The sequence below is a fragment of the Vicia villosa genome, unplaced genomic scaffold (genome assembly GCF_029867415.1).
Source record: "Vicia villosa cultivar HV-30 ecotype Madison, WI unplaced genomic scaffold, Vvil1.0 ctg.000353F_1_1, whole genome shotgun sequence".
Lineage (NCBI taxonomy): Eukaryota > Viridiplantae > Streptophyta > Magnoliopsida > Fabales > Fabaceae > Vicia > Vicia villosa.
The window spans coordinates 405,136-477,224 of record NW_026705160.1 but is presented as its reverse complement, the minus strand read 5'-3'; the positions used below and the strand labels follow the sequence as shown (position 1 = coordinate 477,224).

The 72,089-nt window shown below is 34.3% G+C and overlaps 2 protein-coding genes across 2 annotated transcripts; both read right to left on the bottom strand.

The window, feature by feature from the left end:
- Window positions 1-20,104: 20,104 nt before the first annotated feature.
- On the bottom strand, window positions 20,105-26,064 carry LOC131627255 (cysteine-rich receptor-like protein kinase 44). Its single transcript, XM_058898093.1, has 7 exons — window positions 25,109-26,064; window positions 24,896-25,015; window positions 21,911-22,059; window positions 21,595-21,805; window positions 21,195-21,432; window positions 20,723-20,876; window positions 20,105-20,615 (listed from the first exon to the last, which is right to left on the bottom strand). The coding sequence occupies exons 1-7, from the start codon at window positions 25,887-25,889 to the stop codon at window positions 20,289-20,291; spliced, it is 1,980 nt and encodes a 659-aa protein (XP_058754076.1). The 5' UTR covers window positions 25,890-26,064; the 3' UTR covers window positions 20,105-20,288.
- An 18,044-nt stretch (window positions 26,065-44,108) lies between these two features.
- On the bottom strand, window positions 44,109-45,459 carry LOC131627280 (uncharacterized). Its single transcript, XM_058898120.1, has 6 exons — window positions 45,308-45,459; window positions 44,939-45,066; window positions 44,763-44,847; window positions 44,526-44,655; window positions 44,264-44,421; window positions 44,109-44,187 (listed from the first exon to the last, which is right to left on the bottom strand). The coding sequence occupies exons 1-6, from the start codon at window positions 45,457-45,459 to the stop codon at window positions 44,109-44,111; spliced, it is 732 nt and encodes a 243-aa protein (XP_058754103.1).
- Window positions 45,460-72,089: the final 26,630 nt, after the last annotated feature.

Sequence of the window (72,089 nt, the reverse complement as noted above, 5' to 3'; positions counted from 1 at the left end):
TCTGGAGTTTAGACATTAAGAATAACCACTCATGGATTTTAAGTGCATTTTGAACCTGAGGCCTCTCGATCAGCAGCTCAATCATCTCATTCAAGATGGCTTTAAGTCGGAGAAAATTTATCCGGGCTTGGTTAGTGTTATTGAAAACGTTTTTTGGAGAAAGTTGTTTTTTAGTAATATGGCAAGACCTCGTGCCCAGTTTACTCTTTGGAAGGCTTGCTATTCCAGGCTCACGATAAAAGACAGGTTAAAGGAGTTCGATCTTTTGACAGAGGCCAATTGTTTTTTTGTCCAAATCAGGAAAACCATAACCATTTATTCTTTGGTTGTCAGAGGCTAAAGAGGATTTGGAAAGCGGTTCTTTCTTGGCTTCAGGTGTAACACCAACCGGGGGAATGGCATGATGAGGTTAGGTTGATTGCTCAAAATTGCAATGGTTAAGGGTGGAGAGCTGCACTTCTTAAGTGTGCTTTTACATAAACCGTTTATTTTACGTGGAAGTTTAGAAATAACAGTATTTTTGGAAAGGTTGTAGATAAGAGGAATATTGAGGATTTGATTATCGATACAGTGATATATAGAGTTTGGGCTCATATAAAGTATAGGAAAAACCTTGCAGTTCTCATGATGTAGGTTTTTCTTGTGGGTGGTGTTTTTTGTCCTTTTGGTTTTTCGTGTCTTGATGGGCTGGATCGTTGGTGATCGCCTTGTATATACTGTTTTTTGAATTAATCAATTTTATTGGTTAAAAAAAATACAATATCTATTCCAATTTCAATTCTAAATTTAAAAAAATAAAACTCAAAAAATTCTTCAATATTTTATTTTAATTCAAAAACAATTTAATAAATTTTATTTTAATAATTATTAAAATATATTGGGGTTCTAGTTGGATCTTTTGATCACTTCGTGAATAATTGTTTCTTTGATAAGTAATATATTCTATTTGCTTCAAAAAAATATTATTAAAATTATTATTTTTATAAAAAATCTTTATATGTAAATTTCATTTTAAATCGTATTAAAATGTTTAATAAAATGTAGTACTTTTATATTTAATAAATCTTTAATGCATAATGATACTCAATACATTTTTTAAAATATTAATGTCTAATAACAATTAATTAATAAATGTATTACCATAGTTATAGTTTTTTTTAAATCAATAGAATTTTAATAGTGATAAATATATCGGATTCATATTTTAAATCTTAAATAATGACACACAGTCAATAATAAGTTTTTGAATACTAATACAATAACAACACTTTATAGTATATTTTTGGAATGTGAAAAAACGGATAGAGCTAAATAATGAATCACAATTTTAAATAATAACTAAATTAGCAATGAAAAATATTAATAACAATTAGGTAATTAATAATGCTATTTTTATTATATAACTAATCAAATTATAAATATTTTATTATAAGTATAAATATTTTACTGTAGATAAAATGTGATATAATGTCAACTATTTATGTATTTTTTTAAAAGTATTTAACAATATATAGTAATAATATATTTTAAAAATAAAACTCATAAAATTCTTTATTATTATTTTTAAAATAAAATACTTTATTAAATTAAAAAAATCTATAAGTACAAGCAATCCCAATCAGATCCAGCCACTAACCAGGTAACCAATGTAAGTTTCTTTTTAATCCACTATCTATACACCAAAGCATCTATTATTTTTGTTCTTACTTTATTGGTATTAATAGGTTCTCCAAAACTCTTGTTGTTTTTAATCTTCTAAAGCTCATAAATTATTTTAGAAGCCACCATTTTGTTGACAGAGGCTCTATAATCTTTTACTTTTGTTTATTGTAGAAGCCATTTAATTTCATTGTGACACTGCATGGTCGATTTGAACCCAATTCAGAACCTCCAATCAGATCATCTTCATAGTTTCACATTCAAAAATAGATGATTCATCGACTCTTTCTTCGAACAAAAACAACAATTTTTACTATGGATCATTTCATACTTAAATAATCTGTCCTTTGTTGCTAACCTTTCGTGACAAGCGAGCCATAAGAAAAAATTGGCACGAGGATTCTCGTACAAAAGTTTTTCATTCTACTTGCTGACCATAGTCTTTAGTCGCATGTATAACCTGCTCATATTGACATATTTTTCTCCATGATTTCTTCCAAATTTTCTAACTTTTTAAACTCATCTCTCTGGTGGAGCACGACTTTCATAATCCAGGAGTTGCTAATCTTACTCTCCATATGCATCATATCATTACTCTTAACATAATAAGCTTGTAGTCATTTTACCCACAAAGAATCTTCTTTACCACTCAAGTTCCTTAACAATTTCATCAAGTTGGTTTTATTCCACACTTCGATGTCAATGACATTCAAACCAGCATGACTTCTGGGCCTACACACCGACTTCCATGCTACAGGTGTCTTTCGGCTATCTTCAAACCTACCTCTCCAAAGAAAGATACAGCAAATTATTTCAATTTTCTCTAGAACACCCTTGGGGAAAGGGAAATAGGTGAGCCAATAATTAGTTATTGCAAACATAAAATTCATTATTAAGATATATAATAATGATGGTAATACCTATTCCAATTTCAATTATAAATTTTAAAAAATAAAACTCATAAAATTCTTTATTATTTTATTTTGATTAAAAAATAAAAAATGTTTGATAAATTTCATTTTAATAATTATTGAAATTTTTATATTTATATGAAATCTTTATATTGAAATTTCATTTTAAATCTTTTTTAAATGTTTAATAAAATATAGTATTTTTCTATTTATAAAATCTTGAATGCATAATGATACTCAATAAAAAAATTTAAATACTAATGTATAATAACAATTAATTAATAAATATTACTATAGTTATAGTTTTTTTTTTAAATCAATAGAATTCATATTTTAAATCTTAAATGTAATAATGATACACAATCATTAATAAGTTTTTAATATTAATGCAATAGCAATACTTATAGTATATTCTTAGAATGTGAAAAATTGGATAGAGCTAAACAGTGAATAACAGTTTCAAATAATAACTAAATTAGCAATGAAAAATATTAATAACAATTAGGTATATCATAATGCTATTTTTATTATATAACTAATCAAGTCATAAATATTTTATTATAAGTATAAATATTTTATTGTCGATAAAATGTGATATCAACTATCTATGTGATTTTTTTTTTAATATTTAACAATAAATAGTAATAATATATTTAAAAAATAAAACTCATATAATTCTTTATTATTTTATTTTAATTCAAAAAATAAAAAATGTTTAAAAAATTAGTCATCTTAATTCAAGGCGCCCTCTACTGTTTTTACCAACAGCATGTTCCATATATTAATTTCTATTTTTTGTTGTTGACGAATAAAACGTGTAATTACTTAGGGGTTATGGGAATATCTAATACTTTTATATGGAACTAAAATGATGTTGAATGGTGATCTGCCAGACATAAATGAGTACAAATCGAAGTAAGTTATTATCTAATTCACCATTTTAAAATTGTTTTTATCAAATTTAATCTTATTCAAAGTTATACTAATAATAATATTTGTAGGATGACTGGTACTGATGTTTAACTGACTCGAGTAGTTAGTAATATGATTATAAATGACTTGATTGAATCTACTAAGATAATATTTGATGTCTAAACCAAAAAAAAAACATTGCATATTTACAAATAGTTGGTTGACTTCAGTTTTTTGTAAGTTTATGTTATTATGAGTTAAATTTATTGACAACATCTTTTGTTTGTCAAATTTTTTCAGAAATGTGTTGGGTCTGTTCTTGAAATGTCTATTAAATTGGACATCAATTTTGGATGGTATTATCAAGCTTGCACAAAGTGTGCATAAAAGTTTGTTATTAAAAACGATATCATTTTCTGTGAAAAATGCAACAAACAAAGGACTGATGTTCCTAGGCAAGTTTAATTATTAATATTATTATAAAAAATTATCAACTCTTTATATAATATTTATTTTTAATTGATATAAAGATAGTATTATTGATTTTAGATTCAAGGTTCATCTACAAGTCATTGTATCAACGACTTTCATTCTCTTTAATAGAGTTGTTTCACAATTTTTGGGTAGGAATGCACAAGATTTGGTTGATATTATGAATTAGGTAATAAGTATTTTTTAAGTTAATTTTAATTATAAGATTTTTATCCAATCATTGAATTATTTATAACATTTATACACGTTATTATTTATGTCATAGGATGTAGCTTATCCACCATAACTAGACACTTTTATGGACAAAAGGATGTTATTTAAAGTTGAAGTTAGTGATGCAAATTTATTTCTCAATTGGCGCAGTTGCACAGTTAAAAAGCTAATTGATGATGGATATACTATTGATCAGTTTATATCTACTCATAATCTCAATGTATGAATATAATTTCTATTTCTTTTATATTATTTTTCATTTATTATTAATTCAAAATTTATCATATTATACATTTATAACAGTTGTGCAATGAAGATATTGAAACTGATATTGTTCAAATGGGGAGTCAAAATGATGAGAACAGTGTCATGATATATAAGTTTTTGCTTTATATTTGTTAGCCTTAAATGGTTTGACACAATCTTTATATATGTGATACAATATAATTTGTTTTCTTTATTATAAATTTGATATTAGAGTCTTATGAAGGTGGAGATTCAAACAAAGAAGACGCCGCAAATGATTCAGAGAGTACACCTACAAGTAAGACGTTGGGAAAGAGATCGACTGATTGTGTTCAAGAGGTTGGTCTTATTAATGCTGACAATGGTGATTCATCTACTACTAAATAACCTAAAATTCCATGTGTGAAGATGAAAAAAAATTGATTGAAGGGATTGATGCAAGTTTGGAATAAATTCTTCATCTTGCAATTTATTTTGCCTCAATATTTTTTTATTATGTCACCTTATGTTTAGTTATTTATGTTGAAAATTTTTTGCTAAACAATGTGTTAACCAAATAACTTGGCTTTTTGTTTACTGTTTAAGATATCGTATGTTTGTAGAACTCTATTTTGATATGCTACATTGTTGTGCTTTTTGTTACCAAATATGATTGGCATATATTATTAAGAAAGAATTGTTTAATTTGATCTATATTTGTATATTGTTTAAGTTTTTAGCAATGTAACTTTAAATATTTTGCTTTATGCAAATCTAAATTTTATATTAAATTATATTGTGTTATATATTGGTTGCAATTTTTTTCATACATTATATTGATTTATATACACAATATAATATTCTAATATACTCGTGCATTGCACGAGTTAATGTCTAGTACATCTAAAATTTTGTTATGTAGTTGTTTATTTTTTAAGAAATTAAACAGATTCAAAATTTATTCTACACTCATATTTTCAAAATATAATTACAAATTACTATATTCTTATCTTCAAAAAGTTAATCAAAATAGTATAAATCGATACTATATATAAAATATTATTGCAACAGAAGACAGTTTGATTCAATGGAGAATGCATATGGTTTCGAGGTACTCTCTTGCAATTATGTTTGCAATCTTAAATCACTTATTTCTTAGATGCGGATAGAGCAGTTGTAAGAAGGTTTCACTTCAACGAAGTGTGCTCATGGGAAGAAAGAATGGGGGTAGGTGAAGTGAATAGAGGTAGGAACATGGATATGTTTAGAGGTTTCATCGAGGATATGAATTTGGTGGACGCCCCTTGTGTAGGAGGAAGATTCATGTCGTTTAAAGGGAACGAGAAGGCAATGAGAAGGTTTGACCGTTTCATGTCATCTAATGGTTTAATTGAAGATTGTAGTGTTAATGATCAAAGGGTTGTCAATAGAGACATCTCAGATCATTGCCCTATTACGCTTAACTCCGGCAAAGTGAATTGGGGACCGAAACCTTTCAGATTCAACAACATGTGCTCAAAGATTTCGGAGTGGTCAAAGATTTCATTGGTAGGAAGAGGAGACTGTCTTGTATGAGAAGCTTAAAAGACTTAAATATCGCATACGAGATTGGAATTGAGATGTCTTCGGGTTGATTGATCTAAGGGTGACTGAAAAGGTGCAAAATCTCAATGATTTAGATGGGATAATGATGGATATTTTGGTGATAACGTTGAGGAGTTTGTTAAAGATAGAGGTATTATGGTGGGTGAGATGTGGGATGCTTTAAACCTTAAGGAAAGCATGCTAAGGTTGAAATTGAGACAATTGTGGTTGATGGATGGTGATAGGAATACGCGATTTTTTCACAATTTGTTGATAGAGAGATATAGGAGAAATGCCATAACTATGGTGGAAGGAGAGAATGGTTGGATTGATCGGCCGGAGGGTATCAAAGCGACTGTGAAGGCTCACTTCAAAGGATTCTTCAAGGAGGGAGATTGTAGAAAACCGGTTCCAAAGGGCTTATCATTCAAATATTTAACTATTAGCGGCAATGTTTGGCTGGAAAGGATGTTCATCGAAGTGGAGGTTAGGGAATACATCTGGTTTTGCGATGGCAACAAGAGTGCAGGCCCTGGCAGTTATTCCCTCGGGTTCTTTAAGAATAATTGGGAGTTATTAAAGAAGGATATTGTTAGCTTTATGGAAGATTTCCACAAGTACTCCTTACTCACTAAAGCGTGTACTTCCTCTTTCATTACTCTAATACCCAAGATATCAAACCTGCAATCTCTGTTAAAGTATCGGCGAATTTTCCTTGAAAGGAGCTTGCATAAGATCTTATCTAAAGTGTTGGTGGAGAGATTAAAGAAGGTGATAGGTAGATTTGTGTCGGATTATTAATTTGCGTTTATGCTGGGAAAGAATATAGCAGATGGTGTTGTTGTGGTTAATGAAATCTTGGACATGGCTAAAAGAAGTAAGAGAAGTTGTATGCTTTTGAAAGGGGATTTTGAAAAATCTTACGATTGTGTAGGTTGGAATTTCCTACGCTTTTTACTATAAAAAATAGGGTTCGGGGAGAAATGGAGAAGGTGGATGGAAGCTAGCGTGTTTAGTAGCTCTATGTCCGTAATCGTCAATGGTAGTACTGTAGCGGTGAAAATTTGAGACTAAAGCCATTAATTAACTTAGCCCAGACATTTTAATTGAGTTGTCATTGCGCTTTATTGTTTCCAAAGCAAATGGGAAAAAGAGCGAAATAAAACCCAAAGAAGTTTTTTAAAATCAAAACTAATAAAATAAACATAGATCTTAGGTTCGGGGTTGGTTATGCAAGGGGAAGGTATTAGCACCCCTCACATCTACGATACTCCGTAGGAACCTCTTTGGAAATATATATTTGTTGTTATTGTCATTAAAACTGTTTTTGTGTTTTATTTAAATAGAGAGGAAGGATGAGAAAAGAAGTTTTAAAAGTGAGCTCGATAAGATATTGCATCTTAGGCCTACATACCCCTTAAGTGTAGTAGAGAAGTCAGAGCTTTTGTAGTTCCTCTTAAAAGGAAAATAAAGAGCCAAGTGGCCAAATTTTTTCAGGTGTTGAGCTTTAACAAAACTCAACAGTTTTTTTAAACAAGTGGGTGCAAAGTTTTAACAATACTAAGCACAAAGATAAAAGAGATTGGAAAAGAGATTGGGTACCTTGGCAATTTTACATAATACCATTCCCATTCCTTTGGAGTTTAGCAATAACTCAAGCAATCAATCAATGATGAATATCTCAAGTGTGTGTGTGATAAGATGTGTACCATGGATACAATCAAGGGTGGGTTCAACAATATAAAGATGTAAACTCGAAGATAAAAGTTGAATGGATAAAAAGGTGACATACCTCAAGATCATTTCATGTATGAATGAATATAATGTGATGATGGATGAATGTCTTAATGCATGGTTAGTAGATAATGTATATATATATACAAAGATAATAACATAACCAAAGCATAAAGTACAAAATGTAAATCAACAAACATGTATATACAAGTGGATAAACAAAGAGATCATAGAAACAAGTTATATCAACATGGCATTGCTTTGGGATCAAAGGATCAAGGATCACACAATTAGGGTTTTAGGTTTTTTAGTTATATACACATAAGCCTGATTAATTAAAAGTTGATTAAACAAAAACCTAAGTGGATTGAATAAGGGAGCATGTCATGAACTTCAAAGGAAGCTAAATTGAATCCTAAAAGGAATCACACTAATTTAAGCAAGACATTTGGTGAAAAAAAATTTTATGTACTAAAAGGCATAAAACACTATTTTTCTATTTAATTTAAAATGACTAAAATAAAATATTTTCACATAATACATCACATAAACAAGGAGTGTGCAAAAAATTAGCTCAAAGGGAGTTAGTTTGTTCATAGAAACAATTTGATAAAATGATGGAAAATCAATTAGTATTTTTCAAAGTTGGCTTCAAGATTAATTTGCGTTTATGCTGGGAAAGAATATAGCAGATGGTGTTGTTGTGGTTAATGAAATCTTGGACATGGCTAAAAGAAGTAAGAGAAGTTGTATGCTTTTGAAAGGGGATTTTGAAAAATCTTACGATTGTGTAGGTTGGAATTTCCTACGCTTTTTACTATAAAAAATAGGGTTCGGGGAGAAATGGAGAAGGTGGATGGAAGCTAGCGTGTTTAGTAGCTCTATGTCCGTAATCGTCAATGGTAGTACTGTAGCGGTGAAAATTTGAGACTAAAGCCATTAATTAACTTAGCCCAGACATTTTAATTGAGTTGTCATTGCGCTTTATTGTTTCCAAAGCAAATGGGAAAAAGAGCGAAATAAAACCCAAAGAAGTTTTTTAAAATCAAAACTAATAAAATAAACATAGATCTTAGGTTCGGGGTTGGTTATGCAAGGGGAAGGTATTAGCACCCCTCACATCTACGATACTCCGTAGGAACCTCTTTGGAAATATATATTTGTTGTTATTGTCATTAAAACTGTTTTTGTGTTTTATTTAAATAGAGAGGAAGGATGAGAAAAGAAGTTTTAAAAGTGAGCTCGATAAGATATTGCATCTTAGGCCTACATACCCCTTAAGTGTAGTAGAGAAGTCAGAGCTTTTGTAGTTCCTCTTAAAAGGAAAATAAAGAGCCAAGTGGCCAAATTTTTTCAGGTGTTGAGCTTTAACAAAACTCAACAGTTTTTTTAAACAAGTGGGTGCAAAGTTTTAACAATACTAAGCACAAAGATAAAAGAGATTGGAAAAGAGATTGGGTACCTTGGCAATTTTACATAATACCATTCCCATTCCTTTGGAGTTTAGCAATAACTCAAGCAATCAATCAATGATGAATATCTCAAGTGTGTGTGTGATAAGATGTGTACCATGGATACAATCAAGGGTGGGTTCAACAATATAAAGATGTAAACTCGAAGATAAAAGTTGAATGGATAAAAAGGTGACATACCTCAAGATCATTTCATGTATGAATGAATATAATGTGATGATGGATGAATGTCTTAATGCATGGTTAGTAGATAATGTATATATATATACAAAGATAATAACATAACCAAAGCATAAAGTACAAAATGTAAATCAACAAACATGTATATACAAGTGGATAAACAAAGAGATCATAGAAACAAGTTATATCAACATGGCATTGCTTTGGGATCAAAGGATCAAGGATCACACAATTAGGGTTTTAGGTTTTTTAGTTATATACACATAAGCCTGATTAATTAAAAGTTGATTAAACAAAAACCTAAGTGGATTGAATAAGGGAGCATGTCATGAACTTCAAAGGAAGCTAAATTGAATCCTAAAAGGAATCACACTAATTTAAGCAAGACATTTGGTGAAAAAAAATTTTATGTACTAAAAGGCATAAAACACTATTTTTCTATTTAATTTAAAATGACTAAAATAAAATATTTTCACATAATACATCACATAAACAAGGAGTGTGCAAAAAATTAGCTCAAAGGGAGTTAGTTTGTTCATAGAAACAATTTGATAAAATGATGGAAAATCAATTAGTATTTTTCAAAGTTGGCTTCAAGATTAATTTGCGTTTATGCTGGGAAAGAATATAGCAGATGGTGTTGTTGTGGTTAATGAAATCTTGGACATGGCTAAAAGAAGTAAGAGAAGTTGTATGCTTTTGAAAGGGGATTTTGAAAAATCTTACGATTGTGTAGGTTGGAATTTCCTACGCTTTTTACTATAAAAAATAGGGTTCGGGGAGAAATGGAGAAGGTGGATGGAAGCTAGCGTGTTTAGTAGCTCTATGTCCGTAATCGTCAATGGTAGTACTGTAGCGGTGAAAATTTGAGACTAAAGCCATTAATTAACTTAGCCCAGACATTTTAATTGAGTTGTCATTGCGCTTTATTGTTTCCAAAGCAAATGGGAAAAAGAGCGAAATAAAACCCAAAGAAGTTTTTTAAAATCAAAACTAATAAAATAAACATAGATCTTAGGTTCGGGGTTGGTTATGCAAGGGGAAGGTATTAGCACCCCTCACATCTACGATACTCCGTAGGAACCTCTTTGGAAATATATATTTGTTGTTATTGTCATTAAAACTGTTTTTGTGTTTTATTTAAATAGAGAGGAAGGATGAGAAAAGAAGTTTTAAAAGTGAGCTCGATAAGATATTGCATCTTAGGCCTACATACCCCTTAAGTGTAGTAGAGAAGTCAGAGCTTTTGTAGTTCCTCTTAAAAGGAAAATAAAGAGCCAAGTGGCCAAATTTTTTCAGGTGTTGAGCTTTAACAAAACTCAACAGTTTTTTTAAACAAGTGGGTGCAAAGTTTTAACAATACTAAGCACAAAGATAAAAGAGATTGGAAAAGAGATTGGGTACCTTGGCAATTTTACATAATACCATTCCCATTCCTTTGGAGTTTAGCAATAACTCAAGCAATCAATCAATGATGAATATCTCAAGTGTGTGTGTGATAAGATGTGTACCATGGATACAATCAAGGGTGGGTTCAACAATATAAAGATGTAAACTCGAAGATAAAAGTTGAATGGATAAAAAGGTGACATACCTCAAGATCATTTCATGTATGAATGAATATAATGTGATGATGGATGAATGTCTTAATGCATGGTTAGTAGATAATGTATATATATATACAAAGATAATAACATAACCAAAGCATAAAGTACAAAATGTAAATCAACAAACATGTATATACAAGTGGATAAACAAAGAGATCATAGAAACAAGTTATATCAACATGGCATTGCTTTGGGATCAAAGGATCAAGGATCACACAATTAGGGTTTTAGGTTTTTTAGTTATATACACATAAGCCTGATTAATTAAAAGTTGATTAAACAAAAACCTAAGTGGATTGAATAAGGGAGCATGTCATGAACTTCAAAGGAAGCTAAATTGAATCCTAAAAGGAATCACACTAATTTAAGCAAGACATTTGGTGAAAAAAAATTTTATGTACTAAAAGGCATAAAACACTATTTTTCTATTTAATTTAAAATGACTAAAATAAAATATTTTCACATAATACATCACATAAACAAGGAGTGTGCAAAAAATTAGCTCAAAGGGAGTTAGTTTGTTCATAGAAACAATTTGATAAAATGATGGAAAATCAATTAGTATTTTTCAAAGTTGGCTTCAAGATATCTGTTTTCCAAAATGGGGTAACCGATTTCCTCATGTAGAAATTTAATTATTTCTTTCTATTTTTGCTTCAGGAAATCGATTTTCCATAATGGGGTAATCGATTTCCCCTTCGAAAAAAGCAGTTTTCTGCTGCAAAATCACATTTTTCTTAAACTTCAAATCTTTAAAAATGGTAACTCCCTCATTTATCAACCAAATGCAAAAGTGTAAAGATCAAAGTTGCTTAGAATTTCACAAGGATCTCAACCATGTGCTTAAAACAAATTAATATTGACCGTAGCTTTTGAATTTTTGTTAAAAACAAAAGTAAGCTAGTTTTTCCAAAGTTAATTTAAATGACAATCAAGCTCAACCAATGCCTATTTTCATAGGACTTCATGTCACACCAATCATATGAATAATAGGGGATTAAGAATGAACACCATTGATGGCTTGAACTATGAGTTTCAAGTTCAAGATTTTTTACCGAAAGAAAGGAGAAGACAACCCCTTTGAATGATGTTCCAAAAAAAATGAATGATCATATGAGCTTCCTTGAACCTCCCTGATGCTATTGATGTGCTTACTTTTCTTTGAATCGTCCCCAATCTCTCTGCCCAACTCTATACGTAAGTACGACAGATGAAGATGAAGGGTGGTGATGGAGATGTTACAGATGTAATGTAAGGATTTGGATAGCTTCTATATGATGTATATGAAGTGTTTGGATGATTAGTTTGCAAAGAACTTGAGAGAAACTCAAAACTTGCAAGTTTTTGCAAAGTGGGAAAAATGGAGTTTTTGAGTGGGGGATTGGATTTGGAGATTCTTGTCTGTTTGTTGCAAGAGGCAAGGCCTCTATTTATAGGGAAAAAATGTGATATGTGGAGGGAAAAATCATATCAATTGGCTTTGTGGTTTGAAAGTTGTGCAAGTTTGCTTCTCCATGAAGAAAAGTGAAAATTGTGGTTTCAACGGTACTTGGCAAGCTTTAATAACAACTTAGGGAGGCTTTTTTGAGTTTTATGTGGTTGCTTGTTGGTATTAGAATGCTTTTGCTGCAGAAGAAACAATGTAGAGGCTTAAGACAAGTTGACTTGGTGATTAAAGTAGCTTTACAAGAATGGAAGTGTTAACTTTGTGCTATAAATGGAGTAATTCATTGGGCAATGGTGAAAGCACTTAGTTCATAGCTCAAAAGCATTAAAAATAATATGATTATGGTGTCTCCAACAAGTTATGGGAGCTGTAAACAAGATTTATGCATATTTGATCCATAATTTAAAACTTGGTTCTTCATGGAATGGCTAGAATTCAAGTGTTATGGTGCCCTATTTACAAATTCATATCTCATGGCTCATGTGTTGAAATTTCATGCTAATGTCTCTTTGGAAAGCCCTTGCTACATACTTCAATTCACTTGTTTGGTGTTTCTTCAAAATTATTTTGGAACTTGGTGAAAATTGGCCACAAAGTTGGAAGAAATCTAGGTTAAAACACTTAGAAAATTTCTAAGTCTTTTGTTGGAAACTTCATGATCCGATAACTCACAAATGATTCATTATTTGGGAAAATGTTGTGTGTGATAAAGTTGTTTATTGGATCAAAATCTACAACTATCATGTTGGAAGTTTTTTCAGTTGAATACTTGAAATTTAAAGTTACTTGCCCATGAAGTTATGACTAAAACACTTGAAAATACTTAGAATTTTTCCAAGTCTTTGAATTTTCCAACTTTGAATTTTGTTGACTTTTTGATTCTTGATTGATGTTCTTGATTTTTCTTGATCAAATGACTTCAATAATCATATGTTGATGATTTTGATCTTCAAAAGTCCATGGTTGACCAAATTTTTCAAATGTCAATGGCAATGTTTAAACATTTGACTTTTTTTAGATAAATTGCATTATTGCGGATTCCAATTGAATCAAGCTCTTTTATTTAAATGAATGATGTGGATGGGTTACATAGAGGTATTGGAGGTTCTTGAATCATGATTTTATCCATGGATCCATGGGTTACATAGAGTATGAGAATTTGTGGAGTATGAAGTCCATCCAAAGAGGTTTTGATTTGAAGTTTGGGTTGAAGGTAAAATTTCATAAAAGTAAGATATATGGAATACATGTGAGAGATTGGTTAATGGAAGCGACATCCAATTTCTTGGCATGCGACATAGATGTGTTTCCTTTCAAGTATTGGAGGTTCTTGAATCATGATTTTAGCCATGGATCCATGTCCTGATTAAAAGTCAACTCTATGTAACCCATGGCTCAAATTAGGGTTCTTGAATCAGTTTCCTATTTTGAAACAAGCAACACACAAGCAACAAGCAACAATTTTTTTTGGTATTTTTGGTTATCAAATGATATATGAACAATGATGATGATGAGGATCTCACTACTCTCAAAATAGGGTGGGATCTCAGGGTCAAAAATTGGGGTACAACAAGTACTACTAGAGACTTTAAGGTTGAGAGGGGAATGCATCAAGGGGACCCCCTTTACCCTTATTTGTTTGTCTTGGTTATGGAGGTATTGACTATTCTAACAAATAAAACGGTAGAGATTGGAGATTTCAAGATTTTTCGGTACAACATGAATGAGGAGTATGAGAATTTGTGGAGTATGAAGTCCATCCAAAGAGGTTTTGAATTGAAGTTTGGGTTGAAGGTAAAATTTCATAAAAGTAAGATATATGGAATTCATGTGAGAGATTGGTTAATGGAAGCGACGTCCAATTTCTTGGCATACGACATAGATGTGTTTCCTTTCAAGTTTCTTGGAGTCAAAGTGGGGGGGGGGACCTTAGGAACATTTCAATGTGGCGAGACTTGATTAACCAGGTAAAAAATAAATTGATTTCTTGGAAGGGGAGAAAGTTATCCTTCACGGGTAGAGTTGTGATGATAAATTCGATTCTGAATGCTATTCTGATTTACTCGTTATCTTTTTACAAAGTGTAACACCCCAATTCTACCCCGCAATTATAAGTGAAAATCAGAGTGCATTTAAAAAAATATTCATCAAAGATGGGATGTCACATTTCGACTTAACCAAACAAACATACTCGTATTGCATTTAATAATGATACATAGCATTCGGAAACATAACTTCATCCACAACTTCCAACTTCAACTTATAAACATCTTTCAATTCAACTTAAAATAAATGTCAACATAGAATATAATAATTAAACAATTAACGACTAATTCCCCCGAGTGCTACGTATCAGAGCAATGGACACCAACTCGACTTGCCACAAAGAAACATAAAGACTTCCCTTCAATAACCTCGAACATCCACGACTAATCTTGAGTACCTGCCCATTTCCCATGGTAGGAGAAATATCAGCAAAGGGGTGAGATATCTTACAATATAAAGGAATGCATGATAACTAATATAGGAAATATAGATCATACATGATTTCACCACTTCGGATCACATGACATCTTACAACAATTTTCATCGCAAAATAACTTATCAATATAAGACAACTTTCAAAACGGAAACAATGTCATTAATCAATTAAGACAACATATTCAAATTCACGATTATACTATCATCACGTCAAAACATATCATCGTCTCAACAAATCAAATCACATAATCAACTTATAAAATGGCAACCATGTCAACAATCAACCATGACAACATATGCAATTCACAAGTAAGATTCCAACACATCATGACAACATCTCATCATCAAGTCATCACATCACAACAAACATATTCTTTATCAAGTCACAACAACATAATCAAATAAGACTCAAATGTAATTCACATGTGACTCGACTTATGCAAATGCATGCGGTATCGTTGGAGTTACACTCCCGTCTCAAACATTGCCACTTGGCGCATCGTCCTTGCCATTTTCAGGCTAATAGTCGTTGCCATCTTTTAGGCTAATAGTCGTTGCCATCTTTCAGGCTAATAATCGTTGCCATCTTTCAGGCTAATAGTCGTTGCCATCTTTCAAGCTAATAGACAGTTATGCAATGGATGCGACTCAATGATGCACATCCACAAATACCACATGAACAATACGTCACAACATCGTCTAAATTACCATCGAACATTATCAATATAATGTCGAACTTCAACAACAACAAAATCATCATGTTACAACAACAACAATTCATATCATTACCAACAACATCAAAACATTCATAATATTTCTTAATTCAAGTAATCATCATATCAAGTTATATTCAACTTCCTAATAAAGACATATTCATTGTTAATTCATCACATGGCATAATCGTCGACTCATACATATCAAATACGCACAATTAAACGCATATAGCATACAACATCTTTATCAGTTATGCATATCATCACATACATCATTATCTCAAAATAAGGAAGGTACATATCATCATCTCAATAACATTATATCGTCATAAGAAAAACATACATAAATTTATACTACAACATAGTTATGTCAATTCATAACAAAGAGCATACTTCATATGTTAACATAACATAATTCATAACTTAATCCTAATAAAAATAATAGGATACTAAATCCTATGAATCATTTTATTGCATCATGGTATAGTTCATTGCGTTAGCTTTCCAATGCTTTGAACGGCGCATAAAACGAAGTTACGGATCAAAAGTTATGGTCTTTATAAAAATCTGCCAAAAATGGAAATCTGCGGGTCAACGCAAAGGATCTTCAGCTCGACGCATAAATGTTTCTGTCCCCCTCGAGTTAGCTCAGGTTGACCCATGAGTCGACGCAAAGGATTCTATAGGTCGACTCACATAATTCATGGGTCGACGCATGTTGAAGAAAACCAGATTTTCTGCCTTTTTGGGTTGCTCAAGTCGACCCAGGCTTCTGTATAGGTCGACTCATGCTGCGTGAAAACTCAGAAATCACCATTTTTCTTCCCTAATCCCCTCATACACATCCATTAACCCACACATATTTTATGCATCAATTGAAAGCAAATTACCACACATGTAAGGTTCCTAAACATGTTTCTACTCATGGGTTCATACACAAACATCAACAACATGATTAATGACACAATTTCATGGATTCTATCATAAATCCTAACAATTTCAAATTCACACATCCATGGATAATAACATACAATCTAACCCACCATAAACATCATCATGCCAACCCTTAGAGAGTAAGAACCCCACCCTTACCTTAGCAAAAGCTTCACCTTCTTCAATGGAGTCCTTCCTCTTCATGCCATAGTTTTCTTCTTTCTTCCATTTTTTCTCTTCTTTCTCCAAATGAGTTATATCTCTAAAACCCTAACTCTCTTACTATCCTTCTTTTCTTAATTGGGCTTAACCCACAATCCAATTCTCATATTCTATATAGGCCCAATTCATAACATTCCTCTAATTACTCAATTAAGTTAAATAACACAAATAATTGAATAATCACATAACATAACGAATATTATTCCCAATAATATTCCCCAACTAAAATTTCTCCTTAACTTAATTAATACCAACTCGCGATTTTATTTCTCCGACTAATTCGACCATAAACTTAACTGCTCAAATCAACATATTAATCCAATTACGTCTTTAGAATAATACCGATAAATCCCAACTTCGACTAATTCCAACGAATAAATCATTGATTTAATTTAATTAAATAATTAATTAAATTCGGGGCGTTACACAGAGTGCCTAGAAAATTATTGCAACTTATTCGTCAAATTCCAAGTAATTTCTTATGGAACGAGAATGAAAACAGAAGGTCCATTCATTAAGTTAGCTGGAAAATTGTGTGCAAGTCTCGTGACTTAGGAGGATTGGGTGTCAACAATATAAGAATTATGAACTTGGCTTTGTTGAATAAGTGGAATTGGCGTATTTTGAATGAATCCGATACGCCGTGGGAAAATATTCTCAGTAGTAGATACAATAATGTTATGGTTAAGGTGCTCATAGGTGACGCAACCGTGTTAACAAGTAAAGATTCAATAAGGTGGTGAGATTTAATTATTAGTGATAAGGATTTAAATTCAGCTGAATTTAATTTTGCAGGGGCTGTTAGAAGCATTGTTGGTAATGGCAGTGATAGTGCTTTGTGGCAGGCACGGTGGCTCAATAACTAGTACCTTCAAGAAGCTTTCTCTGAGGTTTTTAGATGTGCGACTGCCATCAGTATCAGTATCGAAGATGCAGGCTTGTGGGAGGATGGTTTATGGTCATGGAATTTTGATAGTTTGGTTGTTAATAGTTCAAATTTAATTGCAACAAAATGGGAGGAGTTCAAAACTCTTATTAACAAAGTAGTTCTCATTCGGCATGTTGAAGACAAATTTGTTTGGATGTAAAGTGATGAAGGGACCTACTCTGTTAGCACCTGTTATCAACTTATCAGTAGGGATGCTCCTTTTTCTTTGGACAACAACATTCCGGCATCAATTAAACATATATGGGGGTTGAATATTTTGTTAAATATTTCCATGTTCGGGTGGAGATTCATTATGAATAGATTGAAAACCAAGGATCTCCTAAGCAGGAGGGAGGTCTTTTTGGACAGGTCGTGTGTGCTGTGTAGCATAGAGGACGAGTCGGGGTCGCATTTGTTCGACGGATGCATCATTATGGACGGAGTGTGGAGGAATATTTATAGTTGACTGGGAAGTGAGGTGACTTTGTCTCTAATGGAGCTTAAAATTTTCTTTTATAATTGGTCCAAAGTGGGGAACAAGTTCACTAGAATAACCGTGGCAGTCGTTTGGCTTGCTACTGTGTGGAGTTTGTGGCTGATCGAGAATGAGGTTATTTTCAAAAATGTTGAGTTCAATTTTACTAATTGAAAGACTGCTATTGTTTTGAGATCTTGGAAGTGGATGGCCTCTTATCATAATATTTTTGTTGTTTGTAATTTTTCCTTTTGGATTTTTAATCCTCTCCTTAGCTTTAAAGGGCAAGGGTTTGTAGCTTCTATGGGTGGAGTATCCCTTATGCTCCCTATTAATAGTTTTGCTGATTAAAAAATTAAATGTTATATCTTTTGATTAGTATTTTTAAATTATTGAAAATAAAATGTCAAAGATAGTCTTAATACATTTAAAATGGTTTATGTGTATTGGTTAAGAGAATGTAGTATTGAATAGAAAGTTTGAGCACTTTAATTATTTTTTAATATATTATGCAAGGGTTTTAAACCTCTTCGTTTTCTTTGGTAGGATACTAGCAGTCAAGGTTGTCAAACTCGCGAGTCTACTCAGACTCGTAAAGGGTCCATAGGCTTAATTCACAGACTCGACTCGCAAACTCGTACGAGTTTATGGAAAATAAAAAATGACTTTTAAGAACCTGCAGGTGACATATATACGACACACTCCTAAATTTTTACACTTGTAAATACCTCATATATGACACAAATATATATAATAGTACACCAATTAACATTAAAATTTAAATTTCATACTCTATAAAAAATTTCTTAGAAAAAAACTCAAAAATAAAACAAATAAAATAGCTGAGTATGTAGTTAAAGACTTAAAGTACTAATATCTTCTTAATTGGCTAATATGTAAAGCAAAAAAAAAAAACATAAAACATATATGCTAATGGCTTCAATCATCAAAAATTCCAGTGAAATTATCACCACAATTATCATCACTATCGAACTCTACCCCAGATGAATTAACTTCTTCATCATTAACCATTGTTGGATTGTTTCAAGTTCCACTTCCACCATACTCAACATTGTTTCAACTTCTTTTAAAGACACAAAACGTTATTATCATATAACATTCATACAAATCTATCTTATTTTAACAACAAAATTTCATCACATTAATTTCCTTCATTTTCACCAAAGCATAATATCCATACATTTCATTTTTAACAACAAAAAAAGAATGATATTGTGATTGTGAGATATGGTGGAAGAGCAGACGACAGAGGAGTAGAATGATGACATTGGTTGGACGGAAAAAGAGCGATATTGTTTGGTTGGACGATGAAATTGTTAAAGTGAAGTACGGAGTATACAAGAAGCTTAAATATAAAATGGCCAATAAAATTTATGTGTAAAATATATAATATATATATAAATTTTTTTTTTAGAAGATGAAATGTTATAGTATAATAAACTAATAATATTTAAGTAATTTTTATATTTTACTAACGGATACAGGTATCCGCAGGTACGGATAACGTTAAATCCTATCCATATCCATTAATAAATAGGTATTTAAATATCCATTTATTTTATATGTGGATATCTATAAACTACCAGCCTCGTATCCGTGACAGATTTTATTCATGGAAATCTGCGGGTATGGATATTTTTGCCATCTCGACTCAAAACCACCGCAATTATATTGTGGGAATCGTATAATCGGACACATTTGTTGTAGTGAAAGGAAAGAATCGTAAAATCCTTAACTTCTGATACCATATTAGAATTGTATTTTATATATAATGATGTGTATCTCATGAGATCACACTGAATGTATATTTATAATCATATGGGTTGTACATAATAAAGTAATGTAATCAATACAATCCATACAATATTAATACTAATCAATTTTAATTCATCATAATATATTCTTAACAGGTTTGATAAACACAACAAGGCTATCTTCTTTGAGTTTAACAAGATACATCTTAACTAGAATTTGTAATAGCTAATTACGAGTCTCAAGAAATTATAATTTGGTTGAATTACACGGATGATAAAGTAATGTATACCACCCTTATGAACCATCTTGTTTTATGATTGAAATCTATCGAGGGTATGGTTCAGTAATTGAAACTTGGTTAATCGATTCATCAAATCTTGTTGCAGCTGCATCAGCAACCAGTGGCTCCATATCTTGTAGCCTTTTAGGTCCACTTCCCATAAAGTATGCAGGTTTGGAAGGTATCGAGAGAGTGAGTGAATAACTATTAAGCATGTGTGCAACAGTTGCCATGGTTGGTCTGTCAACTATATTTTCTTGAATACAGAGTAAACCAATATGAATGCATCTCATTATTTCATTTTGTGAAATGTTGTTTAAAGATGGATCTATAATATTAGTTGCGTTCCCCTCTATCCAGCTTCTCCATGCCTAAAAGAATTTGCAAAAGGACAATGTACAGAGTTAAGGCCAGATGATATTCTAATCTATACCATTAATAGTAAGGAATAAATCATAGTGAGAAAGGTATAACTTACATAGCTCAATAGATATTCCATATTCTCCCCGTGACAAATGCTTGCACTATTTTTATGACCACTTATAATTTCAAGAACTAATACTCCAAAACTAAAAACATCTGATTTTACTGAAAATTCTCCATACATCACATACTCTGGTGCCATATATCCACTGCATGTCAATATAAACAATCTTAATAATAAATATTTTTATATTTCAAGTTATTTTTTCCACTAATTCAATTGCTACATATTGTCAATGGTATTATTGACTCAAATCTAGGTGTGCTCTATGCTATTTGCCTTTTAAAAGATTCGACTCTTATAACTTTATAAATTATAATAATAAAATCAAACATGTACTTTTTTGAATAAATTGTTAAGACATATGCCTAATTAAGTAATGAAGAGAAATTAACATTTTATCTGTAGTTGATTGGGATTAAGCTCTTAAGAAAACCAACAATCTTAAGAAAATAGGAAAACTTACTAGGTTCCAACAATTCTATTCGTACATCCTTGAGTTTCATCTTCAATACACAATCTTGCCAATCCAAAATCAGATATCTTAGGATTCATCTCGTCGTCTAAAAGAATATTGCTTGCTTTAAGATCATGATGTATAATGCGTAGGCGGGAATCTTCATGAAGATAAAGAAGACCTCGTGCAATACCTTTTATGATATTGTAGCGCTTTTCCCAATTCAACTGTGTTTTCCTTGTTGAATCTACATATATAAATAATTAAATCATATATATGATTTCAAAACTATATTTAGTTGTTAGTATTTTCCAAAGCAACACTCCCGATGAAAAATTAATTTGAATAGTTTAAAAACAATCCCTATATTATGCTAATGTATAATAACAAAGTTGATATTAAAACCTACCAAATATGAAGAAATCAAGACTTTTATTTGAAACATATTCATAAATTAGTAGCCTTTCTCTTCCTTCTAATGTAAAACCCTGTAACCTAACTAAGTTTCGATGCTGAAGCTTCGCTACTAATAGTACTTCATTTTTAAATTCTTCGTCTCCTTGGGCAGAATTTGTTGACAACCTTTTAACTGCAATCATGTGGCCATTTGGCAATTTTCCCTGAAAATTTTCACTTTTAGCTAGGTATGATGAATTATATTTCTTTTATCGGTAATGTTTTATAAAAATGGGATACTCTTATAAATAAATAAATAATTTTCTTACCAGATAAACCACTCCAAATCCACCTTGTCCAAGTTTATTAGAATTAGAGAAGCCATTTGTAGCAAGTAGTATGAAATTAAAGTTAAATCTCAATGACTCAACATTGGTGATTTCTTCTTCATCTCTATCATCATATTTTCCAATGTAAGCTGTACATAGTAACAAATATGAACAAGTTTAGTAGTTTCCATGTGTGATAGATATTATCTATAAATGTAAAACAAATATAGAAGATTGAGAAAGAGATATATTTTCGTAATCTAAAGCTACATTTCTTGATTTGATAGAGTAATACATGCTTTTTTTTTTATAACCACATATCCTCTGCACGCAAGTTAGACTAATCTCTTGAGTTGGAGAGAACACAAAAACTATTTTAAAAGACGAATAATTTATGTGTGCGATTTTTGATCGAACTCTAATCTTGACAAGGTTAGCTTATTGGTTTGACAAAGATTAAGCATTCTATCGAAGTTTGATCACATGTTGATGTCGAAGTCCAGCATGTTGTAGTCAAATTACACTCAAGTATGTAGTAGTCGAAATGCTAGGTTTGATAGCTTATCGAAATGGACCTGTTTGTCTAGCCCAATTGTTTAAGTTAGCTTGTAGCTTAAGTTAGCTTAGTAGTCTATAAATAAACTACTTCTCTCAGGTTGTTGAGAGATGTTGGTTATTCTTATTCACTTGTAATCCGTGAACCTTTATTAAGTAAGTGAATAGTAAAACAACTATAACAAATCCTAATTTTCTTTTTCTTTATTCTCTCTCTCTCTTTTGTAAAACCTAATAGGGTTTCTTGTGTTAGTTCAAGAAACACAAATCTTTCTAATAGTTTTGGTTTGTTCTTGACGACACTCTGTTATAACAAACTGGTGCGGTGAACGTGGAGAAGAAGATTCTTGGTGATAAGTAGAAATCAAAGATATGTCGACTCTGATTATGCAGGTTGTATGGATTCTTGGAAATCTATTTATAGATATGTGTTCACTTTGTTTGGCCCATCAATCAGTTGGAAAGCAACACTTTAGAAGGTCGTTGCCTTATCAACCATTGAAGCATAATAAATTTCCCTCAGTGAAGCTGTGAAAGAAGCATTGTGGCTTGAAGGTTTTGCTAAGTAGCTAAAACTTAAAGGCCGAGCAATCAATGTTAAATGTGACAACCAAAGTGCAATACACATGTTGAAGAATTCAGCCCATAATGAACAAACCAAGCGCATCAATGTGATGCTGCATTTCGTTTGAGAAATAATCAAACGTGGAGAAGTCCAAATGCTGAGGATAATGCTGCTTATATGATCACAAAGAAATTGCCAACTTGCAAGTTTTTCCAGCGTATGCAGTTGATAAAACTGCATGAAGAAAGCTAATTTATTCCGACGTGGAGATTTGTGAGATTAATCGAACTCTAGTTTCGACAAGGGTAACTTTTTGGTTCGACAGAGATTAAGCATGCTTTCAAAGTCTGATCACATGCTGATGTCGAAGTCCTACATCCTGTAGTTGAAGTACGCTTAAGCATGTAGTAGTTGAAATGTTAGGTTTGTTAACATATCTGATTAAGCCTGTTTGTTTAGCCAATTGTTTAAGTTAGCTTAGTAGTCTATAAATAAAAATGTTCTCTTAAATTGTTGACATTGGTTAGTTGTTGTTATTTTCTTGTAATCTTTGAATCCTTATTGAATAAGTGAATGGGAAAAAAATATAACCAATCTTTTCTCTGTCTCTCTCACACACACAAAATATAATAGAGTTTTTTGTGTTTGTTCATGAAACTCAAATCTTTTTCATAATTTTGCTTTGTTCTTGACGGAACTCCGTTACAACAACATGCTTTGAGGTTTTGGTATATTTAATTAGAGCCTATTTGTTATAGATTATACGGTAAATTTTTTTTTTCAAAATTCAATTGTATAATTTTATGATATTTCAAAATTTATATAAATATTAACGTTATAGTAAAATGATAAGTTTTTCTAATAATGGATGAAACTCGTTTTATTTATTGTAAGTAAACACAAATCAGCTTCCACTTCATATACAAGTCTAAGAAATCATTTTTAAAACGTATTTTAACATTAATAAAAGACAATTATTTATAAAATAATTTATTTCTTAAACTATCCAGCATCCACTTTCTTAGACTAAGAAATATAAATTTTATCTCGTATAGAAAATGTAATATTTTTAGAATGTGTTGAGATGAGATAATTGGAAATTATTGTTTTTTTAAATTATTTTTGATGAATTGAATAAAAAAAATTCAGTATAAGATATTTGTGTCATCTTACGAATTTTAAAAGTTGAGTCAAATTTGAATATTGCAAATAATATCAATTTACAATTTTTAAGAATTTAAGAAAAAACTAATGTGCAATTTTTGAAAATTTTAATATACTAATTGGTAAATTTTATAAAAATATTAAAAAATTTCTAAAAATTAATAAAAAAAACGTATGGACAAACTTGCAATATTTAAAAGTTAAATTCTACTTAGAATATGGAATTGATGGAGTGGGTAGAAATTAGCTTTGTTGTAGAGAAAACAAGCGTTATGGCCATAAATATGATAACAAACTTATATTCTTAAAAGAGAACAACTTCAATACCTATCGCAAAAAATTAAATAGTATTCATTCACTCATTTACAAGAATCTATTTAATTTAATAGATTTAATTATTTATAAAATAGTACAATTATTCGTTGATTCCAAAATATTTTGTATTGAAGATAATTTTATTCAACTTTTTAAATTGGGTAGATAAAAATTAACTTTTTAAAAAACATAAGAACAATTTTCAGCGATTTCAAATGTTAATTTAAACTAAGTTCACTTCACATCACTAAAAAATGGTGAACAATCCATAACAAATACATTTTATCTAAATGTATTGGTATTTAATTAAAACTCATATAATCTAAAAATTTATTTAAAAAGATTGCGTGACCAATAAGTTTGCACCAAATACAAGTTAAACATACCTTTAAATTTTTGTTTTGGCTTTCTGAGTCTTAAATAAATGCAAATAAAAATAAGTATCAAAACCACGGTAACACCCGGAACTACAGTGACGATGATGATTCGGGTTTTACTATGTCCTCCTGCACAAATTAATTTAAATCATCAAAGTTACATTCAAGTACTAAATATATAGAAATAAATTTTAGGAAAGCAGTAAACTGTTCGAGTTTTACCTAAAGAAGCGTTATTGGTGGTTGGTAGTGAGTCTAACACAATGGTTGAATTGTAGAAGAGATAAGGTTCATATCTTAGACGACAACTTGGTTTAAGAATATTTCCTCCCATTTTGCCATTACAACAATAAGGAATTTCTGAAATTGCTTCTTCCAAGCAATCATCGCATTGTTGCGATGACAAATCAGGCACACACTGCACAAAACCGTATATAGTTTCATTTTTCACAGGATCAATCCCAATATCCGCGTCATATTTACTACGGGTGTCACCTGATGCAGCTTTGTCTTTAAGTTTTCTCATCAACTTACTCAGTGCGTCGCTGTATGCATCCACATCAGTTGAATTCCTTTCAGATTCAAAGCCTAAATATATTGGAGTGTAAGTATCTACTATCCCAAATATTGAGCGATCTGAGTACCACAAAGTTAATTCAGCACCCCACACAATTGCCTCCTTTTGATTTGGACACTGTTCTTTGAGATAGGAAAAGGAATTATTTATGTCTGTAAGACACTGATTTGGCTCAATATCTCCACGACACAATCCAATGGCGTATGCTTTATCTGGATCTTTGCCATATGAGAAATTGTAGAAACCGTAGTTAATTTCTGTATGAGAAGTGAAACTGGATAAAAGGGTTTTAAGGTTGTTGCCGTAGGGGCTGTTGGTTGTGTAGTTGCCTCTGTCGTTATCACATGATACCCGATCTCCAGCTCTGGCTTGGGATATAGTTATAAAAAACACATAACAAAGAAAGGAAAAGGAAAGCAGAGGCATTGCACAAAAAATAAAATTTCTTTGAAATATCAAAATGAAGAGTAAAGGGATGAATGGAGTATTATGAAATGTAAGGTTGTGGACTGGTGGGTGTTAGACTCTTAAGTTGACTGACCATAAACTTGTACGCCTATTAGTCAAGAGCAAAAACCTTCTTTTTGACAGCATGATAATGTTGACTTCTTCAAACGTTAAAATCAGGAGATGCCTTTACAATTTAGCATGGTGTATGAACCATTTAACAAGGCAACAATACATGGGCAACTACCACACGGTGGATCTACGTGTATCACCAATGTTTTAAACAGGAATTGAGATTATCTTGGAATCAATTAATTTTTTTTTTTCAATAAGCAATGGAATTAAAGGGAGCAAAAGGGATGCTCCACCCCAATACAAAGAGAGTTACTCAACAAAACACAAAAGAGGTTGGATGTTCCAACCATAAAAATTACAACAAGGCAATTTCTTATAAAAAGAAATTAACCACCACCAAGAGACCCTAACTATCTCCGACATGCACTCTATGAAACTAAAGGACTCATCACTAAAAACAAGAGCATTACGCTTTAACCATAAAGTCCAAATTGTTGCTATCCAAACCACCGCCATAATAACTCTTTTAGTTGTGCACTTAATCTTTGAGCAATTATAGAAGAATTCTATGAAATCTTCCAATGACAAAAAATCCCCGACTCCTAGCCACATAAAGACTCTACGCCAAATTCCGAGTGTCACTTCACATTTAGAAAAGAGATGCTTAATGTTTTCCTCCTCCTTCGAGCATAGAACACACAAAGAATCTCCTCCTTCATTCAAAATTCCACGGCTCACTAAGTTGTCTTTTGTAGCAATTCTATTATGGATAAAACGCCAACAAAAAAATTGAATTCTTGAAGGCACTTTTAACTTCCATAGATGAACTAGGGCCCTCACCTTCTCTCCGGCCAACGGAGGACCCGAGAGCTTCCCTTTGAAAAAATCGTAACAAGATTTAACCGTGAAAACTCCTTCCGAATTAAGCCTCCAACTGAACGTGTCAACTTCATCCTTCTTTAAACTGTGACTATCCAATAGAGTACTTAACACGTGAATCTCATGAAGAAGAGCGTCATTAGCCGGACCAGAATTTGTCAAAGTGAAATTCTGCTGTTGCTGCGTGACATTGTGAACTGCCCCTGCTGAACCGATAGCTGCGGAAACTGCCTGCGAATAAAAAACAGCAGCAGCTGCCCCACTGGCAGTAGCATCCGCTGCATCACTGTCAGCAGCCTCCGCCTGCTTAACCGAGTCTTCCCTAAACAGTGCCGGAACAACACCCTCAACCGAGAACAAAGAGCGCGTATTCCACTGCCAGCCGCTATTTATGAAGGAACCAGCAGTGGACACCTGTTGCAAATGGTTAGCAGCCAAATAAAACAGAGAAGGAAAAGTTTTCATTAAAGATTGCTTTCCCGTCCAATCCGCATACCACATCGGAGTAGAATCCCCGCTTCCCACTTTGACTCGGATGACACTAGAGAAATTATCCTTTAGAAGGTTTTCATAATTATCTGACAAAATTAGATCTCTCCACCATATTGAATCCTTGTTGTCCACCACCGAGACGTCTCCTACCAAAACCTTGAGTTTCACATTACCGTACCTTTCTTCTAAAAGATCTCGCCAAACGGCATCTTTATCCATAAGGATACGCCATTTCCATTTGCTAAGTAAGGCCACATTTAAAATTTCCATATTTTTGACTCCCAAACCTCCCTCTTCTCTACTTTTGCAAACCATATCCCAACTTATCCAATTAACACTACGCTTTAACTCACCTCCTCCCCAAAGGAATCTTCGTTGAATTGAGCACACCTCATTTAAGATCTTTTTAGGTGCCTTGTAAAAAGAAAGAGTATAGATCGGTAAAGCATTGATGACCGAATTGATGAGAACCACCCTCCCCGCCATACTAAGGTTCATACCTTTCCAAGACGATAATCTCTTCTTAAAAATCAACAAGAAATCCTTCCACATAGAAAGTTTCCTAGGGTTATCTCCAATCCTCACACCTAGAAACTTAAAAGGTAAGGACCCGATCTTACAAGAAAGAAAACAAGCCGCGGCTTCCATGAACCAATTTCCCACATTAACACCAAACAAATTACTCTTATGAAAATTAATCCGTAAACCGGACATCATCTCAAAGCCTCTAAAAATAGCCTTTAAACTCCACAAATTTGCCAAATCACACTCCGCAAAAATCAAAGTATCATCCGCGAATTGTAACAAATCCACCTCCGATTTCTCACTAATTTTAAAGCCACGGAACTCTCCCAAAACCTTGCTTCTTAACATCAATGCCGTGAGGACTTCCATCACAAGAACAAACACAAAAGGGGACAAAGGATCCCCTTGACGGAGCCCTTTCTCCACAACAAAATCTTTTGTCACACTTCCATTGACAAGCACCGAAAGCGAATTCGTAAAGATGCTACTATCCATCCATTTCAACCATCGCTTACCGAACCCCATACGTTTGAAAACATATCTAGCAAAGTTCCAACTCACTCTATCATAGGCTTTCTCAAAGTCAACCTTTAACACCATGCAACTCCTCCGTTTCCTTTTAGCTAAATCAAGAACCTCATTAGCTATAAGGACTCCGTCCGTGATGTTTCTACCCGGAATGAACGCCGTTTGATTCTTCGAAACTAATTTACCCACCACACTTCTAAGTCTAGCCGACAACAACTTGGTTACAATTTTGTACAAGCTTCCTACCAAGCAAATAGGACGAAACTCCTTTAAGGATTGGGGATTCTTCACTTTTGGAACAAGAGTGATAAAAGAAGAAGTGCAAGCTTTAGTTAGAACTCCTTTATCATGGAAGTCCTTGCAACACCTCATGACGTCCTCCTTCACCACCTTCCAATTTAACTTAAAAAAGTCCAAAGAATAACCATCCGGGCCGGGACTTTTGTTACCGTCACAAGACCAAACGGCCTCCTTAATTTCTTCTTCCGTAAAATCTCTTTCCAACCATACCACATCACTCTCGGTCAAAGAATTAAAAGGAAGACCCTCCGGGACCGGCCTACTAACATCTTCTTCCTTGAATTTTTTTTGAAAGTAATTAACAATTTCTTCTTTCACCTCTTCCACACCTTCTACCCGCCCATGACCTCCTTCAATAGAAGTTATCCCATTGCGCCTTTGCCTTTCCTTGAGGGAATTATGATAGAATCTAGAATTTCTATCTCCCTCTTTCAACCAAAGATTACGGGATTTTAGTCTAAGCATGCATTCTTTTATTTCCATATTGTTCCGAAGATCACGGTAAGCCAACCTTCTATCGTTCACCACTTCGTCAATATGACCTCCCAAACCATCCACTAACTCTATATCTTTCAAATTAATCGCATCCCTTTCCTCCTCCATCTTTAAATCAATCCAACCGAAAACCTCCTTATTCCACCCTTTAAGCTTCTCCTTGAAACTTTTCAATTTCTCATATAGCACAAAGTCGCCCCTTCCTTTAACAATCATCTTCTTCCACTCTAACTCCACAAACTCCTTGAAACCATCATGTTTGAACCACGCATTTATAAACCTAAACGGTTTAGGCCCCCAATTAAGTTTTCCTTTTCCTATCCGGATAGGAGCATGATCCGAGAAGTCTCTCTTCTCTATCCTTTGGTCGCAAACCTCCCACACCTCAATGAGCTTTTTGGATAGAAGAAAACGATCGATTCTACTAAAAGCTTTGCCATTGTCCTTAAACCAAGTGAATTTCCCTCCAACACAGTTTAAATCAATAAGCTCCATATTGCCTACAAAATTCCTAAATTCCTCCATACCTTTTGAGAAAAGCGGTTTCCCCTCCCTTCTACGTTCTTCCTTCCTCAAAACTTCATTGAAATCTCCAACAACACACCATTCCTCACCCCCTCTCCTAGATTTCTTCGATAAGAGAGAACTCCAAGTAATATTCCTCTCCGCTCTATTGCACGCCGCATACACATTAATAAGGTTATAGGCCACTCCTTCCCAATTTATATTAATACCTACATAACCTTTCCCCACAAAGCTATAGTTTAGAGATAAGAAGCCTTTCCTCCACAATATCACCATACCGCCCGCCGCTCCAACGGAGTTGCTCGCCGTCCACTCAACATCTGAGGAGCCCCAGAATTCTCGAGCAAAAACATCAGTGAAAACCGGAATTTTTGTTTCTTGGAGAAAACAGACATCTATATTATTTGAATTAATGATAAAACTAACTCTCTTCCTTTTAGAAGACAAACCTCCTCCCCTTATATTATAAGATAAAAGATTCATGGACCTGAGTAGTTATTCACCTTCCTCCCACTGACACCCTCCTTATCCCTCAGCTCCATATCTTCAATTAACTTCACAATCTCCGAATTTTTCTTTGAACTGACTACTCCCAAACCTGCAATAGAGTTCCAAACCCTTCTCCCAATATCTGAATTACCTACTAAACGGCTATTGCACCGGTTAATCCCTGAATCGGCAAGAGAGATAGAAACGAACTCACCGGAGGAAATAGGATCTTCCGTCAATGATGGAGAACCGCCAATCACCACCTCCTTTGACGACGACTTCCTCGGTGCTATGCAAGCAAAATATGAAGGTTCAACTCTATCTCCCAAATTTGCTACCTTCTTCAGCTTACGTTGCTTTTTCTTTTTCTGCAAAATAGGAAGGTTTTTGGGATCCAGAATAAGATCTTGGCATGCTTTGTCAAAAGGTCCAATACCTGCATCTAAGCCCATACTAGAAACCGGCCCATTAGCCCCATCGTAATAAACCGGTTCTATTACAAAAGGAGGCCCCACTTTGGTAATAGAGTTATTATTTGAATCTCCCACTCTGCTACAGTCCCCACTTAACGAATCCTCATTAATGGCCTTTGACTTTTCCACCTCGGGATACGGGCTTATAACCTGATTAAAAGAAACGTTAAACTCTCCCTTTTTCTTATCAGCATCCGACAACATGCCTTTTGGTGCAAGAAGATTGATATCTCCTAAGAGATCTGCTTCCTCAAAAGAATGACTGTCCTTCGACCCATCACATCGATCTGACGGCTCCTTTTCCTCTTCCTCCGCTTGCGCCTCCCCTTCATACGCCTCAGAGCAGGCTCCGTCCGCCGAATAAGAAGACTCCTCAGATACAGACTCCTCTCCCAATCTCATCAAACTCTTCTTAGCCCCGGTAGATGACGAAGGATCTTCAAATATGTAGACACTAAAGACCTCATCATCTATGACGAACTTAATCGTATCCTCCAATCTATTGAAAATAGAGGTTTTTATACAAATATTTGCCACGTCCAATCTAACCTTCAAAGCTGTTCCTTCGTCACTTTTGATGTAGCTTCCATAAGACTCTGCTAAACGTTTGAAAAAGTTTTCTCCCCAAGCATGACAAGGAATGCCCAGAATTTTAAGCCAGACCAACCTCTCTTTGTCTACATCTGATGGTACCCATGGTTTAATGGAACAAAACCATTGCTCCCACCATTCTTTCCTTTCTACTATAAACGCTTCTATCTCCCCTTCTATTAGATCCTCAAGCAGACAGAGATTGGGTCCCAACGGTGTAACTCTAATAGAAAACAGTCCCTCCTCTAAGAAAATCCTTTTGATAACATCACCATATCCTGGATTGTTGAATCTGCCTGTAAAAGCCTTGCTATACATGTTGAGCTCTTCATTACTAGGTGAGAAAACCATAGACTTAGTCCAAGAACTGGGCCCCTCTGCATTCCTTCTACCTTTATTGTTGTTTAGCACCTCAGCATAGGATCTTCCATTGTTGCATCCCCTATCCACGTTACCTTGCCCTGAATGCTTCCAATCTCCTTTACCATTACGACTACCATTACGACCAGCCTGTCCATGTTCCTTAACCGGGTTCACTTTTGCAACAGCTTCTCTTTGAAATCTAGGGAGATTAACATGAAGTTTACGTTCGTCAAGGAACATGTTATCTAGCTTGACCTCCAAGGATTTGATGTCTTCCACATTGGCAAATCTTACAAACCCATATCTCCTTCCATACCTATCCCTCCTCGCTGGGATCACAAACTCCACAATGTCTCCGAAATCTTTGAACTCATAATACAAGTCTTTTGCCTTCCACCTAGTCCCGAACTCGGACACAAAGAAGGAAACAATGGTGGCTCCTACCCCAAACTCAATCTTCTCCTTCCCGCCATCTACAATATCCCAACGCTGTGAAAATTTCCTCCGTTGCTCCACCCTCTGCCAGCCTCCCGGCCCAGCATTACCTTTAGAAACCATTATGAAAAACCCTAGAAGAACCCCAGAAAGACAGAAAAAAGTTAGAGAGAAGTGAGAGAACAAAAGAGCACTTTCTCTCTCATCTTTTTTTTTCCAAAAGAGCACTTGGAATCAATTAATAACTATGGTTGTGTACACCATTGCACTCTACACCGTATATAGAAACACCATTGCACAGATACCAAAGTGGAAAAGAAATGAATAAAAAAATAACCGGAATGATATTTGTACACCACATATGACATCTACACCGTAGCTTCATATGGTTTTCCTTTTTCTTTTATATTTAATAATTATATTTTCATGTTTTTCAATACAAATACACACATGTGCTGGTAGTATTATACATAGTGTAAGCATAGGTGTAAGATTTTAGGTGTATGAATAGCAGTGCTCAAAAAATAATGAGCATATGTTTACTGTATATATTATACAAATAATTGTAAGAGTAACATTTCAATTAGAGGTAACATCGTAGAAACACGTTATTACAACTATTTATACTATTAATATAGTTATAATAATTTAAAATGAAATTTATCTTTTTATTCTTATAAAATATTTAAAGTAAAATAAAGCAATTGAACTTATCAAAGAAGAATGAGAAATGACATAAGAGAACAAATCTCAAGTTTTGAGAGTGAGAAAAAGTCTCAAAGAGATAATCTTTTATAAAGAATCATGTATGAAGAAGAAATATTATAGGTCATGGTTGGATGCCTAGGGTTTAAGGCACATCTTGCAAGCAAAATTGACCTCAAAGCCAATTGATGTAATTGTCATTTTCTCTTCGATAATGATTCGCTGTCGCACGCGGATCAAAAACGAGTTGTTTTGAATAAAACCGTAGAAAGCGACAAGTGACTCGCGTATCGTATCACAAGGATACTCGTTGATTATTAACCAAAGATAAATCGATTTAGGGGGGGTTTGTTTTAGATTTCGATTAAACAAAATAATGAAAATAAGTGATTATCAAAATAAGCTGAAACGATTAATCTACTGTTTTGGCTTCCTAACTTATCATCGATCCAAATAATTTCCAACTCACAAGCGGATTCTATTCCCTTTTCGATTATAAAAACAATTATACAAGCGCAATTGAAATTATGTGATGTATGTTCCTAATTCCCGAATTAAGCAAACAGATTATATATAGCAATCATGAATTAAGCAAACACGACAAACATACGTGGATTAAGCATACGTGGATTATGCAACCATCAAAATAAATCAATCTAACCTTGGATAATATCGAATTAAGCAAACAACATATCAAAGATTAGAACTAAAAGGAAATAGATTAATTGGAAAATATAAGAACCTCAAAGTATCGGCGGAAACCGTTTACAGCAGATTAACCTCTAGGAATTAGTTCTTCATGATCAAACGTACAAGCTCTTCAAAAAAACGTGAAAATGTAAAATCGTGAATAGTATTTTGTTGTGAACAGTGTTTTCGGCTGCTAGGGTCTAAGGGAAAAACATCCCAACCGATTTACAACCCAAGTGGGTCAAAACAGAACACAGGCCCACTACTAGCGACCTGAAACTGAAAATAAAAAGTGTTGCAACTTCAAACGCAAACCTGGGAATTATAGTCTCTGAATCTGACTTCGACTCCAACATGAAAGTCGTAGCTCTCTCTCTTAGCTTTCCGGCGATTACTATAACGGGTCAATCGGACTCCTGGAACTCCATTTATGATCGTTTCCGCGCAGACTGCTAAAGCTGAAAAATAAAGTGCGAAAATTAAATAAAGCTAAAAATTAAATAAATTATCAAAACAAATTAAAACATAAAAATAATTAAAGCAAATGGAAGAAATGCTTGAGTACAAACATGGAAGAACGTGCATCAAAATGCACTGATCAAATTCCCCCACACTTGAACTTTTGCACTCCGAGCAAAATGAAAAACGAAACAAAGAAAACACAAATACATCAACAGTTACTCATCCTAAGCTACAAATCTTCTTCGCGTAAATTTGCATCGACAGGTACCAATCTTACACACTAAGGATATCGTAGGAACACTAATCCACAATTGTGCAGACATAATTCTCACTACGCTAAATCTTACATTTAGCAGCGCAGCTATGACAGCGCTTTGAGAGAAAGCGCTGCTATAGCTTTCGCTAAAGACAAAACTATAAAACAAGGGGAAAAGCGCTGGTATATGGGGGTCCTACGAAAGCGCTTTTCAAAAGCGCTGGTATAGGCTGGGCTACGAAAGCGCTTTATAGAAGCGCTGGTATAGGGTGGGCTACGAAAGCGCTTTCAAAAGCGCTGCTATAGGGGTAGGCTACGAAAGCGCTTTTTTCCTAAAAAGCGCTGGTATACGGGGTGCTACTAAATCTCTTTTCAAAAGCTCTCTCGTAGCTATTTTAAAATTAAATTAATTAAACTAATTAACACAAAAACACGTTTTGCCCCAATTAATTTCTCATTCTCTCTTCTTCTCCTCGCATCTGAAACCCTAACCACCTTCATCTACAGTACTCCGACTGTCCCTCCGCCACGACCTTCATCTTCAGTTGCAGCTACGACCATCACTCCACCATGTTCTCCATCCTCATTCTACTCTCGATTCGTCGTTCTCCCTCCGCCTCTGGTTCGCTGTTCTCCCTCCGCCTCTGGTTCGCCGTCACCAGGTACATGTCATGTTTTTGGTTTCCCTCACACTTGTATGTAGCTTAGGAAGTTAGAATTACTAAGCATTCAATTGAAAATATCAAGTCTGGCTCAGTAATGTTAGGATGGAATTGAAAATACTTTGATTATTTAGGAAGTTAGAATCAAGTTTTGAAACTAGACTTGTCTGCCTTAATAATGTTAGACATGCTATGCAGTGTCCAAGGTGAATTTGTTCTTCAAATAGGATTTCGGAAATACCAAATGCCACCGTGTCATTATAAAAGTGTTCATTAGATAGAAAGAATCTAAACACCTATTATTTTAATAATTGAAGCTAGAGTATTGATATGTATCTTTGTGGAAGAGACACGGTTAACTATATATAAATAAAACATGACTATGTTGTGTTTTTCTATATCAAAATGAGAACATGACTATGTTGTGTTTTTCTATATCAATATGTCTCATGCTTTTGTATCCTTTCTGTTGTGAAAAACGATACCAATAACAAAGTATAATAGGGAATTAGAGAGGATAACAAGAACACAAGAATTGGTTATAACTGCTATTCTTTTACTTTCTTTTAAAACAAGATTACAAGTTTACAAGAATAACAAATAACCTCTCTCACCCTAAATTAGGATTTGCAGCTTAGCAATGATGAGAGACTAGTATGCTATTTATAATAAAACCTAACATACTAACTAATGGGCTTTTTCAGCAAGGCCCATTACACAAGTCAACTTAATAAACAAGCTAACTTAACAAATTAGGATTTAAACACTAAAACCTAATTTAACATGCTAACAACCCTAGCATCTTCGACATCTGCATGCTAGACCCATCTTCGACTACAACATGCACACTTCGACACCAGCATGTGAACAACCTTTGACTTCATGCTTAACTCTGTCGAACTGTCGAACCAAGAAGCTACCCTTCGACCATACTAGAGTTCGATCCAATATCTCACAAATCTCCACCTTTGATCTAACTCTACAACATCAAGGGAACAAACTAACTTTCTTCATGCAGCTTTATCAACTGCATACAGTGGAAAAACTTGCAACTCGGCAATGTCTTGGTGATCATATCAGCAGCATTGTCTTCAGTCGAAACCTTCAGCACTTGGACTTCTCTATGCTCGATTACTCCTCTGACGAAATGCAGCCTCACATCAATGTGCTTAGTTCGCTCATGATAGGCTGAATTCTTCGACAGGTGTATTGCACTTTAACTATCACATTTAATAGTGATACATTGACCTTGAAGTTTCAACTCCTTTGCAAAACCTTCAAGCCACAATGCTTCTTTCACAACTTCAGTGAGAGCAATATATTCTGCTTTAGTGGTTGATAGAGCAACAACCTTCTGAAGTGTTGCTTTCCAACTAATTGTTGTGCCAAACATAGTGAAAACATATCCAGAAATAGATTTTCTAGAATCCATACAACCTGCATAATCAGAGTCGACATATCCTTCGATTGCTGCTTTACTATCTTCACCCAAGGCTCCACCATAAATTAAGACTCTGTTCAGAGACCCATTTATGTACCATAAAATCCACTTCAATGCTTGCCAGTGAGCCTTTCCAGGATTCGCCATGTACCTGCTTACAAGACTTACTGCATATGCTATGTCGGGTCTAGTACAGACCATAGCATACATCAAAGAACCAACTATATTAGCATATGGGATGCTATTCATATAGGCTCTTTCGACATCAGTACTGGGACACTGATCAATACTCGGCTTGAATTGAGAGTTTGTTGGAGTCACAACTGGCTTCGAATTCGACATACCAAACTTTTCGAGAATCTTTCATAGATATGCCTATTGAGATAGGCATAACTTCAACTTCTTTCTATCTCTTCGAATGTCAATTCCAAGAATCCTGGAAGCAGCTCCCAGATTCTTCATATCGAACTCCTTATTGAGTTCAGCCTTCACCCTCATCACATCTTCGACACTGTTGCTTGCTATGAGAATATCATCAACATAAAGCAACAAAATAACAAATGAATTACCAGGTCGAAATCTGAAGTAAATACAGTGGTCGAACTGACTTCTAATGAAACTTATGTGTGCCATGAACTTGTCGAATCTCCTATTCCACTGTCGAGGAGATTGTTTCAGACCATATAAAGATCTTTTTAGCTTGCACACATAATCTTCCTTTCCCTTTTCGACATACCCTTCAGGTTGTCTCATCAGGATCGTTTCATCCAGATTACCATACAAGAACGCAGTCTTCACATCCATCTGTTCCAGTTCAAGATCGAACTGTGCCACCATGGCAAGCAACATTCGAATAGACCTATGCTTCACAACAGGAGAAAACCTTGCCTTGTCTTGTATCTTTTCGACGTTACTCCTTCGATTCCTTCCTTAACTTTGAAAATCCATTTACAGCTGACTAACCTTGCCCCAACAGGTTTCTTGATCAGTTCCCAAGTGTGATTATCATGAAGAGATTTCATCTCATCATCCATGGCCTTCAACCATTCAGTCTTATTTCGACTCCTCATAACTTCCTTGTAGTCTCTAGGTTCTTCGTCTAGAACCTCACTTGCAGAGATTAAGGCAAAAGCTATAAGATCTGCATACCCAAGTCTCTGAGGTGCCTTGATGACTCTTCTCGACCTATCTCTCGATAATAGGTAGTCATCGACAATTTCCTCATCCTCAGCATCTTCTGCTTCTTCTTCGACTTCATCTGGGATATGCAATTCAGCATCAGCATGCTCCACCTCAACAGGAATCTCTACCTGTTCCAGCTCTTCGTCAGATGTTTCTGTACTTCGACCAACATCATCCGTTTTCTTAAAAGCCATTTCAGCTTCATTGAAAACTACATCTCGACTGGTGATACACCTCCTGTGACCTGGCTCTAGGCACCATAGCCTATAAGCTTTGACTCCTTCAGGGTATCCCATGAACATGCATTTCAGAGCGCTAGGTTCGACCTTGTCTTGCCTAATGTGAGCATAGGCTACGCAGCCAAATACTCTCAGTTTGTCGAGATCTGGTGGATGTCCCGACCAAACTTCTTCAGGTGTTTTCATATCTAACACTGTCGAAGGACATCTGTTTATCAGATATGTTGCTGTCGAAACAGCCTCAGCCCAGAACACCTTCTTTAAACCGGCACTAGTCAACATGCATCTGACTCTCTCCAAAATAGTTCGATTAAACCTTTCAGCCAAACCATTTTGCTGTGGAGTACCTGCAGTAGTTCTATGCCTTGCAATACCAGAGGCAGCACAAAAGCTGTCGAATGCCTCATTGCAAAATTCAAGGCCATTGTCGGTTCTCAACCTCTTGACCTTTCTGCCAGTCTGATTTTCAACCAGAGTCTTCCAACTTTTGAAATTCTCAAAAGTTTCATCCTTAGTCTTCTGGATGAATACCCATAATTTTCTGGAATAATCATCTACTATGGATAGGAAATACCTTGCTCCAGAATGTGATGCACACCTTGCAGGCCCCCAAAGATCAGCAGGGATGTAGTCAAGGGATCCATGTGTTCTTTGCTTGCCTTTGTTGAACTTCACTCTACAAGATTTTCCAAATACACAGGGTTCACAAAACTTCAGCTTTTCGACTTTGTCTCCACCAAGCAGATTTTGTTTCCCTAATTCGACCAGACCCCTTTCACTTACATGGCCCAATCTCATGTGCCAGATTTCTGTCTTTGACAACGGTTTCGTGGATGCAACATTTGTCGAACCACTTATAACTTCAGCCTCAAGGGTATACAAGCCTTGTTTCTTCACGCCTCTCAAGACTTCCTTCGAACCCTTCATGACTCTTAGGATACTTTTCTCTCCTTGAAAAACATATCCTTTCTTGTCGAATTCACCAAGAGAAAGCAGATTTCTCTTCAAATCAGGAACATACCTGACTTCAGTCAACAACCTTATTGACTCATCATGGAGCTTGAATCTAACAGATCCAGTACCTGCAATCTTGCAAGCCTTGTTGTTTCCCAGCAATACTGATCCACCATCTTGATCACATAATTCCTTGAACAAGTCTTTGTTTGGAGTCATGTGCCAAGTGCAACCTGAATCCATAATCCACTCTCTTCCGAGTCACTGCTTGAAACCACAAGAACTTCAGATGATTCAAAATCATCTTGAACAATGGCTGCATTGCCATTATCCTTACCTCCATGATCTTTCAGGCATTCAGGGCACACCTTTCTTGTGTGACCCACCTTCTTACAATGATAGCATCGAATTCCAGATGCTTCGCCACTGTAAGACTTCGACTGGCTTTTGCCCTTCTTGTCGAACTTACCATTCTTTCGCAAGAATTTTCCTTTAACGGCCAAACCTTCACCAACAGTTGAAGGTTTATGCTCCTTTCATTCATTCAAGTCCTTAGAATACAAGGCTGATTGAACTTCTTCAAATGTCAGGGACTCCCTTCCATACAAGAGAGTTTCGTTGAAGTGAGCATGTGATCGAGGCAAAGCGCACAATAGTAACAGCGCTTGATCTTCATCATCGATCTTCACATCAATATTTTCAAGATCAAGAATCAGCTTGTTGAACATATCCAACTGCTCAGCCAACACTTTATCTTCAACCATCTTGAATGAATACAAAGCTTGCTTTCATCTTCAAGCGCCACAGACCGAAATCATTCACTCCGGTGAACTTTTCAATCTCATACTTTGTTGACGGCATCTTCTCCACACTCACCACACCAATTTGTTGTGAAAAACGATACCAATAACAAAGTATAATAGGGAATTAGAGAGGATAAGAAGAACACAAGAATTGGTTATAACTGTTATTCTTTTACTTTCTCTTAAAACAAGAGTACAAGTTTACAAGAATAACAAATAACCTCTCTCACCCTAAATTAGGATTTGCAGCTTAGCAATGATGAGAGACTAGTATGCTATTTATAATAAAACCTAACATACTAACTAATGGGCTTTTTCAGCAAGGCCCATTACACGAGTCAACTTAATAAACAAGCTAACTTAAAAAATTAGGGTTTAAACACTAAAACCTAATTTAACATGCTAACAACCCTAGCATCTTCGACATCTGCATGCTAGACCCATCTTCGAGTACAGCATGCACACTTCGACACCAGCATGTGAACAACCTTCGACTTCATGCTTAACTCTGTCGAACTGTCGAACCAAGAAGCTACCCTTCGACCATACTAGAGTTCGATCCAATATCTCACACTTTCTATTGATCCATGCAACTCAAGAGAAAAGACGATTAAGTTTTATCTTTTATTAGGAGAGTTATTGGTGATTTGTGTCGGTCATGGAATTGGTGATTGGTGTCAATGGGAAAACTCAAATTCTGAAATTGTGTTTTATGGAATCTGCACTATTCACCTGTTCTTATTATAATCATACATTGAATTGAATTTCTTGTATAGGTCTGACTGGATTGATAACTTTGGATCTCTTTGGAGCTCGTATCATTGACTCTGGTACTACATATTTACGAGTATGTACACACTTCAGACAATTGTTGATTTCCTTTGTTCATTTGATTTCCTTCCTTCTTTAAAATACCTAATTATACTTTGTGTCTCTATAATCCGTTATGATACTGTTATAATTATTCAAAGAGAATAAATAAATATACATAAAGTTTACTCTTCTTTTCTTTATACACATTTAAATCTTATTTCCTCTTATTGCATCATGCAGCTTTTAATTATATTTTTATATACTTCTCAAATTCTATTAGCATACACTCTAGCCGTAATATAAATGCATTGGAAAATTCTGAAGTGTTTTGAATTTTGTTTAAAATTCTGATTTATATTGTAATTCTGAAAAGATTTTAATTATATTTTCTTTCCTTTGAATTAGCAGTGTTTCTCATCCTAGTTCGACGTACAACGCTCATTCTCTACGTTTTCTTGAGTTCAGTAAAATTCGAGGTAAATTTCTTTCTCAAATTACTGGTATACTTTGCGTTTTGACAGAAACGCATTATACCTTTTTGTGCCTTAATAATTAGTTGTTTTTGTTTAGCTTAATTAAGACAAAAAGTATAGGATAAAAATTAAAGTGAAATATGGAAAGACAAAAAGTATAGGATAAAAATTAAAGTCTAGAAATACATTAAACTTTGTGCAATGTTAACAATAAATTTAACACTCTACATCATTTCTAAAATTATCAAATAGACACTTCTATTTATTTTCCATTCACCAGCTGACATTTTCAATGTTTCAACAATCCTTCATTAAATTTTTTTTTTATAAAAAAAACTCTGAAGTTTTTTTTATAATGTGCATCAACAATGGTATTTTTTGAATGGAACCTTTTCACAATGAATATGACTCATATTTGATAAAATAATTTGTAGTATTGAATCAACTATCTAACTAAGAATATAACATGCCACTAAACACCTGAAAAAGTTAATTGCCATTGAAAATGCTCTTTTTAGTAATTTGCTAATTCAATAATTTATTACAACCAATGACATTACTCCATTCCTCCAAATGACACTCTCTTTTAATTTTTTCAATTATCTCTTTTCTAACATTTCTATTACCCATTGGTTTTTCCCTCCGACCTTTCAAATCAAGACACCCTTTCAACTTGCTGAATGACATCGATTTCTTAACTCTGTACTTCACTTTTCATTTTTCTCCTTCTATCTCTGAAGTGAAAACCCAGAGCCTCCGACCCCGGCTTCCTCGTCCGGAAATCATCATCGTTGCACCCAGAAATCATCATCCTTTCACCTCTGATAAGCTATCGATTTCCTAAATGTCTTCCTTCCGTTTTTCGATTCCTCCAAATTGTTAACTATGTTTTGTTGTTATCAACTATGAAAGTTTTAGTTTTTTTGTTAAAAGTGTTGCTTTTACCATAGAAGTTCATTTTTTTTGGTTGGATATTCAAAGTTTTGAGCTTTCTTTCAACCGGGTTCGATTTAGGGTATGTTTTCGTTCTGTTTATGTGGAGTCCATAAGAAATATCATGTTTTTTTTATAATATTAACTATGTTTTTCACTTATCAGCTATGAATGATTCAGTTTTTATGTTAAAAGTGTACCTTTTACCATACAAAATCAACACAGAATTGGGTTAGGTATTAACAAATTTGAGGTTTCATTAGTTGCTTAACTATGTTTTTGTTGTTATCAACTACGAAAGGTTCGGTTTTTTTGTTCGTTCTGTTTATGTGGAGTCCTTAAGAAAGTTAATATTTTTTATGTTAAAAGTGTTTCTTTACCGATCAAATTATTGAGAATTGGGTTGGGCATTAACACTTTTGAGGTTTGGTTTGTTGGTATATTGTGAAACAAAAGGTTATGCTATCAACGTTTCCCAGAACAAATGCTTCTTTATTTGTATTTTCGTATTTTTACATCCTTCCGTTTTCTTAACAACTTGGCTTAATATGTTATTTGTATTTTTACATCATATTAGTGGTAAGTTATAGCAATAGCTTACCTTATTTAATGTTGTTTTTCAATGCAGTTTGGTTGGTGCTACTGTGATTGTTATCGGGTTTTATTCTGTACTGTGGGGGAAATCCAAAGATATTGAAGCGAAAAGCTTGGAATCAAGAGGCAACAGGCCCCCCTTTTGAAGGAAAACAGCAGCGAAGACATTTACAGGTGTTAGTTCATTTAAAAAGATGATGAAATTCTGCCAAGTTAGACAGCTTCTATTTTCTTGCTCCGAGTAAGGGATACAACTCTGACTTTGAGAAGTATATCTTTTTCTCTTTTAATGCTGCACGGATAGTTTCCCAATGAAAGTTATAGGTCAAATCATCAAGGATTATCTGATTGTAAATGGTTTTTTTAAACACGATTTATAGTAATAGAAAATAATGTTGTCATTTGATTCATATAGCTGACAACTCAACAATATAGTGATAAAATTCTTGAATATTGTTAAACCATCTAGCTCTTCTCCAAAAACAAAGAAGACTAAAGGTATGACAGACCATACATATTGAATATTTGTGTGGTTTTCTTCAATGTCCTTATTCAATGCCCTTAATTAATGTGTTTGAAGATTAACTTGTTGTTATCCTAGTACTAGGCTCCTCCTTTACAATTTTATGTTACTATAGTTATACATAGCTGTGTGATTTGTATCTCACTGTTTGGGTAATTATCCTTATGAATTGAATATAGCTATGTATAAAATAGTTATTGGTTCAAGTGGCAGGGGAAACATTTCTCATGCTTGAATATTGAATGTGTCTTTTCAAACTCAGAATATTGTATGGTCTTGTAACAATTTTTGTGCTTCAATTTCTCTTCAAGTGGGGCAAGCTTCCTGTCCTTAGGTCCTGCCCAAGGGAGTTGGTGTTTTCTGTTTGCATCAACTGTTCTTTTTGTTGTGTTCAAATTTCTTATGAAAATTTCATCTGCAACAGATGCAATAACTTATTTACTAATAGTAAAACCTAAAAGACTAATAGAAAAGTGTTGTAATTCATATTTCATTTGTTTGTACTGAATTTTTAATGCATTAAATTTTATATAACTGCTTCCTATAATAGTTAAGTGATCCTGCCAGGTTTGAACATTTATAAAACTGAATCTTCTGTATTTTAGATTTAAGAAACAACTTATATTGATAATGTATTTCATGTATTTATTGAAAAACATGTAAATTATTGTTTTAATATTATTAATTTATTATATGTTGAACTTGTAGATATTTACAGACACGTCACCATATAAAAAAGAGACAATCGACCATATTCGTCAACTTTGGGCTCAAATATTTTTGCAAATGGTTGAAAATCAAAAGGTTGAGGAGGAAAATCTACAACATCAAATGCAAATGATTGAAGAGGATAAAGACATAGAAATGTTGCCAAAACAAAAGTCAAAGAAGAAGAAGAAGAAGAAAACTTATATATGAAGAAAGTGTTATGACTTAGTTAAATTATGATTTTTATGTGTATGATTTTATAGTACTTGAAATATTATGACCGTACATGATTTTGTATACTTTTTGGTTAATATTAAAAATATTATGACTTAGTTAAAACTAGTACTTCTACACGTGCAACGCACGGGACAAATTTTTGATAGATATTTTATGTTTATAATAAAAATATTAATGTTTAAAATTAAAAAAAAAACTATATATTTAACAATACTTCAATTCTCAAACAAAATTATGAAAAGAAACTTCTTGAGTTGGAATATGAGAAAAATATTTACTGGGAGAATTAAAGAACTCAAATCCATCTCTGGTAATAGCATTCACAAACTACAAGAAGAATATAAATTCTTCTTTTAGTTTGTAGCCACTCTGTCAAAAAGTATAAAAGTTGAAGATCCACTCACATCAGCAACTTGAACATGTATCCTAATTCTGCACACAGGTAAAGAATACAAATTACAATGGAATGCAAACTAATAAAAAATAAAGCAAATAATTATTACGATACCTTGGATTCGCTGGAAGAACATCGACGCAACTTTCACAAAAATACAAATCTCTACTTTTTGTACGTACACTCCTTGAACATTTAGTACATGCTTGATAATACCATTTCTTTGTGTGGTCGAAGTCAATTGTTTTGGCAAGAACAACAACAGTAGAAACCTAATGTGCAAATACACATATATAAAACAATAATTGATTAAATATATGTATCTAAATGAAGAAATTGGATTTATACATATAAATTTAAAAAAAAAGATTATTACCTTAGGACATTGAAGAACTTCAAAAATAGTCATTTTCGGATGTTTAAGAAAATCATCCATTGAAACATTGTTGCTTTGGCTAGATACATAACTAATCATTTGGTTTAGTGACTTATTTCCATTCTCCAACCTAACAACATAAAATTAACATAAAATATAAATCCAAATAAATAATGAAACAGACAACAAAGCAACGAAACATACTAAAAAGAAATGTAGGCATATTATTGAACTTACTTCTCTTTGTATTCAAGAGACTCATTTAGATTGCTATTAATAAAGATTCTTGTACCATTAAAGGCATTTGATATGCCATGAATTGCTGGAAAAATATTTAGATATTATTTTGTTAGTATCGTTTGTAAATAGTATAGCTTCAAAAAATATAATCTATTAAAATATAAGTCACTTACATTGAAAAATTTTAGGCTTACACAACTGTAAAATGACTATTACAGACTTATCATAACCATTATCAGTTAAATAAGTGTGCATCTGTTCAGCATGTTCAGCCCACAAAGTACAATCCACATTATTTCCTCTGTATTGATGATACAAATAAAACAACAATTTTAGTCAATTAATATATGAGTGTTATTGTATAATATAAACTTAATAATATAAACATAATAATAATCATAATAATGAAATGATAGTGCAAAATTTTACTCCAAATCTTCCAACACAATATCTAACAGTTTAACTCTAATTCCACTTCATATTGGGAAAATAACAAAAAAACTAAATAACATATGACAGATAATAAACAACAATTCTAACACACTTTTTCATCAATCAAAATCATTTCTAAGCTGGTAATAGTATTGTGGTCATTCCAAGAATGAACTTTCCACAAACTTCGTATACGAACTTTAATCTGCCAGATCAGTTTTGGAGGAACGGTGTCAGAAATCACACTGAGACAAAGAGTCATTATGCATAAATCGCAAAAGAAAAAAAAAATAAAACTAATAATTGAAACAGACGAAGCCAAACCATGAAAATATACTTGAAGAAAGACTCGTGAGTTAATAACACTCGTGAATATCAAGGAGAAAGATAGAATATTGAGCAATTTCTTTGTAACACTCGTGAGTTATTGGAGGATCTGGTGTCAGTTAGAATATGGAGCAATTTCTTTGAAAGAAATGTAAAAAACTAGTTCAGAGTGAATATCAAGGAGAAAGATAGGAGGAATAGTTGGGCAATGGCGTGTCATGCTCTTTGGACCTGGAGGAACAAAGAGGAACATGATGAGGATTTCAAAAAACCGTTTGATACCGGAAATTGCATTCAAATAAGGAGAGAGTATGAGGCAGCCATCAAGTTGAATATTAAAACCAATTGTAGGAGCAGTATCATGAGGAAAATTGGATGGATTCCTTCTGATTTAAATTTTGTTAAGCTTAATGTTGATGGAGCTTGCTAGTCTAATTCTGTTGTAGGCTGTGGCGGAGTAATTTGTAATAACTCCGAGAATTGGATTGCGGGTTTTTTTAAAGCATTATGGTGTTGTAACATTTTAATAGCAGAGCTTTGGGGAGTAGCTGAAGGTTTGATTCTTACTAAACAGCTGGGGGTAAGCAAGGTTTTAACTAATGTAGATTCTTCGGATGTCGTTCAAGGGATTGAAAAAGGCTCTACTAGAAAAGGTGAAGGAGTTGCACTCCTCAAAAGGATTAAGAGATTGATTGAGATGCATGAAGAGGTTCATATCGAACATACGTTTCGTGAAGCAAATCATTGTGCGGATGCCTTGGCAAAAATTTGACGCACTCTTTATTCGGAGTTGGTTATTTTTTATTCGATTCCGATGACCATTCCATATTTATGAGAATGATAAAAGTGGTTCCACCACTGATAGAGTAATTTCCGTTTAGTTTGTTCTCTGGGCTTCGGTCCTCCTTTATACCAATAAAAAGTATAAAGTTACAGACATGTATGCGGTTGTTCTGTAATCAAATCCCTTTTTTTTTTTCAAAATCTTTATACTACGAACAACATTAAGCTGCATATTAATTGAACTACTCCTTTGTTCGAGAGAGAGAGACATAGTTATATTTATATAAAATATTTATATTTAAAATTTATTTTAAGTCTTATTTAAATGTTTAATAAAATGTAGTATTTTTATATTTATAAAATCTTGAATGAATAATGATACTCAATAAAAAATTTTAAGTAGTAATGTGTAATATCGATTAATTAATAGAAGTTATAATTTTTTTTTTGAAAATCAATAGAATTTAATAGGGTTAAATATATAGATTTCATATTTGAAATCTTAAATGTAAAATAATAGAAATTCATTAATAAAATTTTGAAAACTAATACAATAACAACATTTCTAGTATATTCTTGGAATATAAAAAAAGAGATAGAGCTAAATAATGAATTACAGTTTCAAATAATAACTAAATTAGCAATGAAATTTTTTAATAACAATTAGGAAATTAATAATGCTATTTTTATTATATAAATAATCACATCACAAATATTTTACTATAAGTATAATAGATGATTCATCGACTCTTCCTTCGAACAAAAACAAAAATATTTACTATCGATTATTTCATACTTAAATAACATGTCCTCCGTTGCTAACCTTTCGTGACAAGCGACCCATAAGATAAAATTGGCACGGGGTCTCGCATGATTCCCGTACAACAAGTTTTTCCATTCTACTTTCTGACCATAGTCTTGTAGTCTCCTATATAACATGCTCATATTGACATATGCCCCCTCCATGATTTCTTCCAAATTTTCTAATTTTTTAAACTCATCTTTCTGGTGGAGCACGACTTTCATAATCCAGGAGTTGCTAATCTTACTCTCCATATCCATCAAATCATTGCTCTTAACATAATAAGCTTGTATCTATTTTACCCACAAAGAATCTTCTTTACCACTCAAGTTCCATAACAATTTCATCAAGTTGGTTTTATTCCACACTTCGATGTCAATGTCATTCAAACCACCATGACTTCTAGATCTACACACTAGCTTCCACGCTACAGGTGCCTTTCGACTATCTTGAAACCCACCTGTCCAAAGAAAGATACGACAGATTGTTTCAATTTTCTGTAGAACACCCTTGGGGAAAGGGAAACAGTTGAGCGGGTAATTTGTTATTGTAAAGATAAAATTCTTTATTATGATATATAATAATGATGATAATACCTATTCTAATTTTAGTTATAAATTTAAAAAATAAAACTCATAAAATTCTTTATTATTTTATTTTAATTCAAAAAATAAAAAATGTTCAGGAAATTTCATTTTAATATTTATTTAAATTTTTTTATATTTATATGAAATCTTTATATTTAAATTTCCTTTTAAATCTTATTTAAAATTTTATTAAATTTATTATTTTTATATTTATAAAATTTTGAGTGCATAATAATACTCAATAAAATATTTTAAATAGTAATGTATATAATAACAATTAATTAATAAACGTATTACCATAGTTGTAGTTATTTTTAAATCAATAGAATTTAATAGGGTTAAATATATCGATTTCATATTTTAAATCTTAAATGCAATAATGATACAAAATCATTAATAAGTTTTTTGAATACTGATGCAGTAGCAATACTTATAGTATATTTTTGGAATGTGAATAATCGGATAGAACTAAATACTGAATAACAATTTAAAATAATAACCAAATTATCAATGAAAAATATTAATAACAATTACGTAATTCATTATGCTATTTTTATTATATAACTAATCAAATCATAAATATTTTATTATAGATAAAATGTGATATAATGTCAACTATCTATGTGATTTTTTAAAAATATTTAACAATAAATAGTAGTAATATATTTAAAAAATAAAACTCATAAAATTCTTTATTATTTTTTGTTAATTCAAAAAATAAAAAATGTTTAATAAATTAGTCATCTTAATTCAAAGTGTCCTCTACTGTTTTTAACAACAACATGTTCTATATATTAATTTTTATTTTTTGTTGTTGACTAATAAAATGTGCAATTACTTGGGGGTTATTGGAGTATCTAATATTTTTTATGGAACTAAAATGATGTTTAATGATGACCTGCCAATCAATAATGAGTACAAATCGAAGTAAGTTATTATCTAATTCACCATTTTAAAATTGTGTTTTATCAAATTTAATCTTATTCAAAGTTATACTAATACTAATTAATATTTGTAAGATGAATGATATTGACGTTAAACTAACTAAACTAGTTAGCAATATGATTATAAATGACTTGATTGAATATACTGATTTAATATTTGATGTCTAAACAAAAAAATAACACTACATATTTAAAAATAGTTGGATGACTTCAGTTTTTTGATAGTTAATTTATGTTATTACCAGTCAAATTTATTGACAGCATCTTTTGCAAGGTCTATTAAATTGAACATCAATTTTGGATGGTATTATCAAGCTTGCACAAAGTGTGCATCAAAAATTGTTATTAAAAGCGATATCATTTTCTGTGAAAAATGCAACAAACAAAGGACTGTTGTTCCTAGGCAAGTTAAATTATTAATATTTTTATGACAAAAATTATCAACTCTTTATATAATATTTATTTTTAATTGATATAAAGATAGTATTATTGATTTTAGATTCAAGGTTCATCTACAAGTCATTGGATCAACTACTTTCATTTTCTTTGATTTAAAGTTGTTTCACAATTTTTGGGTAGGAATGCACAAGATTTGATTGAAATTATGAATCACGTAATAAGTCTTTTTGAAGTTAATTTTGATTATAAGATTTTATCCAATCATTGAATTATTAATAACATTTATACATGTTATTATTTGTGTCATAGGATGTAGCTTATCCACGAGAACTAGACACTTTTATGGACAAAAGGATGTATTTAAAGTTGAAGTGAGTGATGCAAATTTATTTCGCAATTGGCACAGTTACACAGTTAAAAAGAAAACTAATGATGGAGATACTATTGATAGGGGTGGCAAAGCGGGCAGCCCGCCCCATTTAGGTCGCCCCATTTCGTCCAAAAGCGGGGCGGGCTTAATTAGGCATCCAAGCTCAAAAGTCAAGCCCTCCCCGTTTACGAACGAGTTGGCGGGCCGGCCCACCTATTTTTATTTATTTTTTATTTTACAATTTGATTTACCACATAATTTACAAAAAAATTAATTATTACCAAAAAGGTCGATAAAATATTTTTTAACAACGCATAATAGAACTTCAACATGTCTTAAGTCCAAATAGCTCAAGAAAGAAAATAAATAAAGATCAATTACAACAAAAAAATAACAAAATAAATTCAACCACAGTAAAAAAGCGTATCAAAATAAATAAATAAATAATACATATCACTCTAATCCTATTTAAAAACTAACTACTAAAAAACCCAATTAAAAATATACATAAGACAAACATTAATAACAATTACATCGCATAATACATCACGATGCATAAAATAGTAGTGCATAAAATATCAACACCTAACTTTCTCACTAATTACTTCATATAAACATGTATATTAACCGATTTCTTAATAGTTAAATTCAAAATTTGTCACACTTATAGACTCATCAAGTCCCTCATTTTCTTAAAATTAACATCTATTTCTAAAGAAAACAAAGTCTTACCTTAAAAATCAAAATCTAAATAAAATTGAAAGAAAATGAGAGAATCAAAGTCTAACACAAAAATCACATCAAAACTCTAACATTCAAAGATTCCAACCCAAAACATTGAAAAAAACAATCTCAACCCCGATTTCATCAAAGCTCTCAAATCATAAATCTTCCTTTCATACCTTCAAAGTCTTCATAAACACAAAATATATTTTTCAATCTTCTTTCCTTTATCACACTTTGACACAAAACTTCAAATCATTATTGGATTCTCTCTTCTTTTTCTATTTCGTGTATGATATCAAAAGAATAGATTGTACCGAGTGTATGTCGGAGATTGTACATAACACGTGGAGGTGGATTTATTCCACTTATAAGAAGGTGAATCTTTGTAGTTATTATTATTGGAATATTCTTCCTCTTGATTGTTTTGAGAGGTAGGAGCTGTGAATACAAGATTACACTCAAAGATGTTTTTGATTTATGGCAAACTCAAATGAACATTCAAACAACAAGGAGGAATCAGAAAAGCAAAGCATTTGATCACTCATGAAAGCACAAGGTGATCCACTATGCATATAAGTCGACTCAACACAAGCTGGACATGAAAAATGCAGAAAATCAGCAGTTAGGTCGACCTACTGTCAACCTAGGTCGACCTAAAATGAAGGAAAATCCATATACCTCTGCTAGGTCGACTCACAGACCATTTAGGTCGACTCAAAATGAAGAAATCTTCATATCAGTCTGCTAGGTCGACCTACATGGCAACTAGGTCGACCTAATCTGTGAAAATGTCCCCAGAATGCATCAGAAGAGGATTCTGGTCGACCTACTCCTTCAACAGGTCGACCTAACTGGGAGCAAAATTCTGCAAGCTCTGTTAGGTCGACCTAAGCACTACAAGTGGTCGACCTAACTGATCAAGAAAGTTCAAAAATCAGTTTTTCTTGGTTCTAACTGTTATGCAATCATATATATTGTGCAAGGGTAATTATTCAATCAACACCAACGACTGAAAGATACATAAACGCTTCTCATCTTCGTTCTTCATCATCTCCAACACAATTACACATAATCATTCTTGCGTTGCGGGTTAGTGATGAGTTCGATAACGTCCATGGAACGGAATTGAAGATTCCTAGTGGGTGAAGGTTTGTGGGGTTTGTTGGTGAATAAAATCTGCGGGTTTTGTCCTCCACGACGGGTGGTTCTTGGGGGTTTTTATCAAGAGGCGTTCATTGAGGATTCGGCTGAGTGTAACGATTGAGGAACGGGGAGTTCAAGGAATCAAGACACTGCAGAAGGGAATCAAAGTGAAGCTCTTGGATAACCTTGATCTTGGTCAAGATTAAGGGGGAAGAAGATTCAAAGGATCGACATAATTGGTTTATCGTTTATCGCTTTGTTATCTTCTTTGTATATACTACTTTCAACATTAATGAAAGATTACCCAATTTCAATTTGGAATTGGGGGCAGACGTAGTCGTAGCGAGGACGATCGACGAACTGCCTAAACAAATATCGTGTTCTTGTCGCTTTTACTTTCTCTTTTACTTTCTGTTCATAATTGGTTATAAGTGCAAAATTGATCAACGATTCGAGTGTTAAAATTGTGAATTAAAGTTCTGCACAAACATCACAATTCACCACAACTTGAATCACTATCAATTTGAACGTATCACCAAGTGTTTGTGTTTTTGCTTAATCCAATCTTACTGCATTGAAAATCAAAATTGTCAATCTAGAAGTTAATTGGTTTTCAGTTGTAAAACGTACTGTTTAGCTATCATATTACTTCACCATCAATTCCACTTACTCTTTGGTTTTGAAACACATACGACCTTTGCAATAGCAGTCCAGAATAGACGCAAGTCGATTCAGAACCGCTTTCGCTCGAGTCAGTAGAAAAATCCTTAAAAACTTAGTGAGATCTATTCACCCCCCCTCTAGATCTTTAGGCCAGCGTCTAACAAGTGGCATCAAGAGCTCTGGTTTATTCCGTGCTTCGTGAAACACTTATTGGAAAGATGGCTTCTGGACCTAAAGGGGCTCATAATAGAGCTCCAGTTTTCAACGGAGAAAACTACGGCTATTGGAAGGATTGTATGTGTGTCCATATCAATGCAATTGATAGGAACATCTGGACAGCTATTGTCAATGGTCCATTTCAGATCACTATGACAAATGCAGCTGGTGCAGTTGTTCCAAAACCAGAAGATACTTGGAATGCTGAAGATGAAAAGAAATATGCATACGATTGGAAAGCGAGAAACATTCTAATCTCAGCTCTAGGAGTTGATGAATACTATCGCGTTTCCCATTGTAGATCAGCTAAAGCTATGTGGGACACATTGCAAGTTGCCCACGAGGGAACGGATGATGTCAAACTAGCTAGGATCAATACGTTAACTCAAGAGTTCGAACTTTTCCACATGGAAGATGGTGAAACCATCGAAAGCATGCAGAAAAGATTCGTTCACCTGAAAAATCGATTAAATTCTCTTGATAGACCTGTTTCCAATGCAGTTGCTACTAACAAAATCTTAAGGTGTTTGAACAGGGAATGGCAGCCCAAAGTTACAGCAATTAAGGAAGCAAATGATCTCAACACTTTAGACATTACCACTCTCTTTGGTAAACTAGAGGAACATGAACAGCATCTTAAATGCCTTGACATGCATGAGAAGAGGACAAAGAAAGAAAAGAACATGGAGAAAGAGGTAGAGAAGAAGTCAATAGCTCTAAAAGCTTCGAGCTCCAAGACCTCAAAACGAGAGCCAAAGGATAGTGACACAAGTGATGACGAAGACTCCGATGATGAGGAAATGGGACTGTTTGTGCGAAGATACAACAAATATCTAAAGAAAAATGGAGCAAAACATTCCGACAAAGGATTGATCAACTATAGAAAGCAATCAAACATGTTCAAACAAGATGACGACAACAAAGGAAAGATCAAAGGTCTTTGCTTCAATTGTGGGAAAGCCGGTCACTACAAACCGGATTGTCCATACCTTAAGAAAGAAAAGGAGAAGAACCAAAGCAAAGGTCATAACAAATCTAAAAGAGCTTACATAGCATGGGAAAGTGATTCATCTAGTGAAAGCTCGTCAAGCGATGAAGAAGAATCAACAAACCTATGTTTCATGGCTCATCAAAACAAGAAAAAGAAAGCTGTAAGTCATCTTAAACCTGAACTCGTAGATAAGGTATCTCATTCTCAACTAAAACTTGCTTTTGAAGAATTACATAGAGATGCAATTAAAGCTTTCAAACTTTTGGCCTCAAATAAGAAAATATTTTCATATCTTGAATCAAAAGTTGAGAAAACCGAAAGGGATATGGAAGCTTTAAAACAATCTATGCTAGACATTCAAAAGGACAAAGTTGAATTAGATCCTACATCATGGTTTGGTTGTGAGACATGTCACATTTGGCAAAAAGAAGTGAGAGATCTAAAAGCCAAGTTAGACAAGGCTCTACAACCAAAAGTGACTTTTGCGGTTGATCCAAACAAGTTCAAAAGATCGTATACTCCTTTATATAGTAAATACACTTTTGTACCAAAAGTATCAACTAGCAAAACTCCATATTCTCATCATATTACCTGTCATTATTGTTGCAAAAAGGGACATACCATTGAAAAATGCAAATTTAGGAGAATTTTAGTTCCTAAAGGAGTATTTCAATGGTTGCCTAAGTGCAACAAATTGTGTACTCACCATCCAGGACCCAATGAAGATTGGGGACCTTCTACTCTAATTTAATCTCGCAGGGAAAGTGTCTTGACATCGCCGAACGTGGTAGTTCCTTGACAGCTGGTGCTCAAGACACATATAGGTAGACATACCAATTTTGGTAGGTCATCTATGAAGACAGTTTGAAGAATCATACTCGGCAAAGGAAATGTAGGTGTTCTAGCCATCGCAAATGTATGAGATACATCACAAATACAGATATTCCGAAAAACACTTAGGACGCAGTACTTGATGTGCAAATTGGCAAGTTGCATTGCAAAGAGATTTTAAAATATCTTTAGCAGAATATTGTTTGGGACTATGTCCCGCATCCGGGAGAACATCGAGTAATCGATACTAAATAAGTTTTTCGCAAAAATCAACCTGTGAAACATTCCATCAAAACAATTCATTATCAAATCTAGGAGTATGGCACACTGACAAGAAGACTCCACACGATGATGATGACAAAACACCTACATATTGAGAAAGCGGTAACATGTTTATTGTTCACTTCCAAAAATTTTATTGATGCTATAATATGCTATCAATTAACATGCTTATAGTGACTTCATGTGCTCTTATCTACTCTTCTCAAATACTTATGTATATATGTTCATCATTTCATTCATAACATACATGGTTGTGCATTCAAGCAAATGACAAAACAAAAATACATCATATAGAAACATTTCTAAGGCATTTTCATCATTGAAAGAAACTTAGGTCGACCTACCCTGTATTTGAGTCGACCTACATAAGAAGCTTCTTTAGAAAAATCAAAAAGGTCCAGTTGCGTCGACCTACTCACAATTTAGGTCGACCTAATTTGGTCATTTGTTGTTATTACTTCTGTTAGGTCGACCCAGCTTCACTTTAGGTCGACCTACTGCGTAAACTTTTCCATATTTGGGTCTGTTAGGTCGACCCGACCCAATAACATTCATTCAAAACACTCCATTCTTGCATTCCCTCTCATTCTCATCTCTTTTGGTACGGCTAACCCTAATTCCTCAAACTCAAAACTGTCAAAAATCATCCCTCTCTCACTCAAAGCATCTCCAACCATGCCTCCAAAATCAAGAAAAGGAAAGGAAATTGCTTCCAATTCATCATCTCAACCGGTAAGTGCTCTTGTTCATCCTGATTGTAGAGAAAATTTTGAGAAGTGGCAGATGAAAAGGAAAATTGTTAAGCAATATACTTATGATCCAAATCTTGTCGAAAACATGCATATCCCTGATGTCGCTGCGTTAATTGAACATCAAAATATTCATCCCTTATTGCAATGTGATACCCCGTACTGTGAAAATACCGTTAGGGCCTTCTATGCAGGATTTACAAAAGGAGACGGTTGTAACTTCCGTTTCAAAATGGGATCTAGATCGCATGTTGTTGACAAACGGGTCTGGATTAGTATCTTTGGTCTGACAATCGTTGGTGATGAACTCCGTATGGTAGACGGGGATGTACCGGGAAACTATGATCATGAGTCCTACATGAAGTCAATCCTCAAAGATCCTTCCGTATTTGACAGATCAAATGAAACAATAACAGCTGGTCATTTGAAGCGAGATCCTAGGCTCTTGAACTGGGTAATCTCAAGAATCATTCGACCAAGGGCTGGAGGATATTCGAGAATTGAAAGAAATGAAGTGGTGCTCATGTATCTGTTGCAAAACAGAACGCGTTTACACTGGCCTCACTTCCTTGCTGCTAAGTTTCATGAGGTCAAACAGAAAACTACAGCCCTATGTTATGGTTCAATCATTCAAACAATTGTCAATCACTTTGGTATGCGACTTGATCACTTACACTACACTCGCGTACATCAATCCCAGGAATTCTCACAAACCACCTTGACTCTTATGGGATATCATTGGAATCCTGTGAGGAAAACATATTATCTCATTCAAAAAGGAACAGGGAAGGTTATCTACAACTATGATGATCCTACGGAGTTTGGAAACAATGTAGGAAATGACGAAGAGGGAAACGATCAAGAAATAGCAAATGAGGAGGATCAAACCATGGAAGACATAGCTCATGACACAGATCCAAATTGGCAATATGTTCCGTCTCAACAGGAAGAAGTTCCTTGGGGATACACTGCTCCACCTCCTCCTGATCAATCTAACATAATATCTATGCTTGAAGCTATGCAATCTCAACAACAGCAGAACTTTGAAACTCAACAGCTTCAATTTCAAACAATGCAGCAGCTTCAACAAGATAGATATGAGGAACAACAACGGCAATACCAATCTCTGTACGGCTTGGTTCAGGAACAAAGGAACGATTTTGAGACGTTTGCATCCAACTCCATATTGAGGCAGAATCAGTTTGAGGAAACGGCATTGCATCGTCATGCTAACATCAGCCAAAGCTTCAACACTCTTAACATGTCGGTGCTGGATTTGTTGGAACAGGTTGAAGAAGATCGACCTCACACATTTCAAAGAGGAAGAGGAAGAAGGGGCAGGCGTTAGGACATATCGTTTATCATATCATCATTTCATTGCATTTCATGCCATTAAGTTTCTTTTGTTTTGTTTTGTTGTTAAAAACATTATATGATGTAGCACTCTATGTTTTCTTTTATAATTCTCTTGAACTACTATGTATGTTGATTAGCTTGCTTTAAAACATGATTAGCTCTTATGATTTCATCATTTACATGTTATCTATCTCTATGACTACCGGTATTCTTTATTTTTCTTGTTTCTCTCCTACTCTGCTCTCTTTGTTTCTCTTTTTGATGTTGTCAAAGGGGGAGATAGATACAATAGATGCTGAGTGTACGGGGGAGCCTTGGTGAGAGATTGCCCTGTTGAGAGATAGATGCTGGATGTACGGGGGAGCTCTGTTGAGTCCTTGTCACTTACTACCAAAGCTTTTGACTATTGGTTTGCCATCATCAAAAAGGGGGAGTATGTGAATACAAGATTACACTCAAAGATGTTTTTGATTTATGGCAAACTCAAATGAACATTCAAACAACAAGGAGGAATCAGAAAAGCAAAGCATTTGATCACTCATGAAAGCACAAGGTGATCCACTATGCATATAAGTCGACTCAACACAAGCTGGACATGAAAAATGCAGAAAATCAGCAGTTAGGTCGACCTACTGTCAACCTAGGTCGACCTAAAATGAAGGAAAATCCATATACCTCTGCTAGGTCGACTCACAGACCATTTAGGTCGACTCAAAATGAAGAAATCTTCATATCAGTCTGCTAGGTCGACCTACATGGCAACTAGGTCGACCTAATCTGTGAAAATGTCCCCAGAATGCATCAGAAGAGGATTCTGGTCGACCTACTCCTTCAACAGGTCGACCTAACTGGGAGCAAAATTCTGCAAGCTCTGTTAGGTCGACCTAAGCACTACAAGTGGTCGACCTAACTGATCAAGAAAGTTCAAAAATCAGTTTTTCTTGGTTCTAACTGTTATGCAATCATATATATTGTGCAAGGGTAAATATTCAATCAACACCAACGACTGAAAGATACATAAACGCTTCTCATCTTCGTTCTTCATCATCTCCAACACAATTACACATAATCATTCTTGCGTTGCGGGTTAGTGATGAGTTCGATAACGTCCATGGAACGGAATTGAAGATTCCTAGTGGGTGAAGGTTTGTGGGGTTTGTTGGTGAATAAAATCTGCGGGTTTTGTCCTCCACGACGGGTGGTTCTTGGGGGTTTTTATCAAGAGGCGTTCATTGAGGATTCGGCTGAGTGTAACGATTGAGGAACGGGGAGTTCAAGGAATCAAGACACTGCAGAAGGGAATCAAAGTGAAGCTCTTGGATAACCTTGATCTTGGTCAAGATTAAGGGGGAAGAAGATTCAAAGGATCGACATAATTGGTTTATCGTTTATCGCTTTGTTATCTTCTTTGTATATACTACTTTCAACATTAATGAAAGATTACCCAATTTCAATTTGGAATTGGGGGCAGACGTAGTCGTAGCGAGGACGATCGACGAACTGCCTAAACAAATATCGTGTTCTTGTCGCTTTTACTTTCTCTTTTACTTTCTGTTCATAATTGGTTATAAGTGCAAAATTGATCAACGATTCGAGTGTTAAAATTGTGAATTAAAGTTCTGCACAAACATCACAATTCACCACAACTTGAATCACTATCAATTTGAACGTATCACCAAGTGTTTGTGTTTTTGCTTAATCCAATCTTACTGCATTGAAAATCAAAATTGTCAATCTAGAAGTTAATTGGTTTTCAGTTGTAAAACGTACTGTTTAGCTATCATATTACTTCACCATCAATTCCACTTACTCTTTGGTTTTGAAACACATACGACCTTTGCAATAGCAGTCCAGAATAGACGCAAGTCGATTCAGAACCGCTTTCGCTCGAGTCAGTAGAAAAATCCTTAAAAACTTAGTGAGATCTATTCACCCCCCCTCTAGATCTTTAGGCCAGCGTCTAACAGGAGCTTTCCTTATTGTATCGGGGCAAAGCATCCGTTTTGCTCCCATTAATTCCAATTGCTTATTTAAAAAAAGAAAATAACATATAGAAAACCAGATCTAATATAACATTATTAATAAAATTTATATTTTCACAAATATGATAGTTGTTATTTTATTATCCTTGTTCATCTTTGTTTTTTGGATTTACAACTTGAAAAAAATAAAAGAATTAAATAAGATGTTAAGAAGATGAAAAGGAGAAAACTTGTGTATTAAAATATACACTGATGAAGATCTACAACCTGGAAAAAAAATCATAAATGTGTAAAACATTGATGAAGATAAAGATAAAAAATGTAAATAAATGAGAGAATGAGAAAAAAATGAAGAGAGAGAAGTTTGCAAATCTATAAAAAAGTTGCATTGTTACATATTATGTGAGATATTGGATCGAACTCTAGTATTGTCGAAGGGTAGCTTCTTGGTTCGACAGTTCGACAGAGTTAAGCATGAAGTCGAAGGATTGTTCACATGTTGGTGTCGAAGTGTGCATGCTGTAGTCGAAGATGGGTCTAGCATGCAGATGTCGAAGATGCTAGAGTTGTTAGCATGTTAAATTAGGTTTTAGTGTTTAAACCCTAATTTGTTAAGTTAGCTTGTTTATTAAGTTGGCTTGTGTAATGGGCCTTGCTGAAAAAGCCCATTAGTTAGTATGTTAGGTTTTATTATAAATAGCATACTAGTCTCTCATCATTGCTAAGCTGCAAATCCTAATTTAGGGTGAGAGAGGTTATTTGTTATTCTTGTAAACTTGTAATCTTGTTTTAAGAGAAAGTAAAAGAATAGCAGTTATAACCAATTCTTGTGTTCTTATTCTCTTCTCTAATTCCCTATTATACTTTGTTATTGGTATCGTTTTTCACAACAAATTGGTGCGGTGAGCGTGGAGAAGATGCCTTCAACAAAGTATGAGATTGAAAAGTTCACCGGAGTGAATGATTTCGGTCTGTGGCGCTTGAAGATGAAAGCTCTACTGGTTCAGCAGGGTTGTTTGGAAGCGTTGAAGGGAGAGGCAGCCATGAATGCAGAATTGACGGCAGCGGAGAAGACGAATATGATCGAGAAAGCACACAGCACAATTTTGTTGAGCCTTGGTGATAAGGTTCTCCGGCAGGTATCAAAGGAGACGACGGCATCAGGGTTATGGGTGAAACTTGAAAGTTTGTATATGACCAAATCGCTGGTAAATCGACTCTACCTGAAGCAAGATTTGTATTCATTCAAGATGATTGAAGACAAAGTATTGGCTGAGCAGTTGGATATGTTCAATAAGCTGATTCTTGATCTTGAAAATATTGATGTGAAGATCGATGATGAAGATCAAGCGCTGTTACTATTGTGTTCTTTGCCTCGATCACATGCTCACTTCAAAGAAACTCTCTTGTATGGAAGGGAGTCCCTGACGTTTGAAGAAGTTCAATTAGCCTTGTACTCTAAGGACTTGAATGAACGAAAGGAGCATAAACCTTCGACTGTTGGCGAAGGTTTGGCCGTTAAAGGAAAACTCTTACGAAAGGATGGTAAGTTCGACAAGAAGAAAGGCAAAAGCCAGTCGAAGTCTTACAGTGGCGAAGCATCTGGCATTCGATGCTATCATTGTAAGAAGGAGGGTCACACAAGAAAGGTGTGCCCTGAACGCCTGAAAGATCATGGAGGTAAGGATAATGGCAATGCAGCCATTGTTCAAGATGATTTCGAATCATCTGATGTTCTTGTGGTTTCAAGCAGTGACTCGAGAAGAGAGTGGATTATGGATTCAGGTTGCACTTGGCACATGACTCCAAACAAATACTTGTTCGAGGAATTATGTGATCAAGATGGTGGATCAGTATTGCTGGGAAACAACAAGGCTTGCAAGATTGCAAGTGTTGGATCTGTGAGATTCAAGCTCCATGATGAGTCAATAAGGTTGTTGACTGAAGTCAGGTATGTTCCTGATTTGAAGAGAAATCTGCTTTCTCTTGGTGAATTCGACAAGAAAGGATATGTTTTCCAAGGAGAGAAAAGTATCCTAAGAGTCATGAAGGGTTCGAAGGAAGTCTTGAGAGGCGTGAAGAAACAAGGCTTGTATACCCTTGAGGCTGAAGTTGTAAGTGGTTCGACAAATGTTGCATCCACGAAACCTTTGTCGAAAACAGAAATCTGGCACATGAGATTAGGTCATGTCAGTGAAAGGGGTCTGGTCGAATTAGGGAAACAAAATCTGCTTGGTGGAGACAAAGTCGAAAAGCTGAAGTTTTGTGAACCCTGTGTACTTGGAAAATCCTGTAGAGTGAAGTTCAACAAAGGCAAACAAAGAACACATGGATCCCTTGATTACATCCATGCTGATCTTTGGGGGCCTGCAAGGTGTCCATCACATTCAGGAGCAAGGTATTTTCTATCCATAGTAGATGATTATTCCAGAAAATTATGGGTATTCATCCAGAAGACTAAGGATGAAACTTTTGAGAATTTCAAAAGTTGGAAGACTCTGGTTGAAAATCAGACTGGCAGAAAGGTCAAGAGGTTGAGAACCGACAATGGCCTTGAATTTTGCAATGAGGCATTCGACAGTTTTTGTGCTGCCTCTGGTATTGCAAGGCATAGAACTACTGCAGGTACTCCACAGCAAAATGGTTTGGCTGAAAGGTTTAATCGAACTATTTTGGAGAGAGTCAGATGCATGTTGACTAGTGCGGGGTTAACAAAGGTGTTCTGGGCTGAGGCTGTTTCGACAGCAACATATCTGATAAACAGATGTCCTTCGACAGCGTTAGATATGAAGACACCTGAAGAAGTTTGGTCGGGACATCCACCAAATCTCGACAAACTGAGAGTATTTGGCTGCGTAGCCTATGCTCACATTAGGCAAGACAAGGTCGAACCTAGAGCTCTGAAATGCATGTTCATGGGATACCCTGAAGGAGTCAAAGCTTATAGGCTATGGTGCCTAGAGCCAGGTCACAAGAGGTGTATCACCAGTTGAGATGTAGTTTTCAATGAAGCTGAAATGGCTTTTAAGAAAACTGATGATGTTGGTCGAAGTACAGAAACATCTGACGAAGAGCTGGAACAGGTAGAGATTCCTGTTGAGGTGGAGCATGTTGATGCTGAATTGCATATCCCAGATGAAGTCGAAGAAGAAGCAGAAGATGCTGAAGTTGAGGAAACTGACGATGACTACCTATTGTCGAGAGATAGGTCGAGAAGAGTCATCAAGCCACCTCAAAGACTTGGATATGCAGATCTTATAGCTTATGCCTTAATCTCTGCAAGTGAGGTTCTAGACGAAGAACCTAGAGACTATAAGGAAGTTATGAGGAGTCGAAATAAGACTGAATGGCTGAAGGCCATGGATGATGAGATAAAATCTCTTCATGATAATCATACCTGGGAACTGATCAAGAAACCTGCTGGGGCAAGGTTAGTCAGCTGTAAATGGATTTTCAAAGTTAAGGAAGGAATTGAAGGAGTGACGTCGAAAAGATATAAGGCAAGGTTAGTTGCAAGGGGTTTCACTCAGAAAGAAGGTGTCGACTTCAATGATTTGTTTTCTCCTGTTGTGAAGCATAGGTCCATTCGAATGTTGCTTGCCATGGTGGCACAGTTCGATCTTGAACTGGAACAGATGGATGTGAAGACTGCGTTCTTGTATGGTGATCTAGATGAAACGATCCTGATGAGGCAACCTGAAGGGTATGTCGAAAAGGGGAAGGAAGATTATGTGTGCAAGTTAAAGAGATCTTTGTATGGGCTGAAACAATTTCCTCGACAGTGGAATAGGAGATTCGACAAGTTCATGGCACGCATAAGTTTCATTAGAAGTAAGTTCGACCACTGCGTTTACTTCAGATTTCGACCTGGTAATTCATTTGTTATTTTGTTGCTTTATGTGGATGATATTCTCATAGCAAGCAACAATGTTGAAGATGTGATGAGGGTGAAGGCTGAACTCAATAAGGAGTTCGATATGAAGGATCTGGGAGCTGCTTCCAGGATTCTTGGAATTGACATTCGAAGAGATAGAAAGAAGTCGAAGTTATGTCTATCTCAAGAGGCATATCTACGGAAGATTCTTGAAAAGTTTGGTATGCCGAATTCGAAGCCAGTTGTGACTCCAACAAACCCTCAATTCAAGCTGAGTATTGATCAGTGTCCCAGTACTGATGTCGAAAGATCCTATATGAATAGCATCCCATATGCTAATATAGTCGGTTCTTTGATGTATGCTATGGTCTGTACTAGACCCGACATAGCATACGCAGTAAGTCTTGTAAGCAGGTACATGGCGAATCCTAGAAAGGCTCACTGGCAAGCATTGAAGTGGATTCTAAGGTACATAAATGGGTCTCTAAATAGAGTCCTAATTTATGGTGGAGCCTTGGGTGAAGATAGTAAAGCAGTAATAGAAGGATATGTCGACTCTGATTATGCAGGTTGTATGGATTCCAGAAAATCTATTTCTGGATATGTTTTCACTATGTTTGGCACTGCAATTAGTTGGAAAGCAACACTTCAGAAGGTTGTTGCTCTATCAACCACTGAAGCGGAGTATATTGCCCTAACTGAAGCTGTGAAAGAAGCATTGTGGCTTGAAGGTTTTGCGAAGGAGTTAAAACTTCAAGGTCGAGGTATCACTGTTAAATGTGATAGTCAAAGTGCAATACACCTGTCGAAGAATTCAGCCTACCATGAGCGAACTAAGCACATTGATGTGAGGCTGCATTTCGTCAGAGGAGTAATCGAGCGTGGAGAAGTCCAAGTGCTGAAGGTTTCGACTGAAGACAATGCTGCTGATATGATCACCAAGACATTGCCGAGTTGCAAGTTTTTCCACTGTATGCAGTTGATAAAGCTGCATGAAGAAAGCTAGTTTGTTCCTTGACGTTGTAGAGTTAGGTCCAAGGTGGAGATTTGTGAGATATTGGATCGAACTCTAGTATTATCGAAGGGTAGCTTCTTGGTTCGACAGTTCGACAGAGTTAAGCATGAAGTCGAAGGATTGTTCACATGTTGGTGTCGAAGTGTGCATGCTGTAGTCGAAGATGGGTCTAGCATGCAGATGTCGAAGATGCTAGAGTTGTTAGCATGTTAAATTAGGTTTTAGTGTTTAAACCCTAATTTGTTAAGTTAGCTTGTTTATTAAGTTGGCTTGTGTAATGGGCCTTGCTGAAAAATCCCATTAGTTAGTATGTTAGGTTTTATTATAAATAGCATACTAGTCTCTCATCATTGCTAAGCTGCAAATCCTAATTTAGGGTGAGAGAGGTTATTTGTTATTCTTGTAAACTTGTAATCTTGTTTTAAGAGAAAGTAAAAGAATAGCAGTTATAACCAATTCTTGTGTTCTTATTCTCTTCCCTAATTCCCTATTATACTTTGTTATTGGTATCGTTTTTCACAACATATTAATAGACAACAATGAAGAAAAAAATTATATGAGTAGACGGGTATGGAGAAAAGATGATAAAATGTATTTTTTATTTCCATAATATGCACTTATTGTTACGATTAGTCATTGGAAAAAGAAAACTCTTTCGTAAGTAGATGAAAAAATATTTAGAGAATGGAATCCATTTTGAACGAAACAGGTCATAGTGTGGAGTAAGGATCCATTCCATTTCTTAAAAAGAAATGGAGGGTCCATTACTATAGTTTTGTGTGCATAAAGTTAAATAAATAGTAAATATGTGTCACATGTCTTAGAAATATGTGTAATATACACACAAAATTATAGTAATGGAAAATAAATGGAGTATAAGAAATAGAGTGGATCCTTATTCCATAGTGTGGACATGCAAAAAAATGGTAGGAATGTCTATAAAGCAGTCCACGTGGTTGATTGTCAAGGAAGAAGGGTACTATTAAAACTTCTAGACCATAAACTTTTCTTATATGATGGATAAGTAATATCATATGTTAACATAAACTAAAGAATCACATTACTAAAAATACTCATTTTTCAAGTGACGTTTTTTATGGAGTTTTTTGCAAAATTAACAATAATCTCCTAAAGACAAAAATAACATGGGTAAAGTTTGGCACCGAGTTCATCAAGACCACCCTCCCATAAAAGCTCATAAATCTATTCTAACAAGAAGTTAATTTCCTAAAGACAAGCTTAACTAAAAGATTCCATGTCTCTTTCTTTTTCGGATTCACACCCATGCGAAAGCCCTAAATCCTTAAAAGGAAGGAAACCCACATTGCAATGAAAATACTCCTCAATCCTGTTCAAAAAAATATCTACTCCCAATAAAAAACACTTAACAAAGTTTAATTTATTGAGAGATTGTTTTTTAGTTGTTGTTTAATGTTGTTGTTGTTGACATTAAGATTGAATGCTTGTTGTTATTGTTGTTAATTATTGTTTTTTTTAAGTTGTTGATTTTTAATATCGCTATTATTGTTTAATGTTATTGTTAGTTAGTTTTTATATATTATTGTTGTCGAGTTTGAGATTGAGATTATCTTTTTGTGATTCTTTCTGCAGCTCTCATCTTGATTCATCGAACATGTCATGATGACATTAGAATGACAGAAAACACAATTGAATTTATTATATCTAATATTGATTGTTTCACTAACCCCTCTTTGAATATATAACATATTAAATAAATTTTGAAAATAATAATATGAAAAATTATATTGTATTTTCACTATGCCAAATTTGTCTTTTAGCAGCACCCCTACGAAAGTGCTTTTAGGAAAAAGCGCTGGTATAGGTTTTGCTAAAAACAAAATTAAAAAACACGCAAAAAAGCGCTCTTATAGGGGGGTTACAAAAGCGCTTTCAAAAAGCACTGGTAAAGGCATGGGTACGAAACTGCTTTTCAAAAGCGCTCTTATAGGGGGGTTATGAAAGCGCATTCAAAAGCGCTGCTATAGGTGTAAAGCTACTAAAGCGCTTTTACCCTAAAAAGCGCTGGTAAAGGCATTGGTACGAAGGCGCTTTTCAAAAGCACTGTCATACCTGTTTTAAAATTAAAAATTTTAAAAACAAAATTAGACAGAACCCGCGTTTTCCCCTCACAAATCCCTAATTCCCTCTTTCTCTCTTGCCATAGAACCCAGAATTCCGTCGTGAGCCACCACTCCAAATCAGAAAACCCACCGTCTTTGTTTCCACCGTCTTCGTTGCCACTGTCTTAGTTACCACCGTCTTCGTTGCCACCGTCTTTGTTGCCACCATCTTCGTTGCCACCATTCCAAATCCGAAAACCGTGAGCCACCGAAGAAGAAGACTCAATATATCGTTTGGTTCTGTTGTTGTGGAAGAAGACTCACCATCTCATCCACGTTAGAGGTATGTTTCTTAAGGATTCTAGTTGTTATTACTATTGTTGTGGTTCTGTTGTCTTTGTTGTGGTTTTGTTGTAGTTCAGTGTTGTTGCCATTACTCCAGTAGTTCTGTTGTAAAGTTTATTTATTTATTTAAACTTCTAATATAGTTCTGTTGTAATTTCCGTTGAATTTCTAGTGTAGTTCTGATGAATTTCTCCAGTGGTTCTGTTGTAGTTCTGTTGTAAAGTTTATTTATTTAAACTTCTAATATAAACTTCTGAAATAAAACTTCTCATGATTTGCTGTTATACTATGTTACTTATTTTTGAAGTTTGTTTAAAGTTGTATAATTGAAGCTACCACTTCTTGTTTATTTGATGTTATAATTTTGATTTGTTGTTTCGTTCATATGAATATATTTCAACTTTTCTTTTCAAAAAAAGTAAGACATTTAAGTTGGCTATCAATAAAAGCCGATTTAAACAATTTCTATATGAGCAGTTGCTTGTTAATTTATTCATTGAAAAACAAAATTTAAAGTTGGTCATCCATTTTAGATGATCTATAATATGCTATGATAAATCTATAATATGTTATGTGTGATTATCTCCAATTTTTTGAAGATAAGTTGGATAATGCATGTATTATTATTTCCTTTACCAATACATGTTTAGAAATTTGTTTATACATGTTTAGATTTTTAAATTCTTATTGCTGTATGCAAATAGTTTATAGAATATCTTTTTTATATTTGATATGCTAATACTTATATTGTTTGAAGTTAGACTGATTTATAAAACATCTATCTTGTATGATGTTATTAATAAGATGGTTTCAAGTTAGACTAATTTTTGAAATGTCTTGATAACTCTATTTTTCTATTTTTCTGCTTGTATGCTCAATTCATTATTTATAAATTCAAACAATAAAATTTGATTACTTACTAATTCTCTTCTTTCCTTTGAATTAGTAGCGTTTCCCAGCCTAGTTCGACGTACAATGCTCATTCTCTGCATTTTCTTGAGTTCGGTAAAATCCGAGGTAAATTTCTTTCTCAAATTACTTGTATCTGCAACACAAAGTTCCACAAACATATACACTAATTAAGTTCAACACAACTCAACACAACTAGTAATTTTTGACATATTTCTTTGTCTTCTGCAGGTTCTTTTGTAGCTACAGGTTCATTGGCTTTTATATAGCTTCTCTTTTGAAAGGTGAGTTATTATTGATATCTTGTATTTGCTTTGTAATTCAATTGTCCTAGATTGAGATACTTCATTAGTGTTTAAAGATAGTAAAACCAAATAGGTTAATTAACAGTTTACCTTGTAAAAATATTTTTCTTATAATAGTGATGCTTAATCGATTATAATGCTTTTTCAATCGATTATACATATAAATTTATTTTTGTTTGATTGAAAATTAAAAGGAAAGTTAGTATTTCAAATTTCTTTCAATCGATTTTGTCTTTTTCAAATTACTGGTATTATGATGAATTTGTCTGAAATTATGTGATTATATATGTTGCGTTTTATTGCTCCGGATTCATTTCGTTTATACTTTGCATTTTGGCAGAAACGCATTATACTGACATTATGATGTGTTATAATATGATCACATGCACCTACTTTTTGTAACCACTTGATTTTAATATTTTGTTTCATGGTAAACTACAAACATAAGCGAAGCTCCTTGATAGCTCATTAGTTTTATGTGTTTAGAGAGTTAATATAGGATACAAAATTCCAAGATGATAAGTTGCTCTTCTATTTTTCATGCACTATCAATTTCTTGGCTTATGATTTCTAACAAAAACTATAGTCATGTTATCTACTTTCAAAGAAGAAATGAAAGAGGCTCAAGAGCTTTGCTCATTATTCCGACATGTGGAATATTCTTGATGTCAATTTCGTTAATCGTTAATTGATGAACTTACTAACTTTGTGAATTCGCTATAGGGGTTACTTGTGAAGAGTGAAAGTTTGATCGTTTTTGTTTAGCTTAATTAAGACATGGATAAGACATGGATGAATTCGAACCGATTGTCGAAAGAGTACGAGAAAGGGGTATGGGAATTCGTTAAGTTTGCGGTTGCGCACGCTAAAGACCCGATTCGAATGGCGTGTCCTTGCTTGGGTTGCTGTTATGGGGGTAAGGTTGACGGGAATCAGTTGGCATCGCATTTACTACGGTTTGGAATTGATAGAAGTTATACAGTTTGGAATTTGCATGGTGAGAAAAGTAACGGGAATGTTGAGTCGAGGTGTAATACGAAGTATGCTTCAAACAACGATTGTACAGACACATACGATTATGATCGAGTCGAAGAGATTGCAGAAGCGCTTGAAGATGATCTTGAGGATTGTCCCAAAATGTTCGAGAGGTTGGTAAGCGATGCAGATAAACCGTTGTATGATGGTTGTTCAAAATTCACAAGATTGTTTGCGGTATTAAAGTTGTACAACTTAAAGGCGGACAATGGATGGTCGGATAAAAGTTTCACAGAGTTATTAGCCCTTATGAAAGATATGCTACCAGAGGATAATGTTCTTCCCAATCGAAAGTATGAAGCCAAAAAGATGTTATCCTCTATTGGCATGAGCTATGATAAGATACATGCATGTCCAAACGATTGCGTTTTGTTTCAAAACGAGTATGCACCGTTGAATGGGTGTCCTAAATGCGGTGCCCCTCGATATAAGAAAAAGTTGTCTCCGACCAAAGTCTTATGGTATTTTCCTATAATTCCGAGATTTAGACGCATGTATCATAGTGAAACCGATTCAAGACACTTGACTTGGCATGCAGATGAAATAATTATTGATGGACAGTTGCGACATCCTGCAGACTCACCACAGTGGATGAAAGTTGATAGTGATTATCCTGAATTTGGAAAAGAAGCAAGAAACCTTCGCTTGTCATTGTCTACTGATGGAATGAACCCACATGGTATTCAAAGTATCTCGCATAGCACCTAGCCTGTGATTCTTATGATTTATAACCTACCTTCGTGGATATGTATGAAGCGTAAGTACATGATGTTATCTATGTTAATTTCTGGGCGTAAACAACCAGGGAATGACATAGACGTATACTTGGCACCCTTAATCGAAGATTTAAAGTTTTCGTGGGAAAACGGTGTGGAGGTTTACGATGGGTATAGTGTTTACGGTGATTTTCGGTAAACAACCGCTAGTCTTCCAAACTATAATAAATATGATTTGGTTACTCGCAGGATCGACTAGATTGATCCTAGGACACATAGTCAAAAAGATTGTTATCAATGTTCATTTGAACCATATTCATGATTCGTCTTCTTCAATAAGCGTTGTTCGATTAAAGAACAAGTAATCTTGATAATCACTTTGTTATATGTAAGTATGATTTTGATGAAAAGATAAGTAACATAACATATGAAACTAAAAGGACTGCTAAAACGTAAAGAATCTTAGAATGCAGGAACGTTAAAAGACTTTGAAAATAAATGACATGAAAGTAATTCGAAAGTAAATGACATTAAAGTAAAGATACAGAAATGTAAATGGCAAGAAGTAAATGGAATGCAGTAATTCTGAAAGATATTCGAAAACGAAAGATAATACACATGTATTAAAGTGGTGGTGTCATACGTACATTTTCTCAGCGAACTCTTTCTCTTAACGCTTGATACTTGAGTAAATATGTGAGTGATTTGTACAAAATGAACACACAGAATCCTAACATTAAGACTCCTATTTATACTAGTTTCGACCTTAACGGTCCTACACTAATCTGCTGCCACGTCTCTCATAAGAACTTCCAGCGACGCCATCTGTTACTTGGACAGTTACGAAACCGTCTTCGAATTTCAAATCTTCCCGCCTGAGTCCGTCTTCGACGCGTGGCAGTGTATTAAAAACACTACGAAAACACGCTAAGTAGTAATACTTGAATATATTTATAAATTTTGTCTAAGTCCCCGAAGACACATACTTTCGCTAGCTTTCAGTATTCATTATCTTCATAACGAACTTAGAAATCTTTATTCTCGAAGCATGGCCATCAGTAGCCATCTTTTATTTTTAAGGGATGGCCATCAGTAACCATCTTTCCTTCGATTTTCCACTTCTTTGAAGGACAAATATCATAAAACGAAATCTTCAGCTAACAAATTGCCCCCAATAAATGCCTGTTTCGAAAATCAACAGAAATAGGCGTTTCTTGTCATCGTAAGATTTCGTTTCTTATTGATCTTTGAGAGTTCCAAGACTGCTGACTAACGTCATAATCATTGATGACCCTGTTCCCGAAACGTCTTGTCATTTTCAAAGATGTCTTCTCATAACTTACATTCCCACGTTTTTGACCTTACTTCTTGATCATTACTCCTACATACTAGGAGTGAAGCCAATTTATTCCACCACCGTCGGATTAAATCACCAGCCGCCACGTGTTCTTTGGGTTTTACCCAAAAGATTTAAAAAGGGTTTCCGTTAAACCTTTAAATACTTGGTCTTGCACTTCTATACAACCTTTCATTCCTATTTCTTCATCTTCTTCAACAGAAAAAACCAACATCCTCAATCTTTTCAAAATCTTGCTTTCTTAATCAAAATCTCTCTATGGCTTCATCTTCAAATGTTCTTCAACCTGTTCTGAAGCTCCAATCAACAACACGGTCTGGGGAACAAGAGCACATTCCAAACCCTAACACCGAAGAAGTACGCGCTATTTATGCTTCCCAGGTAATCATTCCCTTTGAACTTTCTGGAAAATCTCTTGCTTTTATGGGTCCGTTACCAGGTGAAAATATTTCATCTCTGAATAGATTCTTCCCTGCTTATTACAAGACTAGACCATTAGTTAGCAAAACTAAGATAGATGAAGATGGCTGTTCTCCCTCAGGAAAATCTGCTAACATTGAAGAAACTTCAACTGTAAGCCCTTTGGCTTTGACGAAAATTAGGTTAAACTATATGACCAACGTTGTAAAAGTGTTTAGGTCAATTCCCTTAGCCAAAGATCCTGATTTGTACTATGCCTGGCTAGAAAAAGTAGAGAAACAGAAAGAATCCTTCTGGAAATCGTTAGGAATATACGATTTGATTCAACTGTCAAAAACAGGCTTAGAATATAACCAACCCATGCTAGTAGCAGCGGTTCACTTTTGGGATGCTTCTCACAACACTTTCCATCTCCCATGTGGAATGGTTACCCCCACTCTTTTCGATGTGGCTGCGATTACAGGACTTCGACCAACTGGCGAAACCTTCGATCCCAATGAGATGGATACTGATACTATTTGTTTTAATGACTCGATAGTTACTTATACTGCATTCATCCAGAAGCACCATATCACCACCGAAACGGCAGTATCCGATGAAGAGCATATTGCTTTCTTAGCGCTATGGCTCTCACGATGTGCCTTCTGCTCAAGATCCATACAAGTTGCAAAGAGATACCTTTGCATGGCTAATCAGTTGCATACTGGAAAAAAGCTCAACCTCAGCCAACTGCTTTTAGGGTTTCTTTATGAAAACCTCAGTGAAGCTGCAAACCTTACCAAGAATTACAAATCCGGTACTTTGCTTTATGCTGGTCCTTTCTGGCTATTGCAACTGTGGCTTAACGCTACATTCGAAACTCATCTTCCCTTTCGAGGAAACGTCAATGAGGAAGATAGCAAAATCAAGAATCGAACTATAGAAGGGACTAGGTTAGCTTACCTGACTCCAAAAGAAGAAACTGGGAAGCTTCGTGAACACTTTCTGGCGTATTCAATGATGTTTGCCCAGCGTAATCAGTTCGATCCTTCTATGGCCCCGTTTGTACACAGAACAATAGGTCCCGAATGGTTTACTCGAAAATTCCCATCAACATCTCAGGATCAACAAACTGAGTCTATGGAAATTTGGAAAGCCTTTCTGACTCCAAGGTTATTTTCTCATCGTCTTCGTCCATCAAAAGGTCAATGTATTCTCATGTGCTATCAACCAAATTTGGTCTCGAGACAGTTTGGGTTGGTTCAAATAAAACCCAAGTGCTTATATGAGAAAAGGAGCCATATGTGTTTCCATACCTTGTACTTGACTGAAGGAGAATGTGAAACAAAAATTAACAAATACGTTGGCACCACCAATTTTTCTCCTATTCCTTTCGAACCTGCTTTTTACTCTACACCAGATTTTCACCAATGGTGGACGGATTATTATAGCTCCCAAATCTTTGATGCCGATAGTCTTGCTCAAGAACTAACTGCAGCTTTTGCTGATGTGCAGGAGAATTTTCACAAAGGTACTTCAACTCATATTAAAGAAATCCAAGCTTTTCAAAAATTCTTTGAAACTATCTACAGGCCTGATGATCTTAGTCGGACCGTTCGTGAGGCTGCAGTCATTTTGCGCGAAAAGTTTTCCGCCAAACTGGATAAGTTGAAATTGCCCTCGTATGTTCGACCAGAACTACGTT

Bases quoted from the DNA above. Each gene is read 5' to 3' on its own strand.
- LOC131627255 (XM_058898093.1), bottom strand. From the start codon at position 25,889: ATGCCTCTGCTTTCCTTTTCCTTTCTTTGTTATGTGTTTTTTATAACT. The intron at 22,060-24,895 runs GTATGTTTAACT...TACTATGTACAG, and splicing joins GCCAAAACAAAAATTTAAAG to CTTACATTGGAAAATATGAT. The intron at 21,433-21,594 runs GTAGGTTTTAAT...TTATATATGTAG, and splicing joins TCTTGATTTCTTCATATTTG to ATTCAACAAGGAAAACACAG.
- LOC131627280 (XM_058898120.1), bottom strand. From the start codon at position 45,459: ATGACTCTTTGTCTCAGTGTGATTTCTGACACCGTTCCTCCAAAACTG. The intron at 45,067-45,307 runs GTGTTAGAATTG...TCATCAATACAG, and splicing joins ATTTTGATTGATGAAAAAGT to AGGAAATAATGTGGATTGTA. The intron at 44,422-44,525 runs GTAATAATCTTT...TTTGCACATTAG, and splicing joins AAGTTCTTCAATGTCCTAAG to GTTTCTACTGTTGTTGTTCT.